Source organism: Rhinoderma darwinii, chromosome 3, assembly GCF_050947455.1.
Source record: "Rhinoderma darwinii isolate aRhiDar2 chromosome 3, aRhiDar2.hap1, whole genome shotgun sequence".
Taxonomy (NCBI): Eukaryota; Metazoa; Chordata; class Amphibia; order Anura; family Rhinodermatidae; genus Rhinoderma; species Rhinoderma darwinii.
Window position 1 is genome coordinate 189,402,606 of NC_134689.1, and position 72,089 is coordinate 189,474,694.

The following is a 72,089-nucleotide window of genomic DNA, read 5'->3' on the forward strand; positions in this document are numbered from 1 at the left end:
CCTGCACATGCCGCTACGGCTGAAATTACGGGGATGTTTTCAGGCTGAAACATCCCCGTAATTTCAGCCGTTACGGACGCCCTCGTGTGAACATACCCTAAGGGGTTAATCCGCCGGATCGGAGGCTAGCTCTGGTCCTGGCCTTGATGCAGCGATAGCGTTAAGCTATCACTGCTTTAAAACTGTGTCTGCAGACACAGTACCCTGTTAACGCGAGGAAGTAATAGTACGTCAGTTCGCGTTAACAGTCCACTGCCCGTGATGTAATAATACGTCACAGGGCAGTATGGGGTTAAAAAAAGTGATTTTATTATGCAAACGCTGCAAAACGTAAAATAACTATATACATATGGTATCGCTGTAATCGTATCGACCCGCAGAATAAAGTAAAATGTAATTTATAGCGCATGGTGAAGGTCTTAAAAAAAAGAGTTAAAAACATTGTCAGAATTGCCGGTTTTTGGTCACAGTGCTTGCCAAAAAAATGAAGTAAAAAGTGATTAAAAAATCGCATGTACCCCAAAATTGCACCAATGAAAACTACAGATTGTCCCGCAACAAATAAGCCCTCAAACAGCCCTGGGGGAGAAAAAAAATTAAAAAATTTCTGGCTCTCAGAATATGGCGATGCAAAATGTGCACACCATCCCAAAAGCGGATAAGATTGGGCACAAGTGACTCTATGTGTCCGTCCCATTATGGGCACCTTATATTTGCCCCTGCTTAAAGTGCATGTCTCATGATAGATGCCCTCAAATGAGTGACAGTAAAAGGATTAAAACAAGAATCCTAGTACCAGTAACACATTTATTGTTGTTAACACTGTCTAATTTTACTATGTGGCTGAACATATTACAAAGTGCAGCTGTTCAAAAACCAATTGCTTAATATGAATCTCAACAAAATAAATTCTGGACAGATGGCTCCAAATATTTTTGATTAAGACACAAGGTTAATACTAGAAAAGTAACATTGGTCCCGGCTTTCATCTCATTTACAGCCACCTGCTACTTATCTAATTAATGAATGTAGATTCAGAATTTTCCTCCAGGGAACTATATGATGGATCCTAAATATATTTACTTTTTTGACATTTTAACTAAAATTGATTGTATCGTGCTACAATTTCCAGATTCCCAGTAAAATTTAAGTAAACACTTTACAAAACTCAAATAAAAATGTAATCCTTGACACAGATGGAATGTGTATGTGATATGTAATCTCGTTTTTTCTAATCAAAATATACACTGAAACAAACAATTTTTTGTATCTGTTTTTATTTTATTTTCTTATTGTATATTAATTTACTTTATTGACTTCAATAGGAGAGTGTTGTGGGCATGCTCTATAACATGTGCTGTAGTGACTGTGCAGAGAACAGGAGCTGAGGTTCCTATTACCTATTGTCAATGCTATGATCCTGCGTTATCTGCCCCCCATTTATAATAGTGGTGTTACCTTTTATTGTAGTCCTGCCCCCTGATGATAATGAGATGATAATTGCCCCGAGTGTACACAACACAAGCTGAAATTTTAAAGTGAAATAAAATAAATCACCCTTCAACAGCTATGTAAACCTTTGCAGGGCATTTTTTTGTTATGAATTTACAGTAGATGTGAAAGATTACAGTTGGATCCTGTGTGTGCTGACCTAGGTTGTCAAAAGATCAGGGGCACAATCCCTGAGACGTATATTACCCCCCCCCCCAAATATTATTATTTTTTTACATATGTGACGGAGATAGAATATCTATAAGGGCGGATTTACACGAACGTGCTATACGTCCGTGCAACCCGCGTTTTCACGCGGGTCGCACGGACCTATGCAAGTCTATGGGGCAGTGCAGACTGTCCGTGAGTTTTGCGCAGCGTGAGTCCGCTGCTTAAAACTCACGACATGTTCTATATTTAGGCGTTTTTCGCGCATCACGCACCCATTGAAGTCAATGGGTGCGTGAAAATCACGCGCACCACACGGAAGCACTTCTGCGGGACGCGCGTTATTCGCGCAACAGCAGTAAAAGAATGAATGTAAACAGAAAAGCACCACGTGCTTTTCTGTTTACAAACATCCAAACGGAGTGTCATAAAGATGGCGGCTGCGCGAAAAGCACGCAGCCGCGCATCCATATGAACAGGACACACGGAGCTGTCAAGTCCCTTTTTTCACGCAAAACGCTGCGGTTTTTGCGTGCGCAAAACGCACACGCTCGTGTAAATCCGCCCTAAGACTAAGGCTCCTACAGCTACACCGCTGGATAGAATTGGATGCATTGTCTCAGCAGACAGTATCATACATGATAGGCTTAGATACATGGCCCCAGCAGACTGTATCACACATGATAGGCTTAGATACATAGCCCCAGCAGACAGCATCATACATGATAGGCTTAGATACAGAGCCCCAGCAGACAGTATCACAAATGATAGACTTGGGGCTCATTCAAAAGAGCATGATTCTTGTCCGTGTGCTGTGCGTTGAAATAACGCACCGCACACTGACCCATAGATTTCAATGGGGCTATTCACACATGCGTGAGTTTTCACACAGCGAGTGTCCGTTGCGTTAAACTCACTGCATGTCCTATATTAGTGCGTTTTCCCACACCTAGTCGCCCATTGAAGTCAATGGGTGCGGGAAAACCACAGACAGCACACGGACGACACCCGTGTGCTGTCCGTGCTTCACGCATCAATTACATTGAAAAAAAATAAGTGCTTCCAAGTGTGTCCGCGGGACTGACGGATTCAGGTAATAGCGAACGCTACAGCTGCTCTTTATACAAGATACAGAGCAGCTGTATCTAAAAAAGTAAAATAAATTTTTAATAAAAGCTATTTATAAAGTTACACCAAACACACTGACTTACCTGTTTATTAAAAAATATATACACTACCGTTCAAAAGTTTAGGGTCACTTAGAAATGTCCTTATTTTTGAAAGAAAAGCACAGTTTTTTTCAATGAAGATAACATTAAATTAATCAGAAATACACTCTATACATTGTTAATGTGCTAAATGACTATTCTAGTTGCAAACGTCTGGTTTTTAATGCAATATCTACATAGGTGTATAGAGGCCCATTTCCAGCAACCATCACTCCAGTGTTCTAATGGTACATTGTGTTTGCTAACTGTGTTAGAAGGCTAATGGATGATTAGAAAACACTTGAAAACCCTTGTGCAATTATGTTAGTACCACTGTAAACAGTTTTGCTGTTTAGAGGAGCTATAAAACTGACCTTCCTTTGAGCTAGTTGAGAATCTGGAGCATTACATTTGTGGGTTTGGTTAAACTCTCAAAATGACTAGAAAAAGAGAGCATTCATGTGAAACTCGACAGTCTATACTTGTTCTTAGAAATGAAGGCTATTCCATGCGAGAAATTGCCAAGAAACTGAAGATTTCCTACAACGGTGTACGGTGTAAAGAGAAGTGGGAGGCCCTGCTGCACAACTGAGCAACAAGACAAGTACATTAGAGTCTCTAGTTTGAGAAATAGATGCCTCACAGGTCCTCAACTGGCAGCTTCATTAAATAGTACCCGCAAAACGCCAGTGTCAACGTCTACAGTGAAGAGACGACTCCGGGATGCTGGCCTTCAGGGCAGAGTGGCAAAGAAAAAGCCATATCTGAGACTGGCTAATAAAAGGAAAAGATTAATATGGGCAAAAGCACACAGACATTGGACAGAGGAAGATTGGAAAAAAGTGTTATGGACAGACGAATCGAAGTTTGAGTTGTTTGGATCACACAGAAGAACATTTGTGAGACGCAAAACAACTGAAAAGATGCTGGAAGAGTGCCTGACGCCATCTGTCAAGCATGGTGGAGGTAATGTGATGGTCTGGGGTTGCTTTGGTGCTGGTAAAGTGGGAGATTTGTCCAAGGTAAAAGGGATTTTGAATAAGGAAGGCTATCACTCCATTTTGCAACGCCATGCCATACCCTGTGGACAGCGCTTGATTGGAGCCAATTTCATCCTACAACAGGACAATGACCTAAAGCACACCTCCAAATTATGCAAGAACTATTTAGGGAAGAAGCAGGCAGCTGGTATTCTATCTGTAATGGAGTGGCCAGCGCAGTCACCAGATCTCAACCCCATAGAGCTGTTGTGGGAGCAGCTTGACCGTATGGTACGCAAGAAGTGCCCATCAAGCCAATCGAACTTGTGGGAGGGGCTTCTGGAAGCATGGGGTGAAATTTCTCCCGATTACCTCAGCAAATTAACAGCTAGAATGCCAAAGGTCTGCAATGCTGTAATTGCTGCAAATGGAGCATTCTTTGACGAAAGCAAAGTTTGAAGGAGAAAATTATTATTTAAAATAAAAATCATTATTTCTAACCTTGTCAATGTCGTGACTATATTTTCTAGTCATTTTGCAACTCATTTGATAAATATAAGCGTGAGTTTTCATGGAAAACACAAAATTGTCTGGATGACCCCAAACTTTTGAACGGTAGTGTATATTATTATTATTATTATTATTATTATTATTAACACCACAAAAAATTTGAAAAATATGTTTAATATAAAAACTTGATTTAGGCAATAGGTCATTTTCGGAGAATAGATTCCCTTTGGAGATATGATTCACTTTGTTAAAGCGGAATCACACTTTAAATTGCACTTTAATATTACATAATCTGCACAAGTAAGAAAAGATAGTGCAGGAATTCCTTAATACTTTTTATCTCTGTAGTTGTATTCTTGGCAGCTTTGTCTTGTTCTTGAATTGGTCTTGCTCATTGATTAGAAAGTGTCCGGGTTCCATGACATATGATTGTTTGTCTCTGTGTCAGTTGGTGCCTTATTATTTCTATGTGTACAAATCCCACAACTAACTAGATAACTTTGGGACGACACTTCATCAACTCAACTTGACCTTAGCGCATCTCATCTTCCCTGTCTAAAACCTATTCCAGTTTTTTTTTTAAATTGTATTCTCTTCCCAGGCCTGTCTACTTCTTTGTTAGATGTCATTAATAGGGTGACACTAAAAACCATACCCTCAATATACCAATGTCATTCCTACTTAGTAGGTACCCTGGGACAGATCAGTCATCTGTATATACACAGGGGATCTGGATACTATAACACGCCAAAACATACCAAACCATAAAATGTTTTCATTAGTAACAGAAAATGTTTTTTTCTGTGATAGATTTTTAACCACATCTGACTTTGCGGCTGGTGTAGAACTACCTTCTTAAAAATGTTTACCTCTCACTATAAACAGCTTTCCCCTAGTCAATTGTAAAAGCGAAGATAAGAAACTTTGTAATATATCTTATCATAGAAAAGGCCTCTTCACTTATCAGACTCCTTTCCTCCTATGATCATTCACTCATATTTCACTGATAGAATCTGTAGAGCAGAGAGTAGACAGATTCTCAGCTTCAATGACAGATCAGGTTACAGCTGCCCATAGGAGTCTATGGAGAGGGGAGAACTACAGGAGGAGGGAGCAGCTGCAAAAAGAGAGAGAGAGAGAAAGAGAGAGAAAGAGAGAGAGAGAGAAAAAGAGAGAGAGCGAGAGAGAGAGAGAGGGAGAGAGAGCGAAAGGCACTGACACAGAGTCTCTGCTGGCTCTTTTGGGCAGTGGCCAGTTATAGAGGGCATTTGTTAGTAGTGATATATGAATATTCAATTGTGGTACAGTACTTTGTGGAAATCTAAGGTCCCAATGTAATGGTCTTTAATTATATTAGATGTTTAGTGTACCATATTCATGGTCAAGATTAACCTATTCATGTTCTGACAGGTAAATGAGAGCATGTAAGGCTGGTACATACTTTTAAGTTCCTCTTCATGATTTTTAGTGTGGAAAAGTTTTGCTGACAACAACAACAACAACAACAACAAGAACAACAACAACAACACATCAGACGTTCAAGCACATTTCATGAATGATTGCTGTGAACTTCTTTAACCCCTTCCCCCTTTAGCCACTTTTGACCTTCCTGACAGAGCCTCATTTTTCAAATCTGACATGTTTCACTTTATGTGGTAATAACTACGGAATGCTTTCATCTATCCAAGCGATTCTGAGATTGTTTTCTCGTGACACATTGCACTTTAAGTTACTGGCAAAATTTGCTCAATATGTTCAGTATTTAATTGTAAAAAACACCAAAATTTAGCGAAAAATTGCAAAAATTTGCATTTTTCTCAATTTAAATGTATCTGCTTGTAAGACAGGCAGTTATAATACGCAAAATTCTTGCTAATTAAAATCCCCCATGTGTCTACTTTAGATTGGCATTGTTTTTTGAACATCCTTTTATTTTTCTATGACATTACAAGGCTTAGAACTTTAGCAGCAATTTCTCACATTTTCAAGAAAATTTCAAAAGGCTATTTTTACAGGGGCCAGTTGAGTTGTGAAGTTGCTTTGAGGGCCTTATATATTAGAAACCCCCAAAAAGTCACCCCATTTTAAAAACTTCACCCCTCAAAGTATTCAAAACAGAATTTAGAAAATGTCTTAACCCTTTACACATTTCACAGGAATTAAAGCAAAGTAGAGGTGAAATTTACAAATGTCATATTTTTTTGCAGAAATACATTTTTAATACAATTTTTTTATAACACAGAAGGTTTTACCAGAGAAATGCAACTCAATATTTGTTGCCCAGTTTCTGCAGTTTTAGGAAATATCCCACATGTGGCTCTAGCGTGCTAATGGACTGAAGCACCGGCATCCGAAGCAAAGGATCACCTAGTGGATTTTGGGGCCTTATTTTTATTACAATATATTTTAGGCACCATGTCAGGTTTGAAGGGCTCTTGCGGTGCCAAAACAGTGAAAATCCCCCAAAAGTGACCCCATCTGGGAAACTACACACCTCAAGGAAATTATCTAGGGGTGTAGTGAGCATTTTGACCGCACAGGTTTTTTACAGAAATTATTGGAAGTAGGCAGTGAAAATTAAAATCTAAATTTTTTCAAAGAAAATGTAAGTTTAGCGATTTTTTTTTCTCATTTCCACAAGGACTAAAGGAGAAAAAGCACTGCAAAATTTGTAAAGCAATTTCTCCCGAGTAAAACAATACCCCACATGTGGTAATAAACGGCTGTTTGGACACACGGCAGGGCTTAGAAGTGAAAGAGCGCTATTTGGCTTTTGGAGATCACATTTAGCAGGAATGATTTGCGGAGGCCATGTCACATTTGCAAAGCCCCTGAGGGGACAAAACAGTGGAAACCCCCCACAAGTGACCCCATTTTGGAAACTACACCCATTGAGGAAATTATCTAGGGGTATAGTGAGAGTTTTGACCCCACAGGTTTTTTGCATAAATTATTGGAAGTAGGCCCTGAAAATGACAATCTAAATTTTTTCAAAGAAAATGTAGGTTTAGCTAATTTTTTATCATTTCCACAAGGACTGAAGGAGAAAAAGCACTGTAAAATTTGTAAAGCAATTTCTGCCGAGTAAAAGAATACCCCACATGTGGTAATAACCGGCTGTTTGAACACACGGCGAAGCTTAGAAGGGAAAGAGCGCTATTTGGCTTTTGGAGATCACATTTAGCAGGAATGATTTGCGGAGGCCATGTCACATTTGCAAAGCCCCTGAGGGGACAAAACAATGAAAACGCCAAAAAAATGACTCCATTTAGGAAACTACACCTCTTGAGGAATTCATCTAGGGGAGTAGTGAGCGTTTTGACCCCACAGATGTTTCATAGAACTTATTAGAATTGGGCAGTGAAAATAAAAACAATCCTTTTTCTTCAATAAGACGTAGCTTTAGCGCAAATTTTTTTATTTTCTCAACAAATAAAGGAAAAAAAGAAACCAACATTTGTAAAGCAATTTCTCCCGAGTACGGCAATACTCCATATGTGGTCATAAACTGCTGTTTGGGCAAACGGCAGGGCTCAGAAGGGAAGGACCACCATTTGGAGTGCAGATGTTGCTGGATTGGTTTCTGGGCGCCTGTGGGCCCAAAACAGTGGAAACCCCCCAGAAGTGACCCCATTTTGGAAACTACACCCCTCAATGCATTTACCAAGGGGTGTAGTAAGCATTTTAACCCTGCAGGTGTTTTGTAGAAATTAGTGTGCACTCGATGTTGCAGAGTGAAAATGGGATTTTTTTCCATAGATATGCCAATATGTGGTGCCAGGCTTGTGCCACCATAACAAGACAGCTCTCTAATTATTATGCGGTGTTTCCCGGTTTTAGAAAAACCCTACATGTGACCCTAATCTTTTGCCTGGACATATGACAGGGCTCAGGAGTGAAGAGTACCATGCGGAGTGGAGGCCTAATTTGGCGATTTACAAAGTATTGGTTCACAACTGCAGAGGCTCAGATGTGAAATAATAAAAAGAAACCCCTGAGAAGTGACCCCATTATGGAAACTACACCCCTCAAGGCATTTATTAAGGGGTGTAGTGAGCATTTTCACCCCACAGGTCTTTTTCATAAATGAATGCACTGCGGATGGTGCAAATTAAAAATTTATATTTTTCCCTAGATATGCCATTCAGTGGCAAATATGTCATGCCAAGCTTATGACGCTGGAGACACACACCCCAAAAATTGTTAAAAGGGTTCTCCCGGGTATGACGATGCCATATATGTTGAAGGAAACTGCTGCTTGGGCACGCTGTGGCGTTCAGAGCCGAGGGAGCACCATTTGGCTTTTGGAGAGCGGATTTTGCTTGGTACTATATTTGTTTGAGTGTTGCTGGTGTTTCCATTTATAATGTGGGGGTACATGTAAGCGGGGCGGAGTATATAAGGGGCATAGTCAGGTGGTATAATAATGGGGTAAAAAAAAATACTAAAATAATCCATAGATGTGTGTTACGCTGTGAAGCAATCCTTTCTGCACAGGCCGGTGTCCCACTGATATATGGCGTCCTTTCTTATCCCCCTTTTGGTCCACACTCTGCACCTTTGCAGTTTGGGGAATTTTGCTGGGAAAGTATTGTCCTGGTATAATACGGGCACCGTCGCTTCCAGCGGATATGTTTGGGCTCTCCCCTTCCTGGTTCCCTAATTTTAGGTCCTTGATAAATCGCCTCTTGAAACAGAAGAAATGTTCCCCTCGGGCACAACTGCATATTTTTTTATTTCCTGACTTATTGGAGCCATAACTAATTTTATTTTTCATAGACGTAGCGGTATGAGGGCTGGTTTGTTGCGGGACGAGCTGTAGTTATTATTGGTACCATTTTGGGGTACATGCAACTTTTTGATCACCTTTTATCCTATTTTTTGGGACGCCAGGTAAACAAAAAAACGCAATTCTGGCACAGCTTTTTTTTTTTTTTTTTATACAGCTTTCACCATGCGTTATAAATTACATGTTAACTTTATTCTGCGTGTCAGTACGATTCCGGCGATACCTAATTTATAGCACTTTTTTATGTTTTACAACTTTTTGCACAATAAAATTACTTTTGTAAAAAGAATGTATTTTTCTGTCGCCAAGTTGTGAGAACCATAACTTTTTAATTTTTTTGTCTACGGAGGTGTATGAGGGCTTGTTTTTTGCGGGACGAGCTATAGTTTTTATAGGTACCATTTTTGGATACGTGCGACTTTTTGATCACTTTTAATTCTAATATTTGTAGGGCAAAGTGACCAAAAAACAGAAACTCTGGTAAAGTTTTTTACGTTTTTTTTTTACGCTGTTCACCGCGTGCAATAAATAATATAATATTTTGATACCTCCGGTCGTTACGGTCGTGGCGATACCAAATACATATGGTTTATTATTATTTTTCAATAATAAAGGACTTGATAAGAGTAAAAGGGGGATTGTGTTTTATTTGATTACTTGAAACTTTTATTGTTTTAAAACTTTTATTTTTTGCACTTTTTTATACACTTTTTTATACTTTTTTTACACTTTTTCTCAAGTCCCACTAGGGGACTTGAAGGTCCAACGGTCAGTTTTTTTTTTTTTCTAATACATTGCACTACCTATGTAGTGCAATGTATTAGATCTGTCAGTCATTCACTGACAGCAAGCCGATTAGGCTTCGCCTCCCGGCGGGGCCTAAATCGGCTTCCGTAATGGCAGAGCAGGAGACCATTGTGTCTCCTGTTGCCATAACAGCAGTCGCCAGTCCTGATTGCCTGTCAGGGCTGGCGATCTGCTAGTAACGGCTACGATGCAGCAATCGCTTTCGATTGCTGCATCGAAGGGGTTAATGGCAGGGATCGGAGCTAGCTCCGGTTCCTGCCGTTACAGGTGGATGTCAGCTTTGCAGTACAGCTGACTTCCACCGCTGATGACGCCGGATCAGCTCCTGACCCGGCTCCATCTTGCCGGCAGCTACAGAAGCCGATCAGGCTCCGCCGCCGGGCGGATCTTGACGGGCTACGGTGCTAGGCAGACCGGGAGGCCAGTATTAGGCCTCCGGTTGCCATTGCAGCCACCGGAACTCCGGCAATTTCATTGCTGGGGTTCCGATGAGCTGCAAACACCTTAAGTGCAGCGATCGCGTTTGAGCGCTGCACTTAAGGGGTTAATGGCGGGGATCGAAGCTAATTTCGGTCCCCGCCATTACAGCCGGATGTCAGCTGTCAGATACAGCTGAGATCCAGCGATTATGGCACCGACTCAGCTTCTGAGCCGGTGCCAAACATTTGGTGTAAGTATACGACATTTTGCGGGAAGCACTGGCTTTCCATGACGTATATTTACGCCAAATGTCGGGAAGGGGTTAAATGGAATTTTTTGAAAGCCCCTGCTGGGAGTGATTGAAGGGCTGCTGAAAGCATCTTTAATGGCAATACAACATACTGCTGGATGCATCAAAATAAACGGCAGAGTGTATGGCCATATACTACATGTCATCAAAGGAACAAAACGACCTGTAGCTTTAATGTTTTAAAATAAATTGTCACTCGTCAATGACTTTTAGGACAATAACTCAGTAACTAGCATTAATATTAAGCTCAAAATACAAATACATATTTTATGAGCAGACTACTTAATCCTTGCCTGTTTCCATGAGGATTTCAACCATTTTATTACTGACTGATCTGCTATTGACATTTAAGTGTGCTCTTCATCCCTCTTATTTCTGTAGATTCTGTGGTCATTAAAGTACTAAAGGACCTGAGTTTTGTAGACAGATAAGGGCTGAATAATGGCACTAAAGTAGTGATATTGAAAGGAACATACATGAAAATAAATAGACTACTGACCAGTTCATATGGCTGCAATATTGCACCTTTTTTTATTTTTGTATTTTTAAAGCTAATGTTCCGTGGCAAAACAACATGCTTATGTAACAGATACAACATGTCATGTAACAGGATTGCAGTCATTTTCCTGTATGATGTCCCATTCTGCTGTAGGATGTCACGCTTCACCAGCACTCCAGAGACGGCCGCTCGTTCTCTTCTTCTCAAATCATGTGCATGTGAGGAGAAGGAGATTTTTTTGCTGTAGGCAGTGCCACACACAGAGCCCCCTTGTAAGTAATGCCACACAGCTCCCTTGTAGATAGCGCCACTCTAGTTCCCTGCTGTAGGAGCAGAATCCCTCTGGCAGGGGATTCTGCTTCAAGAGGAGCCCCTGACCTCACTGTGACATCAGGGGCTCCTCCTGAATCGGAATCCCCAGCCAGAGCGTTGCCGACGCTATGGCCGGGGATTCCACTCCAGGAGAAGCCCCTGACGTCACTGTCCATATATGGACAGTGACGTCAGGGGCTCCACTTGAGGTAGAATCCCTGGCCAGAGCGTTGCCTGACGCTCTGGCTGTGAATTCTGCTCCAGGAGAAGCCCCTGACGTCACTTTCCATATATGGACAGTGACGTCAGGGGTTACTCCTGAAGCGGAATCCCCGGCCAGAGCATTGCCGATGCTCTGGCCGGGGATTCCGCTCATAGAATTAGCCCCTGACGTCACTGTCCACATATGCACAGAGCGGTCAGGGGTTACATGTACGAGTGGAATCCCTGGCCAGGGAGCTGCAGTGGCACTTTCTACAGATGGAGGGGTATGCCATCTATGGGTGGGGTGCTATCTACAAGGGGGAAGTGTGGAACTATCTACAGGGGGCTGTGGCATCACCTTCAAGGGGGCTGTGTGGCACTACCTACATGGGGATGTGTGGCACTACCTCCAAGGGGCTGTGTGTCACTACCTACAAGGGGGCTGTGTGGCACTACCTACAATTGGGCTGTGTGGCACTACCTACAAGGGGGCTGTGTGGCACTACCGAGAGGGGTCTGTGTGGCACTACCTATAGAGGTCTGTGTGCCACTACCTAAAGGGGACTGTGTGGCACTACCTACAGGGGGCTGTGTGGCACTACCTACAGGGGACTGTGTGTCACTACCGACAAGGGGGCTGTCTGCGATTGCTGTCCGAGTTGCAGAGAAATCAGAAAAAGCTGCAGTACACTCTGTTTTGGCTTGCTAAACAAGTGGTTTGTATATCAAGTGGAGTTACAAAACCGGATTCACTTGCAGTGTTCTTGCGTGACATAAAGTGTGGAATATTGTGTGTGATATATGAATTGGGTGCTTGCTAAAAGAAGTTTGCAAAACTGACACAATTTAAAACCCTTTTTTCCTTCTTAGCTTCTGTCCTGCTGTGCAGCTGACTATGGGGAGGGGTTAAAGAGGCTCTGTCACCAGATTTTGCAACCCCTATCTGCTATTGTAGCAGATCGGCGCTGCAATGTAGATTACAGTAACGTTTTTATTTTTAAAAAACGAGCATTTTTGGCCAAGTTATGACCATTTTTGTAGTTATGCAAATGAGGCTTGCAAAAGTCCAAGTGGGTGTGTTTAAAAGTAAAAGTCCAAGTGGGCGTGTATTATGTGCGTACATCGGGGCGTTTTTAATACTTTTACTAGCTGGGCGCTCTGAAGAGAAGTATCATCCACTTCTCTTCAGAACGCCCAGCTTCTGGCAGTGCAGATCTGTGACGTCACTCACAGGTCCTGCATCGTGTCGGCCACATCGGCACCAGAGGCTACAGTTGATTCTGCAGCAGCATCAGCGTTTGCAGGTAAGATCGACTTACCTACAAACGCTGATGCTGCTGCAGAATCAACTGTAGCCTCTGGTGCCGATGTGGCCGACACGATGCAGGACCTGTGAGTGACGTCACAGATCTGCACTGTCAGAAGCTGGGCGTTCTGAAGAGAAGTGGATGATACTTCTCTTCAGAGCGCCCAGCTAGTAAAAGTATTAAAAACGCCCCGATGTACGCACATAATACACGCCCACTTGGACTTTTACTTTTAAACACACCCACTTGGACTTTTGCAAGCCTCATTTGCATAACTACAAAAATGGTCATAACTTGGCCAAAAATGCTCGTTTTTTAAAAATAAAAACGTTACTGTAATCTACATTGCAGCGCCTATCTGCTGCAATAGCAGATAGGGGTTGCAAAATCTGGTGACAGAGCCTCTTTAACTGCTCCCAGGTGGTATAAATTAGCCCTCAGGCCTCTGTAGAACCTGATCTGTTTTGGCTTGCTAAACAATTGGTTTGCATATCAAGTGGAGTTACAAAACAGAGCTGACTTGCTGTGTTCTTGTGCGGCATACAGTGTGGGATATTGTGTGTGATATATGAATTGAGTGCTTGCTAAAAGAAGTTTGCAAAACTGACACAATTTAATACCCTTTTTTCCTTCTTAGCTTCTGTCCTGCTGTGCGGCTGACTAGGGGGAGGGGTTAACTGCTCCTAGGTGGTATAAATTAGCCCTCAGGTCTCTGTAGAGCCTGCTCTGTTTTGGCCTGCTAAACAAGTGGTTTGTATATCAAGTGGAGTTACAAAACCGGATTGACTTGCTGTTTTCTTGTGTGGCATAAAGTGTGGAATATTGTGTGTGATATATGAATTGAGTGCTTGCTAAAAGAACTTTGCAAAAATGACACAATTTAAAACCCTTGTTTCCTTCTTAGCTTCTGTCCTGCTGTGCAGCTGACTAGGGGGAGGGGTTAACTGCTCCCAGGTGGTATAAATTAGCCCTCTGTTTTGTCTTGCTAAACAAGTGGTTTGCATATCAAGTGGAGTTAAAAAACCGGAGTTAAAGAGGAGTTAAAGCCCCTGTAAGTACTCTTCTTTTTTTTTTAACTTTAAGAATTGTTCTGTTTTTTTGTTACTGGAATAATGGATAGCAAGATTGGAGGTACTCTTCAGTGCACAGTCTGCGATATGTATGGATGACTGGAGCAGGATTTCCAGGGTGAATACCTCTGTGGCAAATGTGAGCATGTTGTTCGCCTGTAAGCTCGCATTAGCGATCTGGAGGAGCAAAATGCAATACTGAGGGCGATAGACAATCTTGAGCGGAGCATGCTGCTGACTGAGCAAGCAGTTAGTGGGGTAGAACTGGAGGGTGATGACATGGGTCAGCAGGATCAGGCAAGTAGCTGGGTTAATGTAGTTAGGGGCAGTAGAAAGGGGTCCAAGAAAAGGAAGGCCAATCCTGTTTCTGATATTCCAAGCAAAATTGCCAAGTTGGGTGATGCTGCGAGGGTGTCGGTCTCAGAAATGGCAGCCCTAGTGGATACTAATCTCCCTAACAGCCGGGAGATCAGCCCAGCTAGTAGTCGGCGGGATGGAAATGCAGGTAAGGCAAGACATTTGGTAGTTGTAGGGGATTCTATAATCAGGAAGACGGATAGAATAATTTGTGCTCTGGATGCCGAACGGAGCAGTCGCATCCCTGTGAGCTCCATCCTCTGACCTCAGGGCAACTAATCTAAGCACTGACCGCACACTTATCGGTACCTTCCCTGCACTCGGTCCGTCTTACGGGGACCTCGGAGTGTTATGATGACTCGCAAGAAGGCTCTAACGAAGGGGCCGAAGCGCCTCACAGGCTTCTTCGCCTCACGAGGCAATAGACATGGCGCCGGATCGTTGTCCTCGGAGGGCGCCTCCCCTGCTTCTTCTCCGAGACGGGATGCAGCTGGAGATTCCGCGGCTGGAGGGGGTGAGTCAGCTCTTAGGAGCGATACAATGCAGAGTACTCACCCGCCGATACCACCGGCCCTGCTGCTTGCTCCTCCCATGAGTGACATTCCCTGCCCTGCAAGAATGGCGTCTAGAAAAGACGTGATCCCAGACACCTCTCCTCAGGCAGGCCCGGAAAATCAACAAGCTGAGCTGGGGGGGGGGGGGGGGGGATGAGACCAAGATGGGGGAACTTACATAGGCGCAAAATGATATGGTAGATGCTCACCATTCCCTGGAAGGCGAGGTGGCGAATCTGACATCTAAACTGGCTGACTTAGAGGACTGTAACAGAAGAAACAACGTAAAATTCAGAGGCATACCCGAATCGGTTCAACCAGCGGCTTTAACTACCTATCTTCAGCAACTTCTGAAAATCGTGCTGCCTTCTGTTCAGCAAATGGACCTTACAATTGATAGAGCCCACAGGCTCCGTAAGCCGAAATCATTACCACCTGATATACCTCGAGATGTCATAGCACGCATCCATTTTTTCCAGACAAAGGAGTCTCTCATGTCAGTATCTCGCCGATCTGAAACGCTACCAAATCCGTATGAGAAAATCCAGTTATATGCTGACTTATCTCAACTGACTCTACAAGCAAGACGTCGTCTTATACCTATAACTACGACCCTGAGGAAGAATAATATAGCCTACAAATGGGGCTTTCCGACCAAGCTCCTTATCCATAGAAATGGGGTGTTGCATGTCGTCACGACGATGGATGAAGGCGAGGCTCTGTTGGCACGCTGGCGAGTGTCTTTAATGAGGCCCTCTCCTAAACAGGACAGGATTTCACTGGCACGAATTTCGCAGGATTGGCAGGATGGACCAACTCATCGTTGAACTGTCGTGTATCCTAATACTGAATGAGGTCATAGGGGTCTTCAGATGGACTTTCTTACCCCGTTCTTTCTTGGAAACAGTCCGCCAAGGAATTTGGTGGAGTAATACTAGTTTACATACTGTTGAGAATGTTTTTTATGTTTCTGTTTCTACCTTACCCTTCCCTTTTTCCCTATTTACCATTGAAGGATATCCACTGGGTCTTTGTGGTAACTGTTACTGGAGATGAGATAGGGGAGATGCCTGTATATATTCTTAGCTATATTCAGCTATTCCTAACATTAATGCATGGAGCTTAAATTTATGTCCTTAAATGCTAAAGGTTTAAATTCCCCATTCAAGCGGTCATCGATGTGGAGAGATGCGCTTTCATCTCAGGTGGATGTACAGTACTCTGTATTCAGGAGACGCACTTCTCTCAACAAGCTAGTCCTAGATGCACGCACCATAAATATCCTCTCATTTATAAAGCTAATGCTTCCCAAAAAAAGGTGGGAGTGCTGATTGCCTTCCGGGATTCTGTATCTTTCCACCTAACCAAGTCCATTGAGGATGAGGGGGGCAGGTTCATTGTATTGGTGGGACTTCTCAACAATGTCCAAATAACGCTTGTTAATATTTATGCTCCTAATTCATCTCAAACTCGCTTCTTAAACAGACTTAGAAGACGACTTAAAAAAATTGCGTGTGGGCAAACTATTCTTTGTGGAGATTTTAACCTTATACCAGATGCCCAGTGGGACACCACAAGTCAGAGCAGAAGGTCTTCCCCACACTATCTCCCTGGTTACACAACACAGAATTGTATGATACGTTCAGGTGTTTAAACTTCTCATCTAGAGAATATACATATTATTCGCCAAGACACCAGACATTCTCTAGAATAGACCTCTTCCTGGTAGACAGAGAAACGTTACGGTATATTAGATCATCGGCTATAGGGGATATAACCTGGTCCGATCATGCTCCCATATATATGCAAATAGAACTCTCGCAAGCCAACCGCCCTATAACAACATGGCAAATCAATAATTTTCTTCTTAACCCCTTAATGACCAGCCTATTTTAAACCTTAATGACCAAGCCATTTTTTACGTTTTTCCATCGTCGCATTCCAAGAGCTATAACCTTTTTATTTTTGCGTCGACATAGCTGTATAAGGTCTTGTTTTTTGCGGGACAAGTTGTATTTTTTAATAGCACCATTTTGGGGGACATATTATTTATTGATTAACTTTTATTAACTTTTATTTGGGGGGAAATAGAAAAAAACCTGAAATTTCGCCACTCTTTTTTGCGTCTTAAATCGATGCCGTTTACCGTGTGATATAAATAACCCAATAACTTTATTCAGCGGGTTGTTACGATTGCAATGATACCAAATTTGTATTTTTTTTGTATGTTTTACTACTTTTACACAGTAAAAACGCTTTTTTTTCAAAATTATTTGTTTTTGTGTCTCCATATTTGAAGAGCCGTAACGTTTTTATTTTTTCGCCGATGCGGTTGTATGAGGGCTTTTCTTTTGCGGGAAGACTTGTAGTTTTTATTGGTACCATTTTGTAGTAGATGCGACTTTTTGATCACTTTTTATCACATTTTTTTAAAGTCAGTATTCACAGAAAACAGCAATTTTTCCATCGTTTTTTATTACATTTTTTACGGCGTTCACCGTGCGGGTTAAATAATGTAATAGATTTATAGTCGGGGTCGTTACAGATGCGGCGATACCAAATATGTGTAACTTTTTAACTTTATTTTGTTTTTTTAATAGTAAAGCATTTTGTAAAGGGAAAAGCTGGGTTTTTCATTTTTTTTCACATTTTTTTTTAAATTAACTTTATTAAACTTTTTTTTCACCTTTTTACTAGTCCCACTAGGGGACTATAATATGTGATTCTGCGATCGCATTTATAATACACTGCAATACTTTTGTATTGCAGTGTATTACTGCCTGTCCGTTTAACACGGACAGGCATCTGCTAGGTCATGCCTGCGGCAGGATCTAGCAGGCATTCACTCCAGGCAGACCTGGGGGCCTTTATTAGGCCCCCGGCTGCCATGGGAGACACTGACACTCGGCGATCGTATCGCCGGGTGTCGGTGGGAGAGAGAGGGAGCTCCCTCCCTCTCTCCAAAACCACTCAGATGCGGTGCACGCTATTGTGCACCGCATCTGAGGGGTTAAACGGGTGAGATCGATACTAATATCGATCTCACCCGGCAGAGCAGGGACGCTCCCAGCCCTCAGCTGCCTCTGGCAGCTGAGAGCAGGGAGATTTGACAGCTCCCTGCTCTGTTTACTTATTCCGATGCCGCGACGTAAAAAGTCTATGGCATCGGAATAAGGCCCGTTAGTGACCGATGTAGAAACACGATGGGCCGGTCACTAACGGGTTAAAATACCTTCTTATAGAGATAATATTGCAACTAAACTGCAAGAATACTTTCAATTTAATGCTGTGGAGGACACTAGTCCTTGCTCGGTGTGGAATGCTCACAAAGCAGTGTTGAGGGGAATCTTGATTCAACAAGGAGCACGATATAAGAAACAAAAACTAGCTAAATTTACCTCCCTAATGGACCAGATACGATCTCTTGAGGTACAACAGCAAGAGAAAAAATCCCTGTCTGGCCATGATGATCTCATGTCCTTAAGACGTCAACTTAGAGCTTTACTGCTAGACGACTATGATAAAAAATGTATTTCCCTTCGCATGACATATTATACCTCATATAATAAAGCCAGTAAACTAATGTCCCAGAGAATTAAGGGTAGACGCCTGAAATCTGCTATACCTCACTTGATCTCTCCGGAGAATGGATCCAAGATTATACACCCACAAGATATAGTTAACCAATTTGGCACTTTCTATTCTACACTTTTTAACCTTAAAGAGGATCCGTCTACCCACCAACCCATCGACTCGAACATTAATGCCTTCTTAAATTCAGTGCAAGTTCCGTCTTTGGGACAGGATCAACTGTCCCTACTAAATGCTAATATCACTCCTCTAGAGGTGGCCAAAACTATAGGGGTATTAAAATCAGACAAGGCACCAGGGCATGATGGGTACTCTAATGAGTATTATCGCGCTTTGCACCGATCCTCTCCCCTCATATGACAGCGGTATATAACTGGGCCTTAGAAACGGGAAGTCTCCCTAACGAAATGCTACAAGCCACGATAGTCACTATCCCCAAACCAGGAAAATCTCCCACTACCCCAGCTAACTTCCGTCCAATATCTCTCCTCAACTGTGATACGAAAATCTACGCAAAAATTATAGCCACCCGATTAATAGATATTCTCCCCACTCTGATACATTTGGACCAGGTTGGATTCACGAAGGGGCGACAGGCCTCTGATGGCACTAGGCGCATTGTCAATCTCTTAGCAAAAGTGGGAGGTAGTAGGACGCCTTCTCTCTTCCTTACCTTGAATGCAGAGAAGGCGTTCGACAGAATACACTGGGGATTTGCTTTTGCGACGCTGCGGAGATTTGGTTTTGGGGGACCTATACTGCAGGCTATTCAAGCCCTTTATACATCACCCTCAGCTAGGGTGTTATCTGGCGGTTCTCTCTCTACACCTTTCAATATCACAAATGGGACTAGACAGGGATGTCCACTCTCACCGCTGTTGTTTACGCTAGTTATGGAACCTTTTGCGGAAGCAATTCGCTCTAATATAAATATAAGAGGGATATCTGTAGGATTCCACCAACATAAATTGGGTCTATTTGCGGATGATGTAATTCTGATGATTACTGACCCTCTGTCTTCTCTCCGAGAAATAATGCAGGTAATATCAAGGTTTGGGACAGTCTCATATTACAAGATTAATGCTACGAAATCCCAGATGTTAGGGCTCTTCATTAATCATACCTTGAGAGGAGTCATCCAGGCTGAGTTCCCTTTCAAATGGGAGAACACCTCCATTCCTTATTTGGGGATCCAAGTGGGGTTTCCACTTTCTCTGATGCCTAGGTTAAATCTAGATCCCTTGTTGTCCTCTATTCAAGAAGATCTCAATAGCATTTCTAAATATGAACCTTCCTGGCTGGGGCGTAATGTTTGTTATAAAATGTTTATTTTACCAAAAATTTTGTATTTTTTGCGTACTATATCGGTTCCTATACCTTTCCCTATTCTCATGAAGTTTCAAAAACAACTTAGAACGTTTATTTGGGGAGGCCATCACCCGAGGATAGCTGTATCCACACTGATCGTCAATAGACGTAGAGGGGGGCTAGGGATGCCTAATATTGTTTCCTACCATAAAGCATTGATTATCAAGCAACTATGTGCCTGGATTTCCACGACATCCTCGCCTAATTGGACTTCCATTGAGCAAAATCTTATGGGCATTAATTCCCTTAGAACTGTTCTATTGGCTTATGCAATAAAACCATCTTTGCCCCTGCCAGTGGCCCCCACAGTAAAGGTCTCTGTACAGGCTTGGTTGTCTCTTTTATCGGCCACCTCCTCCACTGAAGGGGGAGAGCCAGTCCCCTTACCCTTAAACGTTCTTGAAATGATGATTCCAGGTTTGAGGGTGCAGACATGGGTAGGGTGCGGTATACAATATATATCTGATTTATATCATGAAGACAGTCTTCGATCATTCTTAGATCTTGTAACCAAATATCAGATTCCAGGTAGGGATATATTCCAGTATTTGCAGGTTGCATCCTATTTGAAGATATCTCCTACTAGTACGGCCTCCCTACCACGATTTATATGTGATCATTTTTCTAATCCCAGCAAAGGGGACCTGAATTTTACAAAACGTATGTATGATTGCCTTAATGGAGATGTGGAGATCACCAAGCGGGCTCATTTTCTGAGGTGGGAGCAGGACTTGGGACAGGTGTTTACCATTGAACAGTGGGCTGCGGCTATCAAGTGGACTATGAAAGCCTCTTTGTGTATGAATCTCCTAGAGGTCTATCATAAAGTGTTAATGAGATGGTATTATACACTATCCAAACTAGCAAATATCTATCCCCACACATCGGCCCTATGCTGGAGGGGATGTGGTCAGATAGGCTCTATTTTTCAAATTTTTTGGAAGTGCCCTAATATAATGCAATTATGGGAGGAGGTATTTCTTCTAATTTCCTCGGTGTTGGGGACTCCCATCAACAAGGACCCTGCGCTAGCTTTATTGTCCATAGGACTAGAAGATCTCCCACGTGATTTTAGGTGCCTGGTGGGCCATGTGCTTCTCACTACCAAACTCTTGATAGCCAAGGCTTGGAAATCCTCCACATCTCCCTCATGTCATGAAGTAATAGGTAGGGTATCTAACCATTGTACTTATGGACGCCTATTTTATCTAAGGAATCACAGATATGTTGCCTTTTCCAATATATGGGGCCCATGGATGAGCCGATTTGTGGACTGCAGAGACCAATTACCTACTCCAGTTTGAAAGCTTCCCTTCCCTTCCCTATCCCTCCCCTCCCTATCCCAAGTTAAAAAGGCATGCTTGACTCTTTTTTTCATGTGACTTGATGTACATTTCTTGGATCTTAATGTATTTGATATTTATGCACTGTTTATGCATAGTAATGTACTGATTTATGTTGGAAAACTCAATAAAAATGTAAGTTAAAAAAAAAAAAAAGAGTAATTTGTCGCCAAGACCGCCTCAACCAAATGGTTTGCTGTCTCCCTGGTGCCAGGGTTCAGCATGTGGTGGAACGGGTGGATAAATTACTGGGAGGGGCTGGTGATGATCCAGCTGTCGTAGTCCATGTGGGTACCAACGACAGAATAAATGGTAGGTGGAGGAGCCTTAAGAATAATTTTAAAGAACTAGGCTATAAGCTGAAGGGAAGGACCTCTAAGGTTGTATTCTCAGGAATACTGCTTGTGCCATGCGCATCACAGGAAAGACAGAGGGAGCTCAGGGAGTTAAATGCATGGCTTAAGTTTTGGTGTAGAGGAGAAGGCTTTGGGTTCCTAGAGCACTGGGCTGACTTTTCATTGGGGTACAAACTGTATTCTGCAGATGATTTGCACTTAAATGAAAGGGGGTCCGCTGTGCTGGGGGAGAGAATTCTAGCTGGGGTGGCGGAGTATTTAAACTAGGTCTGAGGTGGGAGGTCAATGTAGAAAATAAAGGGGTAGTCAGGTAAGAGAGGGGTCAGACTATATTGGTGGTGGAGAAACAGACTGTGGGGAGAGGACTAGGCAACAGGATAGGGAGATCCTTTTGTTACAAAACAGCAATGAAAATGAGGGTACAGCTATAGCGTTTGTAAATTATAAAGAGCGTAATAAAATCTGTAAAAATTTAATAAAATTAGCAAAAATACAAAATGAAAGGCAGGTGGCCAAGGATAGTGAAACAAATCCCAAAAAAGTCTTCAAGAATATAAATGCAACAAAGCCAAGGTCTGAACATGTAGGACCCTTAGATAGTGGTAATGGGGAGTTGGTCACAGGGGATCAAGAGAAGGCAGAGTTGCTAAATGGGTTCTTTAGCTCTGTATATACAACAGAAGAAAGAACAGCTGATATAGACGATGCCAGTGCTGTTAATATATCAGTTCCCTGAATTGAATGAATGTAGATATGGTCTAAGCTAAATTAAATAAAATAAATGTACACAAGGCCCCGGGACCCGATGGGTTACAACCTAGAGTTCTTAAAGAGCTTAGTTCAGTTATTTCAGTCCCCCTCTTCATAATATTCAGAGATTCTCTAGTGACTGGTATAGTGCCAAGGGACTGGCGCAGGGCAAATTGGTGCCTATTTTCAAAAAGGGCTCTAGGTCTTCCCCGGGTAATTATAGACCAGTAAGCTTAACATCTATCATGGGGAAAATGTTTGAGGGGCTATTGAGGGACTATATACAGGATTATGTGACAAAAAGTAGTATTAGAAGTGACAGCCAGCACGGTTTTACTAAGGACAGAATTTGTCAAATCAACCTGATTTGTTTTTATGAAGGGGTGAGCAGAAGCCTAGACAGAAGGGCCGCTGTGGATTTAGTGTTTTTGGACTTTGCAAAGGCATTTGACACTGTCCCTCATAGATGTCTAATGGGTAAATTAAGGACTACAGTATAGGTTTAGAAAGTATCGTTTGTAATTGGATTGAGAATTGGCTCAAGGACCGTATTCAGAGAGTTGTGTTCAATGATTCCTACTCTGAATGGTCCCCGGTAATAAGTGGTGTACAACAGGGTTCAGTGCTGGGACCACTATTATTCAACTTATTTATTAATGATATAGAAGATGGGATTAATAGCACTATTTCTATTTTTGCAGATGACACCTATCTATGTAATATAGTTCAGTCTATGGAAGATGTTCGTGAATTGCAAGCGGATTTAAACAAACGGAGTGTTTGGACGTCCAGTTGGCAAATGAAGTTTAATGTAGATAAATGTAAAGTTAAGCATCTGGGTACCAACAACCTGCATGGACTCGCGGGACAGGGGTATATTATTACCACTTTACAAAGCATTAGTGAGGCCTCATCTAGTATATACAGTTCAGTTTTGGGCTCCAGTTCATAGAAAGGATGCCCTGGAGTTGGAAAAAATACAAAGAAGAGCAACGAAGCTAATAAAAGGGCATGGAGAATCTAAGTTATGAGGAAAGATTAAAGGAATTAAACCTATTTAGCCTTGAAAAGAGACGAATAAGGGGGAACATGATTAACTTGTATAAATATATGAATGGCACATACAAAAAATATGGTGAAATCCTGTTCCATGTAAAACTCCCTCAAAAAACAATGGGGCACTCTCCGTCTGGAGAAAAAAAAGGTTCAACCTGCAAAGGTGACAAGCCTTCTTTACTGTGAGAACTGTGAATCTATGGAATAGTCTCCCGCAGGAGCTGGTCACAGCAGGGACAGCAGATGCTTTAAAAAAGGCTTAGATAATTTCCTAGAACCTAAAAATATTAGCTCCTATGTGTAGAAATTTTTACCTTACCTTTTCCCATCCCCTGGTTGAACTTGATGGACATGTGTCTTTTTTCAACCGTACTATGTAACTATGTAACTATGTACACGGTTCAATGGTTGTGAGGACATGGTAGCAAGTAAAAAATGGCAGAGAAAAAGCCAGAAGCTGAGGAATCAGAAAAAGCTCTCTATACGCTGAAAGCGGGGAAAATGGTGACTAGCCGATTATGTGACCCTTCTGTGGGTGTTTTTAGTGGGTTGGGACCTAAAAAATTCACAAATAAAATTCATCCGTTTTTAAAATGGACAGTGAAAAACAAATGAAACACGGTTCACAATCGGCCGTTAAAAACAGAAACATAGCCCAGAATGGAAATGAAACGGATACAAAACGGCTAAGAAAAACAGACCATAATGGAAGTTTTTATCGGCCGACACCTGAACCTTGTCGTATAAATAGAAGCGCTGTGGGAAACGGACAGCAGAGCAGCAGGACACTGCACCAAGTCAGGTATGTATACCTGCGTTCTTAGGAAGCAGAAACCATTGAAAGCGCTGGTGAGGCAAGGGAACCATCGATTCCCTTCCTCATCTTTCGGCGGTTTTTCTGTGGCGCAGGTGGCGCGATTACATAATTGCATCACCTGCCGTTCCGCTGGAGCAGACCTGATCAGAAAAGAGCAGGCCTGTATCAACTAAAATGTTATTGGTGAGCCCTGCCGATGCCAGTAACTCCTAGCGCGGGGAGTCCTTTGTATCTGAAGGAATCCCCGCACTAGGTTTATAATAGTGCACACAACCGAGATGCGCCAAAATTCTGGCGGCTCTCGGGTGATTCTGTGCCACTTACAAGGCTCAGTAAACTAAGCAGTGACAGCACTAAGATGTCGTTGGTTAGTTTACATCACATGGTGGCCAGTTACGGAAGTTCATTTGCCTACTTTTAAAAGTAGTCCAATGAACTGAGCCAGTTGACCATGTGATGTAAACTAACCAATAACAGGGCTCCCAAAAAAACTTCTTCCCTTAGTACCACTTAAAATAGTGGTACAAGGTGGGTGGCCCCAAAAACAAGGGTACTTACAAACAGTGTCGATAATTAAAATTGCAAATTTGCACAACAAAAGGTCTCCATTTAGCCCCAGCCTACCACTACCAGTGAAATTGCCCTTTAGGTCAATTGATTGCCATCTTATGTCTGTGACCTATAAATAAGCCTGTGCTAAAAGTACTTCTTTTTCTAGTTCCCACTTTAATTGTAGTTGTTTAGAAATGTTTTATTTGCACAGTTTGTCAGTTTGCAAAAGACATACATTGTTATTCTAAACACTGCTTTGCTTTTCTTCTCTACAATGTTAAATTGGCTGTTTCAGACACATACTGAATATTATAGGTACAAATTTTACATCTGAATGAGAAAAAAAAGAACACTTGGAAGCTATCATAATTCAGAAACAGAGGTAACTTGTTTGTTCACATATGCCTGCTTAGTTGAATAATAATCCGTGTTCCTTCTAAATTGCACATGGAGTCGGAAGAGAAGAAAGGAAGCAGAAATTATTGATCAAATCATGATGATGTATTTATGAGTCAGGAAATTGGTGCTTGTAAGATTACATTTTCTACTTGTCTTTCAGGTCAGTCCTAGGGGCGAAGAAGCACGAGCTATACAAATTATAACGATAGCTATGTTGCGGTAGTACAATGGAATTCTACCCCTAACAAAGTATTAGAAAATTCAACCCAGCATCTGAACACCAAATTGCTTGCGGAAATCAAACTGGTTTCCCATTCATGCAAGCAGTGGGTTAGTGTCATTACATCTCAGCTCTGAGGGTGTAGTGTTCCTCTACAGAAAAGGTGATGACTGAATAGCAATTGCAATTTACAGGGGTCTGTAGGATTTATCATTGACAACAGTAGATCACACAGGATTCTGGAAATCTGTCATTGTGACTCAATGCACACATAGGCTATTAATATGCAACAGCCCAAGCACATTTAGGGGACATATTAAGTTACAGAAAGCCAGAATAAACAACACTAGCTTATAGTAAGAATTAAAAAGGAAAACTGGTTTTACTGGAGATTCCCATTAAGACATTACTGTCGGTGAAATAATGAATGAGATAACAAAATTATTGCAAATTCCGCAAAATTTAGCAAAATTCCAGAATTGCGCATGAGCAATATGGTGCAAAACGCTAGGCATGTTAGACATACATTTATACTAGTATTTTTTGGATAATCTTTAGTACATTTAGTGAATTTTTGGACTCTTTCGCACGTTTCTTTTATTAGTTGCTTTTCAAAACTGTCAATTATGGTGTAAAAAGTGTCTATAAAAGTGTCATGTGCTTTACTTTTTTGGCCAAAATTTTTCCTTAAAGTGTGTGGCATTTTGCTTACTAAATTCCCCCATTCTGTAAGTCACTAAACCTAAATGAGGTCTCTCCTATACTCAGGGGCATAACCAGGGCCGGCGTTAGGATAGCTGGCGCCCCGTGCGAAATTATCTTGCGACCTATCCCCATCATAAAAAAATGCCCCATAAAAAAGTATAATGTCCCCCCACATTATAATGCCCTATATAGTACCCCCACACAGTATAATGTCCATTTAGTGCCCCACACACAGTATAATGCCCATTGTAGACAGTGTCATACAGCCCCCACCACCCCCTTGTAGACAGTGTCATACGGTCCCCACCTCCCCCTTGTAGACAGTGCCCCCCAAACAAAAAAAATTGAACTCATCTAGGCCCCGTTCCCACGACAAACGGAGCTGCTCCACAACACTGGCGACGAGATCCTTGCGTAGGCCGGCTTGATCCAGTGATGTCATCACGCCGGCCTGCGCAGGGATCCTGTCCCCTGCCTAATAAGCTGCAGGCAGAATAGCCAGTAACCTAGTACAGAGTTTTCCAACCTTTTCGGACTTGAGGCACTACACTCTTAGGGTATGTTCACACAGCATTTTTTGTAAGGCCGAAAAAACCTGCCTCAAAATTCCTGCAGGAATTTTGTGTCCGGTTTTGAATTGACAGCATTATTTGACTTTTTCTTTTGCGTTTTTTTAAGCTGTTGAAGCTAATGCAAAAGACACAGGCAAAAAAAACATTCCAGTGCCACAAGTATTTTCTGCCCCCAATTAATTTCAATTGCAGGTCAGAGGTGGAGACCATCAGCCCTCCACTCACAGTAAAATAACCATCAGCCCACCACTCACAGTAAAATGACCATCAGCCCCCCACTCACAGTAAAATGACCATCAGCCCCCAACTCACAGTTAAATGACCATCAGCCCACCACTCACAGATGCCCCCTGTAGATAGTGCCCTACAGCCCCCTGTAGGTAGTGCCACACAGTCCCCTTATAGGTAGTGCCACACAGCCCCCTTTTAGGTAGTGCCACACAGCCCCCTTGTAGGTAGTGTCACACAGCCCCCTGTAGGTAGTGCCACACGGTCCCCTTGTAGGTAGTGCCACACGGTCCCCTTGTAGGTAGTGCCACACAGCCCCCTTGTAGGAAGTGCCACACAGCCCCCTTGAAGGTAGTGCAAAACCCCCGCCCCTTGTAGATAGTGCCACACAACCCTCTTGTAGGTAGTACCACACAGCCCCCTTGTAGGTAGTGCCACACAGCCCACTTGTAGATAGCACCCCCCTTCTTGTACATAGCACTACTGTAGCTCCCTGAAGGAGCGGAATCCCCCTGTGGCCGGGGATTCCGCCACTGAAAGGAGCGCTTGATGTCTCTGTCCATATATGTACATTGATATCGGGGCAACTCCTGAAGCAGAATGCCCATCCACAGCGTTACTGACGCGGTGACCGGGATTTACACTCCAGGAGAAGCCCATGACATCTCTTTCCACCGTGCCGGCAATGCTGTGGACGGGGATTCCGCTTCAGAAGTTGCTCCTGATGTCACTGTCCATATATGGACAGAGACATCAAGCGCTCTATCCAGGGGCGGAATCTCCGGCCAGTGGGATTCTGCTCATTCTGGGAGCTACAGTGGCACTATGTACAGGAAAGGGGGGTGGGGTGTGCCATCTATGGAGGTGGGGGGTGCTATCTACACAGGGGCTGCAAAAAATCTCCTCCTCCTCACATGAACTCCGCGTTGTGAGGAGGATAGAAAGCACAGCCGTGGCAGTAGTTCAGAGGAGTGTCGCGGCACCCCTGGAGGGTCCTCACGGCGCCCCAGGGTGCCGCGGCACTTCTGTTGGGAACCACTGGCATAGTAGATAGCAGAGCAGGGAGATACCTCCCTGCACTGCTATAGTGTTCAATAGTATCTGCGTCCTAAGGACTGTCCATATCTGCCCATCACGGCGGGCGGCACGGATGCCCTCTTGCCTGGTGTCGCCGCTAGCAGCCACTATGGCTGCTACAGCGGTAGCGACGCCACTGAGCGAAGAAGAGCCCGGTCGGAAGGACAGCTGCTGAGTAGCCGGGCCTGGACACTTCTGAAACACAAGCAAGGGAAGGGAGCCAGCGCAGAGCCCTCTTCCACCTGCTGGAGTGATGCGCCCTGTGCAATGGCACGGGTCGCACACCACTAAGGCCGGCCCTGTGTGTTACTAGCAAACATTTGACTGGGCCCCCCTTCCCCTGCAACCATCACGCCCCCACCCCCACATCCTCCACCCTCCCGACAATGAACATTTATCAGTTCTGTGTGCAATGTAAAAATACAGCTAGGCCGCCAAGTGTACTCTTATTAACCTTTAGTTACAGGGTTACGAAAATTGTTACAAACAGATATTTTAACATTTGTTATCACTTAATGATGTTATTTCTTAGTCATAATAGTTATTAAAAAAACTGACCCGAAACTCAAAGCACTGGGACACACCCCTGTAGATAGTGGCACATACCCCCCCTTGTAGACAGTGGCACATACCTCCCCGCCTTGTAGATAGTGCCACATACCCCATATTGGAGATAGTCCCACACAGCCCCCTTGTAGATAGTGCCACACACAACCCCCCTTGTAGATAGTGCCACACACAACCCCCCTTGTAGAGAGTTCCACACACAATCCTCCTTGTGGATAGTGCCACATACCCGCTTGTAGATAGTGCCACACACAACCTACTTTGTAGGTAAGTACAGTTAAGTTTACCGCTCAGACGGCACTGGTAACATCCAATATCATTCAGTATGGACACTCTCTAGCAGAAAAATGCTGTGGACAATCTGCAATCCAATGAGGGTGTGGATGGTAATTCTTATCCCTTTAGTCACACAGAGCTCTGTATCATCTCTCGACGTTCAAAGAACTCCTGGTAGGAAAAGGATATTATGTCTCTAATAGATGGAAAAAGGAAAACACATAGTGCAATACCCTCTGAAAAAAGATTGCTCCATGCCAAGTTTAATCCATACTCACAGAAATAACAAGAAATAAAAGCATCAAGGTAAGTAAAAATCTTTCCAATTTCTAGGCGGCACACCAAACACTCTCGCCCGACCCTGGGTTTCGCCCTTCCGGCTTCCACTAGGGCATGTGTGACGTGTCTAATTGACAAGTTTATATAGCCGCAAAACATTTAAATTCATATAACTTTACATACATATCAAAAATGGTTAAAAATACATATACAACCAATGATCTCTTCAATATATAGAGATAATCTGATTTTATCATCATAATCGTATACATATATATACTTCTAAATATGTATGATAATTATACATTTTTTTTATGTTATTGCCAGAATGGACTGCGATTTAGTCTCTAACCTCCTTCAATGCTAACGACACCCTCTGTTCCTCATAATTCCTTTCTATCAAACGAGATTTATTAACTTGTGACTGTACATCAAAGTCCTCTATTTTTGTACAGTTTTTCTTTATCCTTTTAAACTGCCCTTTTGGGATATTCCTAAGCCAAGGTTTGAAATGGCAACTCGAACATTCAATATAACTATTACAATCAGTAGGTTTGAAGTAATTTTTGGTGTATAGTACATTGTTTTCTATAAAAATTTCCAAATCCAGAGAGCTAACTCTATTTTTATCATACTCTGAAGTAAAGGTCAGATTACAATTATTGTTATTAATATAATCTATGAAAGTTAATACATTCTCTGTTGTTCCTTCCCAAATGATAACCACATCATCTATGTAACGTATATACAACTTTATGATAGTGTCCCATAGCCCCCCTTTTAGATAGTGCCACATAGCCCCCCCCAGTAGGTAGTGTCACATAACCCCGATGTAGATAGTGCTACATATCTGCCCATGTAGATAATGGCAAATATCCTCCCCATGTAGGTAGTGCCACACACAACCCCCTTGCACATAGTCTTATAGGCTGCAAGCCTAACGTGGTCTGGTCTCTGCTCTGCAATAGGGTTCAGTTGTATCTGCGTCCTAAGGACACAGATACAATTCAACGTAGCAGTCTCCCCGGCTTCCCGGTGCTAGCGATGCCACCGGGAATAAGGGGGCCCATGCCGCCCATCACATAATGTCATGACATGGGGCCCCGTAGCAGCCGCCATGGCTGCTACAGCAGTAGTTACGCCACTGCCTATACCTAATAATAGAGAATGTGCATGTGTTAGGATATTTTGTTTTACCAATCAACAAGACAGATGTACTGGCCTGCAAAAAATAAAATACTTAATAACAATAGCTATTTATACATTTCCATATTTTTCTAAAGTAGTGCTCAAGATGGATGATCCCCTTAGATAATATGTTCCATGTCTGATCAGTAGTTTGTAAGGAAAGTTTGTGTGGCTTAAATGTCTGTTCACACTTTACTATAAAGAATACCTTTGTATAGTGGACCACTAGTGGCAGCGCTTTACATTTAAATATAATCTACATAAAACATTGAATACATTTGCGACTATATTGATTAATTTAGTGTTAATTTTAAGCATATTTTAAGGCCCATTTTTTTTCCAGGGCTGAATTCACAATTCTGCAGACTTCACAGCTTGAATCTTCCAGCATCTCCTGCTTAATCAGTGCCTGTACATAACTTGCTGTAGCGATTTGCGTTTCCTACATGAGGCACTATTAGGTCATCTAAAGTTTCCCAGTATGCTGTGCTGCATAACGCACTGCATTATAGGAGGTGAAGTGGCATGTCTGTCGAGTACAGCTCTGGGCTATAATACAGGCAGTACATATGTTATACTATGGAATATGTCATCATAGTATGGAGTCCATCCCTCAGAACCACCCTATATTTGCTGGAATGGAGAGCCATTCTTTAAGAGCAGCCTGCACTCTGGTTGACCCAGCACATTCATGGTTGCCATTTTTTTGGGATGGTTGACATGGATTGCTGTATTGTCTAGTATATTTAGATGTGGCTTATTTCGCCAATAATAGTTGATTGATGGAGGTTAGAGAAGTCAGACCTTCAGAAATCTAAAAAGGGGTACGTTTCTCAACTTTTTGGTTACATAAAATCTACATATGACATGTGAAATAGTGTTTGAAGGTAAACATGCCCTTTAAAATTAAGCAATTAAACTTGTATCAGTGAACTCATACAATGCCTTACATAGTAACTAAGATGAATATTGCCTTGTTGCTTTTACTCCAAAGATAAAATACTTCTTACATACATTTTACCTTGTTTGACTTGGACATTCGCAGACTGGTACCCTTGACATTTAAGATTTAGAGAAAATGCAACCGTGGAGCTTTTGTATTCCCTCCAAGAATGTCATTTGTACTTTCTGCCAGTCTTTTCTCTAAGCCATTAGAAACAGCAGCAGAATTCTGGAAGAAGCTCGGTGTAAATCAATGCACAGCAAGAAAACAATAATCACTTTTCGGTGTCTTTCAGCCATTTTTGAAACGTGCACCCCACTGAACATCTTGTATTTGTGAGTCATGCCTGTAACTGATAGAAGGAACGGCACAGCTGCTTAGCTAGAATGAGTCTTAATGAATATGTGGCTTTCACATGATTGTTAGTTGGGATACACGCACTGCCAGCTTTGTAAATGAAACTCCAACAGACCAGATTTCAATATTTAAATGACAGGATAAAATGTGTACTTATTGTAAGTTTACATTTGTAATTAGGAAAGCAATTTAACTGCATTCTTGTCAAAAGCGTAACTTTTCTGTGCATGGTGACATTGTTAAGTACCAATTAGCAATGCGAGGGATTCTTAAGAGAAGAAAGAACTGCACGACTTAGCTAAAGGGAAATTATACCCCTAGGAAAATATTTGTGTGGAAATTAGAAAGTCACGGAGCGGGATGCTTTTTAAATGCAGGTTAACAAACGCTGTGTTTATTTCTGGATTATATGTTTTCTGACATCTCTCCACATTGCCTTTTCCTTGAAGGTTATTTGGAGAAGCAGCAGAAAGAAGGTATTCGTATAATAAGATTCGTCTTCAGGAAATGGCACAGTGGGTCAAATGAACGGGGTGCACAGGGTGCTCATTTACATTAATAAAGAAGAACAGAGCAGGTATCAGTTGGATACTTCTGAAAGAAAATCATGGAATGTATGGAAAAGATGAAACCTTGAATTTCCATGTAAATTAGCATACGTAAATATATCGAATGACACTGAAGTATATCACAAATTCAGTGGCGTGACTACCGCCGTAGCAGCAGTAGCGGCTGCTCCGGGGCCCGCAGCATGAGGGGGCCCGTGTCGCCCGCCGGCACGGGCCCCCACCATGGCCGGATGCTCCGCTAGCAGCGGCTATGGCTGCTACAGCGCGACGCCACTGAACACTACGGCAGAGCAGGGAGGTATCTCCCCACTCTGCCATTAAACACAAGACATGTATCCCCTATCCACAGGACAGGGGATACATGTGTGATCGCTGGCAGCGATAGGGAGAACGGGGGACCGAAAGTCCCCTGAAGTTCTCCATGACTAACCTCGGACTTCCGGGGTCTGCGAAGCTCAATAAAAATGAAAGGAGCGCTGGTCACACATGCGCACAAGCATGACCGGCGCTCCATTAATTTCTACGGAGCTGCCGACACAGAACCCGGAAGTCCGAGGTTTGTGATGGAGAAATTCAGGGGACTTTCGGTCCCCCGTTCTCCTTATCGCTGCCAGTGATCACACATGTATCCCCTATCCTGTGGATAGGGGATACATATCTTTTCTTTAATGGCAGAGCGGGGAGATACCTCCCTGCTCTGCCGAAGTGTTCAGTGGCGTCGTGCCGTAGTAGCCATAGCGGTAGTTACGCCACTGATTAGATACATAGCTCAGCAGTCAGTATTACACATGATGGGATTAGATACACAGCTCAGCAGTCAGTATCACACATGATAGGATTAGATACACAGCTCAGCAGTCAGTATCACGCATGATAGGATGAGATATAGGACTCAGCTCACTGACATTGCGTCTCCAGTGCTGGACCAGGAAATTGAAGATAATAATTGCTTTGCTTTTTTATGTGTCACTACATTTTTTTTGCCTTCTTTTTTTTTTTACAGGTTCGATTGTCGGACTACGTCAATGACAGAGTTCTTTTTATTCTCAATAAAATGGTTAACAAGGGTTGTGTGGTATTTTTTTTTTTATTTCAATAAAATATTTTTTCTATGTCCTTGCATTTTTTTTAAACTTTATTACTACCACCTTACTGATGCCCGCTGATTGACAATGTCCATTACTAAGGTGGGGCTTAATGTTAGCCGTGCAGAGGCTAACACTAACCACCATTATTACTCAGGTACCGACTGCCACCAGGTGTGCCCTGTACGATCCATTGGCCCTTCCCACCCTGGTAATGCTAGGCTTCTGCTGTGTTCTATCTGGCTGGTTATGAAAAATGGGGGGGGGGGGGTGCGGGGGATTTTTTACCATTTAAAAAAAAAAATGGCATGGGGTTCCCCTCATTTTCATAACCAGCCAGATACAACATAGCAGCAGCAGCCTGGCATTACCAGGGTGTGAAGGGCCACTGTATTTGGCCTTTCCCAGCCTAATAATACCAGCCTGCAGCCGCCCCATTGCCCGACCATCGCTACAGATGGTCAGGTACTGGATCATACCTGGCTCTTCCCAGCACCCCTGGTGGTGGTGGGTACCAGGGTAATAATGGGGGTTAGTGTTAGCCTCTGCATCGGCTAACACTAAGTCCCTCCTTAGTAATGAACGCTGTCAGCCAGTGGCCATTACTAAAGAGGTAGAAATAAAGTGTTAAAAAAATAAAAAGACATAGAAAAAATATTTTATTGAAATAAAACAAAAACACACAACCCTCATTAACCATTTTATTTAGAATAAAAAAAGTCGTTATCGAAGTAGTCCTCGAATCCGACGTAGTCCAACACCCGAATCTGTAAAAAAATCACAAACACAAAAAAAAAAAACACTAGTAACACATGTGGTAGGCTTAGATACAGGGTCCCAGCAGATAGTTATGTTTCACTTACCCTTCTCTTCGGCTCTGGGCGCACCAAAGGTCCTGACGCCATCCAGCGCCGTGACGTCAAGATGTGAAAAAGACATCAGGACGAAAGCTGCGCTCGGGAACGAGGAGGGTAAGTATATTGTTACTATTCTAACAGGGGTCCTTGTAGTTTATTACATAGGTCCCGGTTACTATAATAATTTATAATAGTCATGGCGTTTTGGGCAACGGGCCCCCTTCCTTCGGGGCCAGGTCGCAATTTTTATACAGCCGACACCTGCTGAGTATGGGGGGCGCTTAGCCCGTTCCATACTTCCCCATGATGGCTGCTACGTACATGTACGTGGCATGTCGTTAGGGTGTTAAAGGGGTCCTCTGGACATTTCTTATTGATGGTCTATCTTTAGGATAGGTTATCAATATTAGATCGGCGGGGGTCCAACTCCCGGAACACCCGCCGATCAGCTTTTTTGAAGGGGCCGTAGTACTCGTCGCCTTGGCCTCTTCAGTGTTTACCAGGCACAACGTCGTACACATCGGTAGCAGCTGCGCCTGGGATTGCAGCTCAGTCCCGTGCTTGTTAACTGGGAAAAGTCAGACGAACGCTATGGTCCCATCAATCACGGACCCCCACTGATCTGATATTGATGGTCTATCCTAAGGATGGGCCATCAATATAAAATGCCCAGAGGACCCCTTTCTTTAATGTAATGTGTGTGAAGTTTGAAGTTATATAACGTGGCAGAGGGCAGGGCCAGGCAGGCATCAGTATTTGTGTTAGGCCGGATTCAGACGAACGTGATTTGCGTCCGTGCAGCCCGCGTGGTATTCACGCAGGTCGCACGGACCTATGCAAGTCTATAGGGCAGTGCAGACAGTCCGTGAGTTTTGCGCAGCGTGAGTCCGCTGCGTAAAACTCATGACATGTTCTATATTTAGGCGTGTTTCGCGCATCACGCACCCATTGAAGTCAATGGGTGCATGAAAATCACGCGCACCACACGGAAGCCCTTCCGTGGGACGTGCGTTATTCGCGCAATAACAGTAAAAGAATGAATGTAAACAGAAAAGCACCACGTGCTCTTCTGTTTACAAACATCCAAACGAAAAGCACGCAACCGCGCATCCATATGAACAGGGCACACGGAGCTGACACGCTGCTGCCATGCGCGCAAAACGCATGCGTTTTGTGCGCGCGCAGAAAGCTCACGTTCGTCTGAATCCGGCCTTAGGGGGAATTCACACTGAGTTTTTCAGCATGCTTATTGACGCGAAACCATGTCGGAAAACGTGTCAAAAAACAGACGGAAACGGATGCGTTTTTTTCCAGCGAGCGCTAAAAACTGCTCACGGGAACAAGTGACTTGCCCCTATCTTCGTGCGTTTACATCTCTGACCTCCCATTGACAATAAGAGGCAGAGAAATTTGCCCGCGGCGCTCAATGTCCGCAGCCAAAAAACGCCGCAAAAAACACAGCAAACGGCATGCAGGCATGTGTTTTGAGGCAGATTTTTCTGCCTGCAAAAAACTCTGTGTGAACAGGACATTAAGGCTTCAGTATAGGTGTTAGGGGGAGTTCACACTGAGTTTTTTTACGCGAAAACCGTGGCAAAAAACGTCAGAAAGTGCCTCCCATTGAAATCCATGAAATTTTTCCTGCGAGCAGTAAAAACCGCCTGCAGGAAAAAGAAGCGCAATGCCCTTTCTTCGGGCGTTTCTATCTCTGACTTCCCATTGACAACAATGGCAGGCAGAAAATGCATTTTCTACCTAAAAACTTCTCCCTTCTGACATGAACTTTTTAACTTCATCTACCTGTCCTCTGCAGTCTACACGTCCTCCACCCGTCCTGTGTCTGTCCTCCGCTCATCCTATGAGTTCTCCAGCAGTCCTGACTGTACTGTCCAGCCGCCCGAAGTCTCGCGTCACTCCGCCCCCTGTCCTCTCCCCTGCCTGAGCGCTCCTTCTACCACCAGCATCGCCGTCCTGTCCTATTCATCTGTGCCAGATTGGCAGTGCAGTGTAGCGGCTATCACCGGGCCCGGGCCCCCGCCCCCTCTCTCCCCTCATGCCTAGTGTTGTGATGCTACTAGGCATGAGGAGGCCCATGCCGCCAGGCCTGGCACATAAAATGTAATGTGCCTGTCAGGGCAACACGGGCCCCCCCATGCCGCGGGCCCCATAGCAGCTGCTACGGCTGCTACTGTGGTAGTTACGCCACTGGGGCCCAGTCTTTCCTAGTTACGCCCCTGCACAAATTGTACCATATATGTGTAAAGTTCTTTCCCCCCACTGTGGAATCGCATACATATATTGGGGGATTAAAGTCTCCCATTTATAAACATCTATTGGTTAAATACAATACTGTTTATGTTTTAGACAATGTAAACTTAGACAAGGAAGTCAAAAAGCAATCTTGGTGCATAGTGGTGCATTTTAAGCCATGACCCTTCCTTCAAGACCTTGTTAAGCCGCACACCCTTGGCAAGCGTGGTGCAAAAAGTGTCTAAAATAGGTAAAAAAGGTTTGTGCCCTGCATGAATGCCAGAAGTCAGGCTCCATTTGGATTTTAAAGAGTTAATCTTCGCTAATATGTATGATGAGATCCATCAAATAAGGTAATTACCAATATATAAAGGGGTTCAGGAGTTTTACTCACTCTTTATACAAATGTAACAAATATGAGTTTGTAAATGTTGAGTTTTGTCATTCAGCAGAACTCATTGGGATATCATGATGCAGTAGTTTTACATTGACTTCCCATTATGTAGTAGCTTTACAGTGCCTTCTTGGGCATTCACCTTCTTGGTGTTTTTCCTGTTATGTTGCGTTACAACCTGGAATTAAAATTGAAATTTGAATTTAATTTTATGCAATGGACCTGACAAAATAGGCTATATTATTAAAATGTAATGGAAAAAAAATGCCTCGTCTAAAAAAAATTAAATAAAGTTGTAAATGCATTTGTATTCACATCAAAGTGTCACATGATTTGTCACATGATGTCAGTATAAATACACCTGTTCTGAAATGCCCCTGAGTCTATAACATAACCAAGGAAGCAACATGAAGACCAAGGAGCTCTCCAAACAGGTCAGACACAAAGTTGTGGAGAAGTACAGATCAGGGTTGGGTTATAAACAAATATCCAAAATTTGTAACATCCCATGGAGCAACATTAAATCCTTTATAACAAAATGGAAAGAATATTAAACAACTACAGACCTGACCAGAGAAAGCCGCCCAACCAAATTTACAGACCGGGCAAGAAGGGCATTAATCAGAGATGTAATAAATAAACCAATGATAACACTGAAGGTGCTCATAGATCCACAGCAGATATGGAAGTATCTGCCCATAGGACCACTATAAGCCATACTCTCCATAGAGTGGGGCTTTATTAAAGGGTGGCAAGAAAAAAGCAATTGCTCAAAGAAAAACAAGAAAACACGTTTTGAATTTGCCAAACAGCATGTGGCAGAGTCCCCAAACACATGGATGAAAGTTCTCTGGTCAGATGAGACTAAAATGTAACTTTTTGGCCATCATTGGAAACACTATGTGTGGTGCAAAGCCAACACTTCCCATCACCCCAAGAACATCATTCCCACAGTGAAGCATGGTGGTGGCAGCATCATGCTGTGTGGATGATTTAAACTTGGATGGACTGGAAAACTGGTCAGGATTGAAGGAAAGATGGATGGAAGTAAATACTGGGCAATTCTTGAGAAAAACTTGTTTAACCTGCTGTAATGATCGGGGGGTAGGGAAACGGACAAGTGAGCCCTAATCTACCCGCCACTCTGTCCCTGCCTACTTGCAACGACCCGCCCTAGGCGACGGGGTACAACTGGGCGGCGGTCCCTGCACTCAGTAAGTGCACGACAAACATACAAGGGAATACAAGCAAGGGAAAGGGGCAGTTGCCCACGGCAACACCGTGAGCAACCAGAGTGGTGAACGAGCCGAGTCAAGCCAGGAGTGTGCGAGGTACCAAACGAAGAGCAGAAGAGTAGTCAGTAAGCCAGGGTCTGTATGGAGCAGGAACAAAATAGAAGGAGCTGTAGCTGGGCCAGGAAACCACACGAAAAAGAATCACAAGCACTGGAGGAACAGGAAAGGCAGGCTTAAATAGACCGAGGGCGGGAGCTAGCTGAGTCTGGCCAGGTTGCGATAGGCTCTCCCACTCCTAAGCCTGCCAGCCTGAGTGGTGGAAGCTGGAGTCAGTCTCAGGGATGTAGATTCAGGTGCTGACTGATTAATTAAGGGAGTTAACCCCGAAGCTGTGCCTGGCAGATCCTTTACACCTGCATCTGTAATTGCAGCAAAAAGTGGCTCCACAAAGTATTGACTTTCAGGGGGGTGAATACCTATGCACATTAAAGTTCTCACATTAAAGCAATAGGCATGTTATGTAAATCAAATGGTAATCCCCCCCCCAAAAAAAAAAAAATTTTAATTCAAGATTGTAATGCAACAAAACAGGAAGAACACTAAGGGTATAGATACTTTCACATGGCACTGTATGATTGCATTTAAACCTAGTGTATACTTTTAATACACATGACACCACTTTTTAAGTACATGACAGACTGTTGCCTTGTCTATCCCTCTTGACTTTACACTGCAGCTCTTTGCTCTCAGATCATTTCCATTACAACAAGAATTATAAACTACAAGCAACAAACTACCTGTTAAATTCGCCTTACGTCTAAGATACACTATATGGACAAAAGTAATGGGACATACCGCTTAAAGAGGCTCTGTCACCAGATTTTCAAACTCCTATCTCCTATTGCAGCAGATCGGCGCTGCAATGTAGATAACAGTAACGTTTTGTTTTTTTCAAAAACGAGCATTTTTGGCCAAGTTATGACCATTTTTATATTTATGCAAATGAGCCTTTCTTATGTACAACTGGGCGTGTTTAAAGTTATGTACAACTGGGCGTGTATTGTGTGTGCACATCTGGGTGCGTTTACTTGTTTTACTAGCTGGGCGTTGTGAATAGAAGTGTATGATGCTGATGAATCAGCATCATCCACTTCTCTTCGTTACCACCCAGCTTCTGGCAGTTCACAGACACACAGCGTGTCCTCGCTCATCCGACGCGATGAAGTTCCTGTGGGAGGAAGTGAGTGACCTCACAGCGTGATCTCGCGAGGACACGCTGTGTGTCTGTGCACTGCCAGAAGCTGGGTGGTAACGGAGAGAAGTGGATGATGCTGATTCGTCAGCATCATACACTTCCATTCACAACGCCCAGCTAGTAAAACAAGTAAAAACGCCCAGATGTACACACACAATACACGCCCAGTTGGACATAACTTTAAACACGCCCAGTTGTACATAAGAAAGGCTCATTTGCATAAATATAAAAATGGTCATAACTTGGCCAAAAATGCTCGTTTAAAAAAAAACCAAAAAACTTTACTGTTATCTACATTGCAGAGCTGATCTGCTGCAATAGGAGATAGGGGTTTGAAAATCTGGGGACAGAGCCTCTTTAACTATTAAATTAATGTGCTTTTTATTCAGTCCCACTGCCACAGGTGTATACACAGGTGTACACAATCCTAGCCATGCAGTCTGCCTTTACAAACATTTGTGAAAGAATGGGCCATTCTAAACAGCTCACAGAATTCAAGTCTTGTCCTGTACTAGGATGCCACCGTAGCAACAAGTCAGTTTGTGAAATCTCTTCCTCCCTACATATTCCATGATCAACTTTGAGTCGTATCATTGCAAGGTGGAAGTGTTTGGGAATTACAGCAACTCAGTCATGAAGTGGCAAATCACGTAAACTTACATAGCGGGGTCTCCGAGTGCTGAGGCACATAGTGCATAAAAGTTGCCAACACTCTGCTGACTTAATAACTGAAGATTTCCAAACCTTCTCTTACTTTAACATCTTCATAAAAACTGCCATACGTTTCCATGGCTGAGCAGCTGCATGCAAGTCTTACATCACCAGAACAATGCCAAGTGTCGGATGGAGTGGTGTAAAGCACGTCGCTACAGGACTGTGGAGCCATGGAAATGTGTTCTGTGGAGTGACGAATCACGCCTCCCTATCTGGCAGTCTGATGGATGAGTCTGGGTTTGGTGAATGACAGAAGAACATTACCTACCTGACTGTATTGTGCCACCAGTAAAGTTTGATGGAGGAGGGATAACGCTATGGGGTTTATTTTTCAGGGGTGGGCCTAGGACCCTTGGTTCAAGTGAAGGGAAATCTTAATGCTTCTTTATACCTTGATGTTTTGGACAATTGTATTTTTCCAAGGCATGGTTGGGTGAGTTTGATGTGAAAGAACTTGACTGGACCGCACAGAGCCCTGATCTCAACCTCATCGAAAACCTTTGGAAATACCTAGAACGGAGATTGCGAGCCAGGCCCTCTCATTAAACATATGTGTCTGACCTCACAAATGCTCTTCTGGATGAATGGACAAAAGTTCCCACAGATACACTCCAAAATCTTGTAGGAAGCCTTCCCAGAAGAGTGGAAGCTGTTTTAGCTGTAAAATGGGGACCAAATCTATAGTAATGCCTATGGATTTAGAATGGGATGTCATAAAAGCTACTGTAGGCGTAATGTGTAGGTGTCCGAATACTTTTGTCCATTTATTGTATATACTTTAACGGGACTCTCTTTCTCTCTCTCTCTCTCTCTCGTAGGTAAATTCAATGACATAAAAGTGTAAACTCATGACATATTTTGTAATTGAAGAATGTTTGGAAGGGCATCAAAATAATCTAAATGCTAGCGCGCTGGCATCTATGATCTAAACTATCATGAAATAAATTTTAAAACATCCCACATGCTGTAGTATACTAATAAATAATGATTGCAAGACATATAAATAAGCCAAGACAGAGCATTGTAGGGAAAACGACATAAACTGTCTAGAGTATAAATAATGGGTGCGTCAGAGGCAATAAGCAAACTGCAGAGTAAATGTTTTATTTGATTAAAAACACTTTAAGGCTTTCTTCAGAATAAGTGATTTAGAATCCTTTATTATTGAGACTGTAATTACCTTAAGACATAAATAAATGCTGCATGTTAATGATCTTGGCTGCACATTACCTTTTTAATTCTGGCCGAGCAACAAAAGTACAATCTTTGGATGCTGTTTTATTGCTACATGCTGTTAATTTCTGTTCTTTATAAAAGATAATTTACATAATGTGTTTTTGATAGCAATTCTTGGTTTTAGATTTTATATTAGATTTATCATCTCAGCTCAAGTCTAGTTATGGTAATTTCTTTCCTAATTCTATGTTCATTTTCAGGGCACATTGATGGAGCAATGAGACATTGGATATTGGCGTGAGACATCGCCGTGAGACGTTGCTTTATGTAGTAGTCAGTTGTTAGTACTTTGCTCCCTGATCAAATTCATGTGTCAATTGCTAGATTGTTGCTGCTGGTTTATACCACGACACTTAGAGGGGTTTACTACACCAGACAATGCCTTTTTGTGGATCTCCTGAAGATAAGATGATCACAGACTATCTTGTTACTTACTGCATGTGTTCAATTCCTCTGCACCACCACCACAGGAGAAATGAAACATTGCACAGTACCCAATGAATACGCTTTTTGTTTTTCTCTTGGATTTATTAATAGAAAGGCATTCAGGGAACCATTAGGTGGCTCTCTGTATTACATCGCCTTCCTTGTTGATTCCTGTACTTTATCATATTACACAAGATTTAGTGATTCACAATCTGGACTCCTGGTAGCATCCAAGTGGGGCAATAACGTTGTTCTTGACTGAGAGGTTCAAAGAGAATATGAATCCGTGTTAGATAATAGCACACTTACATATACACCTGAAACTTCAGTCCTTTTCTGTTTTGTTTCAGGGATTACAATCCAAGATGAGTCAAAGGGAAATGTACACCATAATAGTAACTGTAGAAGTTAAATCTAGACAAAGGATAAAAGGGCATATAAAGGTAACAAAAAAACAGCAATAGGAAAATAGTAAAGCAAGCAAAAACCATGACAAAGCTTTAAAGGGGTTCTCCCACAAATAGCTATTTAACACCTATCCATCGGATAGGTGATAAATGTATGATCGATCTGCACCTCACCGATCGCTAGAATGGGTGTTCCAAGTCCCCTGTTCCTCCTCACTGTGCACTGTGTGTTGAGGGAAGTTCATGGATGCTGCCATATTATTCAAAGTCTACGGGGCTGACCGAGACAGCCGAGTACATCATGATTAACTGCCCCTACATTCCACCTTCTCTCCACGGTAGTGCTGTTAGGAGGAATGGAAGACTCACCATTCTAGTGACTGTTGGGGTCCTATAGGCAGGACCCCCAGCGAAAATACATTTATCACCTATGCTGTAGAAAGGTGCTAAATGTCCTTTTTTTTTTTTTTTTTATACATGACAAATTATCTTACTGGTTTTAACATGCATCTAAGGCCATGTACCAGACTAATATATATGCATATTATATATATATATATATATATATATATATATATATACAGTCCAAAGGCAAATGAACACAGCACTTCAACATACCTTTATATTAGGCCATGTTCTTGTTACTAGAGGATGAATCAGTTCCCCAACTTGAATGTAGAAAAACCATAGAACAGAGTAACGGCACCAGGAACGACATTTTTCAAGCTACTACATACTACACACAGTGTCAGGTATAAATAGGCAGTACATACAACAATTATTTAAAGCCTAATTAATATACAGTATGTAAAAAACAGTTGTATAAACACAAATTCCATCACATATCAAAGGACCACTATTTAAAGTGCACTGTTTGCATAATAGATACATATACCTATTTCATAATAAAAGTGAACATATCTCTTAAAAGTGATACATAGTGAATTAATTAGCAATTAGGGTTAAATCGGAGCAGGGCAGAGGCCATTCAAATTCAATACATAAATATAATTCTTATAGAAAGAGAAATTTGTACAATACTAGTCCCACATGCATCCTGGTTTCAGTGGCCGTGCGACTCTACTGCGCATGTTCAAAGATGGCGTCCAAACCAGAAGTTTCGTCAAATGGAACGCAAATGTCAGAGAAGTCGCTGTTGCGCATGCGCATACATGGAACTTGCGTTCCAGCCGTTGTGCGCATAAGCGGGCTACGAAGCTGATGTAAATATAGTATTTGAAATAGACAAGGAGATTTTTTAGAAAAAAATGGGAATGGAACTCAGATAGACCACGTCCACTACTGCATCAAATAGATGCTGTAGGATGACATGGAATACAAGAGCTAGCACATAGATCACCATAACCATAAATTAGACCACATGAATACCTAATAATTATGGATACCTCCCTTTATCTGCAGGAAATGGATAGTCAGCTTAGTGATACCAATATCTATACTTTGTTGTCAGGGGATCCTAAGTTCACATATCTCCGTGAATTGGAAACCTTGGTCACAAAGGCATTTACTAACAAAACTATTGACAAAAATTTGTGTGACTTTCTAAAAGTAAAGTTTCCTGTTACCCCTGTACTATATCTTCTGCCGAAAATTCATAACGATCCTGGTAAACATCCAGGGCATCCCATTGTATCAGGGAGTGATTCCTTAATTGTTTCTTCAGCAGTGTTTATAGAAAAAATTCTTAGGCAATTTGCCATTGGTGCAGACTCTCACATCAAGGATACCTTGGACTTCCTGGTCAGGATCCATGACCTTGGGATACCTGACCGGTCAGTCCTGGTTACCCTTGATGTGGGGAGTTTTTACACCTCAACTGATCACCAACAGGGTATCGATGCCTCACTTTTCTATTTAGAAAAGTCAGGGTTTACTAATGATAAAATTGCATTCGTCAGAACACTCCTGTGGTTTATCCTTAAAAAAAATTACTTTCTGGTATTAGATAGTTTCTATTTACAGAAGAGGGGGACTGTGATGGGGTCCAATATGGCCCCCACATACGCAAATATTTTTATGAGACGGATGGTGGAGGACCTCGTCTATGTGTCCCACCATTTCAATCATGTGCTGCAGGGGTACATAGTCGATGTCTTCCTCATCTGGACCGGTTCAATATGTCAGTTGCAAGAATTTCTCAATTTTCAGAATAATATGAATCCTACAATTAAGTTCACAATGGCATATTCTACCTCATCTATTGAATTTCTAGATACGCAAGTTTCAATATCTGGTAACAGTTTAAACTCTGATCTCTTTTTAAAAAAACCCAGATAGGAACAACCTCTTAAAGTATACCAGTGGTCACCCCAGGACAATGTTGAAATCATTGCCCTTTAGCCAGTTGATCAGAGTCAAGAGGACAAGCTATCCTCACGGCTTGATCAAATGTGCTCAATTTTTTTTAATTGGGTTATCCCAAAAATATTTTTGAGATAAATAAACGAAAATTACAGATGTTGGATATACATGTCCTATTATGTGGGAATGTAACCAAGAAAGGGAAGACACGTTTACACTTCGACTCTAACTTCTCCATGATTAGTCCACAAATTAGTAACATTTTGAGAAGGGATTGAAGTGTATTGGGTAGGGTTATCCCTAAAATTGTTGAATTCCAAGACAAACCTATGATGGCCTATAGAAGGGGTAAAACAATCAAACATTATATAGTCAAGGCTGACATTGGGTCTAAACATAAGGGACAGACCTTTCTGGCTCCTCCTAAACAGGGTTGCTATCCATGCCTTGGGTGTAACATTTGTAGTAACATGATCAAAGGTAGTACCTTTAACCATCCACAAACTGGCAGATTAATGAATATTAAAGTTTTTTTCACATGTCAAACACCATTTGCCATTTACCTGTTGAGCTGCCCTTGTGGTCTTCACTATGTTGGTGAGACCACAACGGAAGTGACTCTCAGGATGGGAAATTACAGATCCAATATAAATACAAAGAGACGGGATTTACCAGTATCAAGACATTTTTTGGAGAATAGACATGGGGTGTCACAACTAAAGTTTAGAATAATTGATTCAGTACCCCCAATGAGACATGGCGGCGATAGAGAGCTGGCCCTTAAAAGAAAGGAGCTAGAATGGATATACAGGTTGGAAACTATGTCTCCCAAGGGGTTGAATGTGGAATATCCTTATGGTCCACATATTTAGAGCAGTGGGGGGCAACTTGCCTTGGTCAATGGGGGAGCTGTTGTTAGACTTTCTCGATGGTATAGTCAGTACATGTATATATGTGACTTTGAGTCTGATTTAGACCTTGGTCTTCATACACTTTTTCTTATTTTTTATCTCATCTTTACGGTATTTTTTACTTACGAATACTGTATATTAACCTTGTCTCTTCTTTTAGATACACATTTTTTCTGTGAAGCAATTTTGATGGCTTTTGGAGGGTAGCAGAGGCCCATATTTTCTAGGTCGTAAAGATTTATTGTAATAATAGATGTCTATTGATTCTTTAACTTTGTTCTGTAATACTGAAATATGATATAAAGTGGTTATGAATTACACAACAGAATTTTTGTCTTCATCTAAATCATTCTCCACATGTATGCTGAATGTAAATTCACTTTTTATTCCTATCAAAATCTATTATGCCTACTGACAGTACTCGTAGTACGTCTGTTCCTTGAGGGTATGAGTGTGGGTCGATCATGACATCACAAGTGGTCATGAGAGTATACCCAGTAAATTTGGAAGCCCTTTTGCATTCAAATTTAGATTTTATAGTGAATGCATCTATATCATTGATTGAATCAATGAGATCATTAGGTATTCATGTGGTCTAATTTATGGTTATGGTGATCTATGTTCATGCTCTTGTATTCCATGTCATCCTACAGCATCTATTTGATGCAGTAGTGGATGTGGTCTATCTGAGTTCCATTCCCATTTTTTACCAAATATACCAAATTATCTGGGCACGTCTAATGAAAACCTTTGAAGATGCCCCCCCCCCCCCCACACCTAAAACAGTGTATTAGAGTGTTTGTGTGCAACTTTGTAATTTGAATTTATTAAAAAATATGTTTACTTTTTGAGATACAGCTCTATGTAACCTGGATACATAGAAACTGTATCTTGCGTTGAGACCCGAATCTGTCACGTCATCGGGACTGACGGCTTCTGTGTCAATGGATGGTGCGTGTCTCTGACACACAGGATTCACCTTTTCAGTGAGGGCTTTGTCTTTGACACACAGGATTCACCTGTTATCGATCACATCTAAGTTATGAACTTAGATGTGATCGATAACAGCTGGATCCTGCATGTCTCTGACCCGCTGTCACCGAAGTCGACAGTCCCACTGACCTGACGGATTCAAGTTTCAGCGCAGGAAACAGCTTCTATGTATCTAGCATACATAGACGCTGTATCTCAAAAAGTAAACATATATTTTTTAATAAAAATATATAACAAAGCTACACTAAACACTCCAGATCATTGTTTTAGTAAAGAAAAGAAAATTGTTTTGCGTCAAAATCAGCACCCAAGAATGCAGTGTGAACTAAGCTTAAAAGTGTTAATTTCTTGATGGCTCAATGATTGCATTATGTTTTACCAACTTTACTTCTACTCAGAACCCTTGGCATTGTCTTGATAAATCCATGCACAATGCTCTTGTAATGACGGGGTAGGGAGACAGACAGGTGAGCCCTAATCTACCCGCCACTCAGTCCCTGCCTACTTGCACGGCCCGTCCTAGGTGACAGCGTACAACTGGGGGTCCCTACGCTCAATAAGTGCACGACAGACCAACAGACAAGGGTACACAGAAGCTAAGGGAAATGGGGCAGTTGCCCACGGCAACACCGTGAGCAACAAGAGTAGTGAACGAGCCGAGTCAAACCAGGAGTGTACAAGGTACCAAACGCAGAGCAGGAGAATAGTCAGTAAAGCCAGAGTCAATTTGAAGCAGAGGACAATAGAACAAGCAGGAGCAGCAGATCCAGGAAACAGGACAGAATCACAGGCAAAGGAGGAGCAGGAAATGAAGGTATAAATAGACAAAGGGCGGGAGCTAGCTCCGTCTGGCCAGGCTATGATAGGTTCTCCCACTCCTCAGCCTCCCAGCCTGAGTGGTAGCAGGTCGAGTCACTCTAACAGACCTAGGCACAGATGCAGGCTGATTAATCACGGGCGTCGACAAAGAAGCTGTGTCAGGCAAATCCATTACAGCTCTACTGGGGAATGTAGGAAAGGATAATTAGCTTTTGAATGTAAATCTGTTTTCCCTTAGTCCCTTCAGCAGCACAAGACTACTCCCATATTTAACATAGTCAACTGTATGGGATTCTGGGGGTTCTTTACACCAGCCAAATTCCATCTATCCTATCTGCCCACTAGGGGGCAAAACTCTGCACATGCTGCTGAAGACACTAAAGGAAAGCAGATTTACATTCTAAATCCAATTTTTGTGGAATGCCCTACTTGGGTTACAATACATTTAGCAGTTTGATTTACAAAATATTAGGGAAAAACAACAATATAAGATTGAAGTGTAACATTGCATGCACGGAAATTTTGCCACCAAGGAGCTATTCATTTTCTGAATTATACTGAGCTCTGTGGTGGAATACATGTGTAATGAAGCCCGAGAAGTTTGCTGTAGCAGGGCCAGCAGGGGGAGGTGTGAAGCCTCTGTGCCACCAAGGGATTTAACTTGGGGCTACTCTGTGAAGAGCAACAGCCGGGAGGGCATTAGTACATTACAGATATATTACACTAATTGGCAGCCACTTGTCTCTATCAATCACTGATAGAGAGAAGAGGCTGCTGATTAAAAATAAAATAAAAAGCAGTTCATACGTACCCCGGTCGTTGTCTTGGTGACGAGTCCCTCTTCTTCCTCCAGTCCAACCTTCCTGGATGACGCGGCAGCCTGTGATTGGCTGCAGAGGGATGAAGCATCATCCCTGGAGGCCGGCCTTCTGACGTCATCCAGACTTGTGTGACCGCCACTACAGCCTGTGATTGGCTGCAGCAGTGACATGGGATGAAACGTCATCCCAGGATACCGGACAGGAGGAAAGTAAGTATGAACTGATTTTTTTATTTTTTATTTCATAAATTGTATTTTGCGAGCGCAGAGCATGGTCATTCTTCAGCGCTAGTCACTGTCCAGGTTGCTGAAAGAGTTACCGCCGATAAGTGCAGCCCATTAACTCTTTCAGCACCCTATACAGTGACTAGCTCTGAACAACCATGCTCTTTCAGCACCCTGGACTGTACCATGCTCGGCGCTCAGAAACGTAAACATGGAGTGCACACGGAAATCACACAGCCGCTAAAACGGGCTCACGGACCCGTCAAAAACGGCCGTGAAAATGGTGATGGAAGTGTGCACGAGGCCTAAGGGAACTCCAGGTCTTCACACTTTAACATCTGTACAGTTGTGGACTTTGCTGCGGGAGAATGTCAGATGACTACCCTCGGAGAAGTCTCCCTTGGCGACAGCTGACGTAAATGAAAGCAGAGTGGACAGGATAGCTAAAGGTCAGGTATTGTTGTAACGGCAAAATGTAGCAATAGGTCATGGAAGGTGGCAGAGATTCATCACAGTAAACATAGCAGGAGGATAGGGCAGGTACAGATGGTCAAAAACAGACAAAAGGTTGTTACTAGTGATGAGCGAATTTCCTGAAATCCGTTTCCGGCGGGATTCTATCAAAATCACCTGTAATTAGTTTCGGTACAAATGAATTTGCTGTGAATAACAAGTCCCCCATTTGCCCTGTCAGACTCTCTAATGTCTTCTTGGACTGTATCCAAGTGGGATACAGCCCTAAAAGACATCAGGGAGTCAAAAAAGGCAATCGTGGCTCTTGCGATTCCATGAACAAAAACATACTCACCATGATCTTCTGTAGCGATGCAACCCCATGTGATCGCTGCAGTCAATCACAAGCTGCAGTGGCCACATGGGACAAAACTACGTCAGGACGTAGCTATCCCATGTGACTGCTGAAGCCTGTGATTGGCTGCAGCGGTCACATGGAACAGATATGTCATGATGTAATTTTTTCCCATGTAACCGCTGCAGCCTGTGATTGGCTTCAGCAATCACAGGAGACAGCTACATCATCTCACCTGCTGGAGGGGATGCAATGGGACACCAGGGGAGGTGGTGAGTATGTTTTTTTTTTCCTTCTCTCCTTTTTTTCTATACTTGCCAAAATGGTGGAAGGTGCTCACCTGCAGCCGCTATTTTGACAATTCGTGTGCCACGAACCCAAAACTTTTGGGAAATTCGGACCGAATTTGGTATGTGCGGAAGCGGTTCGCTCATCTCTAATCAGTACACAGGAATTTAGAAGCAAGACTGCAGGGGGACTAGGAACACAGAGGAACACTAGGAACCAAATTGCTCTGGCAATGTGTACCAGAGCAAGCAGGGCTTTTACAGGGTCAGTGGATTTTGAAAATTGAAGCGTGCTGGTCTTTTAAGAATACAGGGGTCAGCGCGCGCTCTAGTACCCAGATGCTGGGCAGTGAGGAGAGGTAAGTATAGTATGTCAGCGGGGGGGGGGGGGGGGGGGAGCGGAGGCCGCTAAAATATGTCACAATATTAAAAGCGCAGACATAGAAAACATAGCACTTTCATATAGTTCTGCTAAAATAATATAGGCAAATTTAAATGATCTGTTTCCCTGCAGAAAAAAACACAGCATAATAGCACAGCAGGAACTCAAATCCATAAATGCAGAATGGCTATAATGAGGATTCCAAAGACAATTTTGATAAATATGTCAAACATGTACTGATATATCTATACAAAATAGTATAGTTTTTCCAGAAAATAACTGTTGACTTGATATATGTAAACATTAGATTTGTGGTTACATCAAACCTAGGACAAATGAATAGCTGCAATGAATGGCTATGTACACATGGTACGCTGGGTATTGTAATATGTAACATCTGCAAACTAAAAATAGCATGGAAATGGGCATGTTCTGGAAAAGAGCATGAAGCTGGCTTGTCTATGCACAAGGGCACACTCAAAGAGCATCTACATGAATGTCTCCATTATTAATGCATTTTATGCACAGCGCTTGAAACAACATTTGCTTGACCTCAGATGAACATCAACAGAGGACATTAAAACACATTTATTTTTTAATAAGTCGTCCATTTCATTTGACAACCATGCAAATTCCAACATAAATAAAGTATAGAAATACAGATACAGAATACACTAAGGAAATTAAATGTTTGCTGAAATATAGGATGTTATGATGCATAATGAGCAATGCCCATACTTTATCCAGGGGGTTATTGGGTACATGGTACCAAGTGTTGTAATCATTGTAACTACCAGTCACTACCATGCAGGCACCCTACCAATATTGGACCTCTACTGGTTCTCATTCCCAGTGTTTGAGGTAAGACGGTGAAAAGGTTTCTGGTCCAGAAATGGTTCTAAATATATAGTGAATGGATTGGATATTGTATTGCATTCTATACTAATAAATGGTAATTTTATTGTAGAGATGTCAGGTGATAGATTAAACTATAAAATGTTCTAAAATTTGTATTATAGGGGAAAATATTTTAAAAATAGATAAGAAATATTTCCAGATCTTCAATATAACAGGCCTTGTATTAAAAAACTGGCACAGCCGAAAAGTGTAACAGTTGCTTATAGCAACCAATAAGATTATTTCTTTTATGTAAATGGTGACAAAACTCATTTAAATTGTTACATAAAACTATGAAACAGGTTTTCTTTTCACATATAAGATATATGGCTCCAAATTGGGTAATTAAAATAACTTTTTAACATATTCTTCACTATATGGATTCTTCTCTGTTCATCCATGACGATTGCCAGTGGCGGATTAAGTAGACCATGGGCCCTGGGCTGTTACCCAAACTTGGGCCCCCCTTCCGCACCGCCGCCCTGCCGCGCTGTAACTATTTTTAACACTACCCTTTTTGGGCAAGCATTAAAAAATGGGTGTTACGATTCCCCTTGTCACAGGGCTGTGACCCTACATACTGACAGTATCACACTGTGCAGGGACACATCCTCCTGACTAGAGATGAGCGAACTTATGAAAAGTTCGGTTCGGTTAGTTCACCGAATTTCACCAAAAAGTTCGATTCGGACCGAACTAGTTCTGACCAAACCTGTAATTTCCGTGCGCCGAGCATGGTACTGTCCAGGGTGCTGAAAGAGTTAATGGGCTGCACTAACTCTTTCAGCAACCTTGACAGTACCATGCTCGGCGCGCGGAAAATAAAATTTCAATGTAATAAAAAAAATAAAAAATACGTTCATACTTATATTCCTCCTGTCCGGCCTCCAGCGATGACGTTTCATCCATGTCGCGGCTGCAGCCAATCACAGGCTGTGGTGGCGGTCACGCACGTCAGGATGACGTCAGAAGGCCGGCCTCCAGGGATGACGCTTCATCCCACGTGACCGCCTCTGCAGCCAATCACAGGCTGCAGTGGCCTCTGCCGCCAATCACAGGCTGCAGCGGCCTCTGCAGCCAATCACACGCTCCTCTCCTGAAATACTCTGTGCTGCCTTAAACTCTGTGGACAGGTCAGGATCCTGTTTCTTTTAAATGCTGCTGGGGAACCCGCTCGATCCACTATATAAGGCTGCGCTACAGTGCAGCATTTAAAAGAAACAGGATCCTGACCTGTCCACAGAGTTTAAGGCAGCACAGAGTATTTCAGGAGATGAGCGTGCAGATTCAGTGCTGCTGTGAACTCTGCTCTTACCATTACGTAGCTCTCAGTCTGTTACCTCTCCTCCACTCCTGTCCTCAATAACACCTTCACATGATTGGCAAGTCACCACTTAATGGTAAGAGCAGAGTTCACAGCAGCACAGAGTATTTCAGGAGATGAGCGTGCGGATCTTGTGCGGGGTGGTGACTTGCCAATCATGTGAAGGTGTTATTGAGGACAGGAGTGGAGGAGAGGTAACAGACTGAGAGCTACGTAATGGTAAGAGCAGAGTTCACAGCAGCACAGAATCTGCACGCTCCTCTCCTGAAATACTCCAGAGCTCATGACGACTTCTCCCGGCCATGACCCATTTCTGCAGAATTTGCCACTCACATGTCTGCGGCTCCTCACTTTTCCAACATTTCCACACCTATAAACGAAAATAAAGTTATCATGGTGCCACATACTGTGCCCCTAAATATAATAGCACCAAAGACTGCCCGCCTGAATATAATAATACCAAACGCTGTAAAACACCACATATACACAGCCCCCTGTACATAGTGCCACACACAGCCCCTGTAGATATTACACACCCCCATAGATAGCGCCACACAAAGCCCCAGTAGATATTAAACACCCCATAGATAGTGCCACACACATCCCCCCGTAGAGCGTTACACACAGCCCCCTATAGATAGCGCCATACAACCCTCCCCCTCTTGTAAATAGCGCCACAGAGCCCCCCCTGTAAAGAGCACCACACACATACCGCTGTGGATAGCGCCACACAGCCCCCCTTGTATATAGTGTCACACAGCGCTCCCCCTTAGTATATAGGGCCACACAGTGCTCCCCCTTGCATATATGGCCACTTAGCACTCCCCCCTTCTTTATAGTGCCACATAGCGCTCCCCCCTTGTATATAGTGCACACAGCACTCCCCCCTTTGTATATAGTGCCACACAGCACTCCCCTCCCCCTTGTATATAGTGTAACAGAAAACTCCCCCCCTTGTATATAGCGTGACACAGCGCTCCCCTACCACCCTTGTATATAGGCCCACACAGCGCTACCCTCCCCCTTGTATATAGGGCCACCCAGCACTCCCCCCAAGTATATAGTGTCACGGAGAACTCCCCCCCCCCTAGTATATAGTGTCACGGAACACTCTCCACCTCCTTGAATATATGCACAGCGCTAAAAATAAATAAATATATATTTTACTTACCTTGCTGCATTCTCGTGGCGGCCACTCAAGTTGGACGCATGTGAAGCCTCCCGACTAGACGCATGCGCAGACCGGCGTGATGCAGTACCTCATCACGCCGGCCTGCGCAGGGAGTCTTCCCAGCGCCTGACAGGCTGCAAGCCTAATGTGGCCTGCAGCCTATAATATTCGTTTGTATCTGAGGACTCAGATACAAATGAATGTGGCTGCCGCTAGCACCGGGGCCCTCCGGTGCTAGCGACCCCACCAGGCATGAGGGGGGCCCGTGCGGTCTTGTGCGGTTCAAGCGACCATGGGTCCCCTGGGAGCCTTGGGCCCTGGGCAACCGCCCGATCCGCCCTAATGATAATCCGCCACTGACGATTGCTTCTTTTTGTACGTGATGATCTATGTTGATAACATGCTACATGATCTCAGCAGCTAATCAAGGCCCGCCATGTTTACATATAGCCCATAGTGACATTACTATGGCTATGGCACAGTAGGCTGCCGCATTGTTGTGACATGTCGCCTGCATAGGCGACATGTCATCAGCTACAGGAGGAAGCAGGCGGCAGGTTTAGCAGGGACCAGAGGTGATGAAATGGAGAATCCATAAAATGAGTATATTGAAAACGTTTCTTTCTTTCATTTTGGAGCCATGCAGCTCAAAATTTATATGGGCTCTACTTTAAACCATTAAATGTCTTCATATATATGTATTTCTGACAAACGATAATTTTCTTTTGGTGGATATTTTTCCCTGGTGCAACTTATGGTATATGTCTGTAGGTCTATAGCCAAATCATGTTACACTTACAGTAGGTGACGTCATAGAATGCAGGCAGTGGGTCAGTGATAATGCACAGTATGCTTTCTCTCAAAGGGGATTTCCACCTAAAATATAAAACTTGACAAAGACTGGTCAACAAGAAATTACAGCAGTTGCCAAAGTTTGGTAATTGTGTTTTATTTAGTTACAGATGAATTGCTATTTGTCCATTCAGTTGTGACAGCCATTTCTGACAAAAATAAAGCCCGAAAATAGGTTGTCACTTTTGAATGCTCTTCTCAGAAACTGGAAACACTGCCCCCATTGTTACTGATAGAATATGCTGACAGAATGACAGTTGGTAAAAAGATCATTCAAAAGGTAACTGAACTCCTAGAAAAATGGCAATATCTCTGTTAGTAAAACAACCATAATTGCCAGACTTACTAATATACGGCCATTTTGGGTGGACATTTTCTTTCATAACAGTCACATTTCTCTGCCATCATTACTGCAGTTGCAGGCTAATGCTACAACATCACAGCTCAGGAACAGACTGTAAACAAGATTATTACCCAGGGTTTACAGTTGAACCAATGTTGTTGTGTGGTATCGAAGAGAGGTCTCCTTTCATGTTCATGCACAAAGACACTGTGTTACTGTATGTGTGGTACTGCTCATAGCTATCAGCACTGCAAAACAACAGACATGCAGTATAATATATATGTGTCTGTAAAATACTGATTTACAGTGGTGTAGGCCAGGGATCTTCACTCACTCCTCCTGAGGGTGAGAACCTCGAAGGGTTTTGCAGACACTGAGGCAGATTTACTAATATTGTCTAAGTTTTAGACAGTGTAAACTTAGACAAGGCAATCAGAAAATGCGCCAAATTTATTTAAAAGAGCATGCTGTGTGATAAATTTAGAGCATCTATCTAGACGTGTTAAACTTGTTTTTCTTCCTTGTACCACCTATTAGTTGGCTTAGCTTATGCCAGTTTTTTGCTCCGAAATTGTGATGTATTTTTGGTGCACAGTGTCCCATTTTAAGCCACGCCCCTTTCACCTGGACCACGCCCATTTCCCTTTAAGTTACACTTACTTGTCAAGCTTGTCCAAAAAAGTGTCTAAAACAGTTAATAAATGTGGCGCACAGCATGTACACCAAAATTCGGTTTTATTTGAGCCAGAATTCTGCTGAAGTTTGAATAGAAAATCTGCCCCAATGTATTGTAACTAGCTTTGTGTCCAGTATTATAATAAAGGTTCTTACCATATTTTAATTAGATGAGTCTTTTGTTTTATCCATATTGTCATACTACCTATCAATCAATGGCCATTCTAACCTGAATATGCCTGTCCTCATCAGATCAAAGATGTCAGATCAAAGACGTCACCCAGCCTTAGGCCTGGCACGTACCAGCAGGGGGAATCCCTATTGCCATTGACTTAGTACTCAATGTCAAGCAGCAGCTGCAAAGGCAAATAAGATTTTAGGATGTATAAATATAAAAACCTGTGTTCCAAGTTTAAAATTGTCCCTTCGTGGTCAATATAAGGAACTGGCACAGGATTTATTAATTACAAGAACTGTGCAAAGGAAATGGGAACATTCAGTACATGACTTGGAAAGGTGTTTTAGATATCAATATAAGAAAGTGTTCTTTACAGTTCGAGTAGTCAAGCTATGAAATACCCTACCCCTTTTTTGGGGTGGGATAATTTAAAGTGTATGGGGTTGAGCAGACCACCCCATTTCTGAGACTTATGTGACTTTTATTGTCTACCTTTACCAAGGGCACTCTGAGAGCAATGCGTTCCCATGTTTACATATGTGCCGTTCCTGTCTGCTGATAACATTTAAGAACTTTTTTGATTGTGCTTTTTCTTTTTTAGTGCATGCCTATTGTAGGAACACATAAAATATTTTAAGAGCCTGTTCACATCAGCATTCACTTTCCATTTAGGCTTTCCATTCATCTGTTCAGTCAGAGGAACAGATGAACGGAAAGACAAATGTAAAGTATCGTTTCCGTTTACAATAACATTGATTTCACTGGTATTTTTTTGTTTCAGTTTGCCTCTGTTCTTCTAGGTTTCTTTTTTTTCACGGAAACAATAGCGTAGTGTACTGCGCTATTGTTTGCGTGGAAAAACGGAAAACTAGCAGAACGGAGGCAAACTGAATAAAAAAAAATACCATTGAAATCAATATTATTGTAAACGGAAACGATGCAGATGAACGGAAAGCCCAAACAAAAGGTGAATGCTGATGTGAACAGGCCTGGTAAAGCGCCATCAATAATAACATGACATAATTTCCTCTCCCCTAAGTGATTATGGAGTTTAGCTAAGAAACAGGAGAGGTAAGAATCATGCGCCAATTGGTGCCCGGCAATGGCTACATAAAGTGGAGGTTAGACTTTGGCTCTGATACCAATCAATTCTGCAGTAAATGAAAGCACTGAAAGCATTGCAAAGAGCAGTATGTGATTCTCTGCTTAAAAATGCAACCATATAGCTGCCACTTCAGGTTTAACAAGAGGCAGTAGTAACTTACAGATAATACTGTAGATTGTACAACTCAGTATTTTCTTATGGATTTCAATTGTCATGTGACAGTTCTCAACTTAGAAGTTGCCTGCTAAAAGTCTTTTAAGTCTATCCCTATTTTAACCCCTTAATGACCATATTTTAGACAATGACCAAGCCATTTTTTACGTTTTCCATCGTCGCATTCCAAGAGCTGTAACGTTTTTATTTTTGCGTCGACATAGGTGTATAAGGTCTTGTTTTTTGCAGGACAAGTTGTATTTTTTAATAGCACCGTTTTGAGGTACATATTATTTATTGATTAACTTTTATTAACTTTTTTTGGGGGTAATGGGAAAAAAACCCCTGAAAATAACACAATAACTTTATTCAGCGGCTTGTTACAATTGCAACGATACTAAATTTGTATAGTTTTTGTATGTTTTACTACTTTTACACAGTAAAAATGCTTTTTTTTCAAAATTATTTATTTTTGTGTCTCCATATTTGAAGAGCCGTAACGTTTTTATTTTTTTGCCGATGCAGTTGTATGAGGGCTTTTGTTTTGCAGGAAGACATGTAGTTTTTATTGGTACCATTTTGGAGTAGATGCGACTTTTTGATCACTTTTTAATCACATTTTTTTTAAGGTCAGGATTCACAGAAAACAGCAATTTTCCGTCGTTTTTTATTTTATTTTTTACGGCGCTCACCGTGCGGGTTAAGTAATGTAATAGATTTATAGTCGGGGTCGTTACGGACGCGGCGATACCAAATATGTGTAACTTTTTTACTTTATTTTGTTTTTTTAATACTAAAGTAATACTCAAATATAATTTTCACATTTTTTTTTTCATTAACTTTATTAAACTTTTTTTTAAACTTTTTTACTAGTCCCACTAGGGGACTTTAATATGCGATTCTCCGATTGCTATTATAATACACTGCAATACTTTTGTATTGCAGCGTATTACTGCCTGTCCGTTTAACACGGACAGGCATCTGCTAGGTCATTCGCAGGCATTCGCTACAGGCAGACCTGGGGGCCTTTATTAGGCCCCCGGCTGCCATCGGAGACACGGACACTTGGCGATCTTATCGCCGGGTGTCGGTGGGATGAGAGGGAGCTTCCTCCCTTTCTCCTAAAACCACTCAGATGCGGTGCACGCTATTGCGCACCGCATCTGAAGGGTTAAACGAGTGAGAGCAATACTAATATCGATCTCGGTCGAGCAGGGACGCCCCCAGCCCTCAGCTGCCTCTGGCAGCTGAGAGCAGGGAGATTTGACGGCTCCCTGCTCTGTTTACTTTATTCTGATGCAGTGCCGTAAAAAGGCATATGCATCAGAATAAAGCCCGTTAGTGGCCGCCGTGAAAAGTCGTATTGGCGGTCACTAACAGGTTAAATAAGCCCCCAGCAAAGCCCATACTTCTGGAAAAGGTGTCCCTTTTCTGTATTCCCGGGGCCTAGGTCATAAAAGTGACTAGTCACATCATTAGGAGGTATGGTGTTTCTCATGTATCACGGTGCCGCCATAACAGATCCAGCCGCAATGCTTTAATTAGAGTTAGCCACCTTACCCTAATAATAGTGTCAATCACATTGCCTCTGTTACAGTGCCAGCCACTGTGCCTCTGATAGGGTATGTTCACATGTGGCAGATTTGTTGCAGAAATTTCTCCAGCTGTTTTATATATCTGAATAGGGCTTCCAGAAATCCATACACATGCTGTAGAAACAACCCCATTCAGATGTGTGGAATGGAATTTCAAAAGTTTCTTCAGCATGCTCTAAGGCTACATTCACACGACAGTAAAAATGTCTATGTGACGGCTGTTTTTTTAACGGCCGACACACGGCCCTTTTTTAGAATGATGGAGTTCCATGGGTGTATTCACACGGCCATTATTTTAGCGGCCCGTGAATTCTGTCTGTCAAAAAACAGAACATGATCTATTAATTGGCCATTTTTATGGCCCGATGGCCCCCATAGAACTCAATGCATCAGTTTTTAGTGGCCATTTTTCAGAAATCAATCCTTGTGACGGCCATTAAAAACTAAACCTGGCCCACACAAGAGGACTCCCCGGGCACAGTGCTACTTTAAGCGCTAAACCCAGGGAAGGGCTTTCAACTATGAAGTCCCCGCCCAGAGCATAGTAAACTCTTTGGCCGTGGGTTTCCGCTCCTAGAGGAAGCACCTTATGTCATTATCCAAATATGGACAGTGACGTCAGGGGCTCCCTCCAGGAGCAGAATCTCCAGCCAGAGCATTGCCACGCTCTGGCCAAGGATTCCGGCATCTCAAAGCCCCTAATGTCGCTGTTCATATTTGGAGCGGAATCCCCGGCCAGAGCATTAACCGATACTTTGGCCAGGGATTCTGGCATCTTAAAACCCCTAACTTCACTGTTTATATATGGACAGTAACATCAGGGGCTTAATCCAGGAGCGGAATCCCTGGCCAGAGCATTGCCATTGAAGCTCCCCTAGGAGCGGAAAAACCCAACAAGAGTGTTGCCGATGCTATGGTCAGGGATTCCGCTCCTAGAGGGACTCACTGTCCATCGGCAATGCTCTGTCTCGGAATTTCGCTTCTAGAGGGAGCTCTATTGGCACTATTTACAGGAAGGGGTATTGCGCTATCTACAGGGTAGGGCATGTGTATTTTTCTACAGAAAAAAAGACGAAGGATTGAATCCAGCGATGAGTCTGTGTGATTCTGTTAAAAATATATAGGAATCTTCTTCCAAGTTTTATTCAAGCAGAGGGTAAAACAAGTGCGATAAAATATAGGTCAATATCCCTATGTGCATAGGGACAGCAGCCATGACTAAGGACGCAGTCAGCGTCAGAAACGCGTAGGCTCCGCTCCAATTGCTGTACCATCCCTCTGTTGCACATAGGGATATTGACCTATATTTTATCGCACTTGTTTTACCCTCTGCTTGAATAAAACTTGGAAGAAGATTCCTATATATTTTTAACAGAATCACACAGACTCATCGCTGGATTCAATCCTTCGTCTTTTTTTCTATGCTTACACGTGTGCCGACACGGGAATCCGTGCGTGAGTGACTCTGCATATCTGGTGATAAGGTGAGCTGGAGGAACCCTCCTATATTTTTTCTATTTTTCTACAGGGTGGGGTGTGTGGTGCTATCTACAGGGGGGTGGCGCTACCTACAGGGGGTGTGGCGCTAACTACAGGAGAGGTGTGGCGCTATCTACGGGAGATGGTGCTATCTACAGGGGGATGTGTGGCGCATTGCAGCACTATCTACATGGGCACTGTGGTATTTTCAAGGGGTTGGGACAAAATAAACCCTGACAAATGAAATCCATCCGTTTTGTTAACGGCCATGAAAAACGGATGGAAAACCGCCATTAAAAATGGTCAGACAGACTTGAAATGAATAAAAATTTGAAGACGCTCTGATGCAAAACGGCAATAAAAGACTGACATTTTTTTCACCGTCGCGTGAATATAGCCTAATAGAGCTAGTCTGCAACAGTGCACCGATAATAGAAACATTGTGCAATAATGTTTTTATAACAAAGGCACCCTGCCAACTAACAAGACAGCCTGAAGCATAGCTCGGGAGACCACACATACCGTACCACCTAGACTTGTGGTGTGTTCCCCAAGCACCTTTGCTAAAATAGTTAAGATATATTGTGATGTGAAAATAGCTTGTATATGAAAGTTCTTATATCTGATATTTTTTGCTGATTATTTCCTTAAACGGGTTGTCTGAGAGTTGAAAAAATTTAACTAGCTGCAGGAAATGTTATAAAATAATTAATACAAACATTACTCACCCGTTAAATCCCCGCCGATCCAGCACTGATGTTTCTGTGGTCCCGCTGGTTTGTGTTTATTTTCTTGGAGCGATAACATGCCGTACATCCTTGTGACTGCTGCAGCCGATCTTTGGCCTCAGCGGTCACGTGCCGTACATGCTAGAATAGTATCACCACTGAGGCCAGTAATTGGCTGCGGCGGTCATGTGGATGTACGTCACGTCATCGCTGCAGGAAAATAGACAAAGGCCAGCGGGGCCCACTGTAGCATTGGTGTTGGGGCGGCAGGGGAGTAATGTTTGAGTAACTTATAATATTTCCTGCAGCCTATATCATTGCTTAAATTCTCGAACATCTACTTTAATGAAACGATTAAAACATGTTGCTCTTTAGCTCATTACCATGACTACTAGCAGTGTTTTATGTTTCTAAAACAGTCTAAAAAGTCATTGAAATTCTTCCTGCAAAAATTCAGTAGCAGCTTTATTGGGATTGTTAAAAGATTTACTATGAGGAAATTGTATCATGCTTTGTTTTCCGTACCAAAAAAAAAAGTAATCTTGTTTTCTTCTACATCTATGACATTGGGAAGGTCAAACACAAAATGAAAAAGCAGCTATGCTGAAAAAAAAGCTATTCGTCAGTGTGACAGACATTATTCTTGGTTTGTAGCATGTTCAATTGTTTTACTTTAACTTAAGTGACCTCTTCTTTTTCTAAAACTTCCTTACTGAGAAACGTCTGACAGCATTTATGTGGGCATAAATATATGGGTGATAATTAAACAGAACTTTGATATTGTCACATTGACAATAAAACAATCTGGAAAGTATGCATCAGGTTTGTGCTTATAGGAAGGCACATAGGACAGCATCATTCAGAAAGTAGCAGATGGACCCTGTGCTCATTTTATTTGTATACCTGTATATAGCCAAACCATACATTTGGTTCTTATAAATTACCAAAAAAATAAAGGGGCTGCCCAGGATTAGAAACAGAACAAGGCTGTCTGGTATTGCAGTTTATGCCCGTATAATTGGAGGGGACTGAACTGCAATACCAGGCACAGCCAATGGACCAGCATGGCGCTGTTTCTGCTGCTTTTCTAATCCTTAACAACTTTTTTTTAATATACTACAGAGTCATTAAATGTCTGTTAGAAATATTTGGACCTGCTAGCTGTTAAGCAGTTGCCTTAACATATTGACTCCCTTGCTTAGATAAATAGACTGCAACGCTCTATCTACACTGAAGATATGGATTTATCACTTGCGTTCAGTCAAAGTGCTGTTAGTACATATAAACCCACACCGCTAGCCCTACCTCACCAGTGCCTGAGAGGTAGCAGAGTGACTACACAGGAACGAGGTTATCTAGGCATACAATACAAATCAGATGTACAAAAAGGGCGGAATGCATTACATTGATCAGCCTTGAGGTCCTACTGCCATGGCTTCCTTACTGAGTCCATGTTTACCATTAAGGGGGTTATCTGGGTTGTTGAACTTATTTTACAAACAGCTCCAAATGTTCTAAAGTAAAAACAGACTCTGTATTACCTATTCTTTCCCCTGGAAATCTAACGTTGATGCTCTGGCGGTCCTCCCGATGTTCGTTTACATGTCGGCAGCACGTGACCACTGCAACTAATCAGAGGGCTCAGCAGTCACGAGTCATATTCCTGGCATAATGGTGCCCATCGCTGAGCATTCATGCAAGGAATACAACATATGACTGCAGAGCCCTCTGATTGACTGAAGCGGTCACATGCTGCCTGCATGTTTACAAACCTCGGGAGGACCGTCGGGGCATCAACCAGGAGAAAAGATAGGTGAATACTGATTTTTTTTAAGATAATTTGCAGCCATTTGTAAAAAAATGTATCAATTCGGATAACCCCCTTAAATGTAAGCATTAGATTAGCACACGTTTTTTGAAAAGTTAGTGTCCATTTAATATTATACTAGGCCTTGCTTTACATTTGCGACTTTTAAAGGAATTTTTCTGTTAAAGGGTATCTTCATGCCTATGCCTATGCTAATGGAAATATTTTTTACAACATAAACAAAGAAGCAACGTATACAGTAACTTTGAATAAAAATACTGTTATGAACCAAAAATAACAAAAACATTTTATAGACACCTGCAAGACAATGGTCAAAAACATAATTTCGAAAGTGTCCTTCTAATCAGAATCTTATAATTTAGAGTGGGTCCACATCTAAAATAAAAGTGAAATTATTTGGGATTACACCCTCTAAATCTTCAATATATTTATTATTTAATACAATGCAGGCTTGTAATATTGCACTTACAGTATTAAGCCTCACACAGTACAGATTTATTGCTTTTTCTACTGCAGGCCGTATTTCAAAGGATGTAGATATAATTGAATTGTAAAGTGACAGCTTTCAGACGACAGCCAGGTGCTTGGAGTTGTAGATGCTAGTTACTGCAACCATTCCATACCCCATCACATTTCTATTCTCACGTGCATTCCTGCCATCCTGTTGCCATGCAAAGTGGACAGGTCTCTAAGAACTGCACACCAATTTCTCATTGTAAACATTATGATGGAGTTTAGTGTATCTTTAAATAATAAAGTCACAAAACATTTAAATATGACATGAAATATAACACTGTCAATTTCATAACATTAGTTCCAATAACGCATACAGAAAAATCTGTCTGAGGCCTAATGCGCACAATCCGCAGTGGAATTCTGCAGCAGCCGGTTTTTAAATTTGTTTCTATACATTTTTAGGAAACTTAGTTCAGACGTTGCGGAAAATGACTGTGCGGAAATTAAGCTGCGGTGTAGAGTTTCCCCTCCGCAGCATGCACATTGTGTTGTGGAGAAGAAGCGGAAATTCACTGAGGATTTCAGCCTTTGCAATGCAAAAACTGAAATATGTGGCAAGTCCGCTGTGATATCTGCAATGTCTGAATTACCTGTCAAATATGCAAATGTTGGGGCAGATTCGTTGCGTACTTGCCCCGAATCTGCACCAACATTTGCAGCTGAAAAATTCTGCCACGTCTGAATGTGGCCTTATACTGTGGACGCCTTGCTAGAAACTGGTTACTGAGAGTCCTGCTGCTGGGAACAGGCTTAATCATCTGTTTTGCCTGTAGAAATATAGGTGCCCATTAAAATAATGAAAAGTCCATGGTGGGCAATTTATCCACCTTTCTATGTCAGCTTTCTGGCATAGAAAAGTCGCAAAGGAGCCTTTTTTTGCCGCCCTCGCTTCTTTTGTGGTAAGGGGTTATGGATTTGCAACAGGGGGCAGGGCCACAGCAACCCAACACATTTATTATAATTTAATGGCGTAGATTTCACTCTGTGGGGCGTACCAAGATAGAGACCCCTGCTGGGCCCTGTACCTTGCCCCTTCCATCAAACTACCCCAGACAACTAAATAAAAAATGAATGCTAACCTCACCGCTCCTCTTCTCCCCTCTAGGTCCTCTTAGGTTTCCCTTAGCATGCTGCGGCTCAAGGCACATTGAAAGCTGTGTCGCATATAAGGTCCTGACGCTGTTCGGCATGAGAACCTCGTATGAGCCACGCGGCATGCTGAGGATGCCTGAGGAGTGAAGAGTAGCGGTGAGGTGAGTATTCTTTTTTTATTTTATGGTCAATTGTGGCGCACAGACGGCTGAAGGATGCAATAAATTTATTTGGAGGAAATGTGTCCTATCTTACTCCAACTTTCTTTCTCCTAAGGCTAGCGTATGAATAAATTCTCCCCATGACTTCTAGTGAATGTTTCTGACAATATGCTGAAATCTTAACTAAAGAATTTTCTAGCAGGGCATGTGGCAATGGGTGGCATGATGAAAAAAAATCCCTATAAAAATTCTGAAAAAAATAAACAGTGTTTATTATTTATCCTTTAGGTAGAAATACAGTGAACTGTATGATAACTTTTCAATAAAACCATTCAACTGAATGGTGTAAAAGAGTAACTTTAAAGCTACATTTTAAGTGCATCTATCAACTTCTCATAAAACTTTTAAACTCTCTTTTATTTTCAAAATCTGTTAGGTCTTCAGGCATATAATAATCAGGAATGTCAGCACAGAAACTCTCTGTTCTTCATGGAAATTAGAAGTGCAGAATAATGCTTTCATTAACATAATTGAAGGACACACATTCCATTATTAGAGTATTTCTCATGAACAATTCCATTGTCTGTGACTGTCATCTTCAGTTAAAACCAACCAACCCAAAACTTTAAAAATATTAACTATTCTTCCATACTGACCACTTTACTAATAGTTACATGGGAAAGACACCGTACTTCACTTTGCTGGTTTTTGTGGACTATTTCAATGAATTTAGTGTGCAGATTAAAGCAATCTGTATTCTAAATTTCAACTTGGATCTCAATTATGTCCTGCCTCTGGCAAATCATTGCTTTTGTGCCCAAGCCCTGCTGACCCAGTGATAGAGGGTTCTGTCCCTGATTATCCTTAGTGACTTTGTGGTCTAGTGTCCATACCAGGTGTTCCAATGCTTTTTCATCCTTCCCTGGTCATCCCAGGTTGTACAATGGTAGTCCCTGGTAATCGAATGTTTTTTTTGTCATACATGATGACCCAATGTTACTTAGTGATCCCCAACTGTCACTCCATCAGAACATTCTATCAGCAACAAAGTGAGAAGCTATTTCAAAAACCACATGAAATCTCTGTAAGTAAAATAAACTGAATTAATAAATATTAAGGTACCAGTATATATCCAGTTTTACATTTTTGTGGGTGAAAGTCATCTTTAAGATCAGTGTTTTATGGTTGGTCTGACAATAGTATATGACCTGAACTTTGTCCTTATTTTCCTAGAGTTTTATTGACATAACCTGCACACTTCTTGAATTCTGTTATTATGAAAAATATGTAAAAAATATATTTAAAAATACAGGATAGAATAACAAATCGAGTCCTACTATGTTATTGAACACCTTTAGGGCTTTTGCACACGACCGTATGTGCCGCCCTAGTCCAGTCCGTGATCTGTGGAATGATAGGATATGTTCTATTTTTCCACAGATCATTTTCGCGGACCGAATCACCCGCTGAAGTGAATGTGTCGTGAAAACTCTCTGGTGCCACTCGGATGCCATAAAAACGGCCCGAGTGGCATTCAGTAGTGTTCAAGAGCCAGGGGTGTAACTAGGAAAGACTGGGCTCCATAGCAAACTTTTGACTGGGGCCCCCCTCCCCTGGGTGTCACACAACCCCCCCTTGTAGATAGTGCCTTTTTTACAGCCCCCCTGTAGATAACGCCATACAGCCCCCTGTAGATAACGCCATATAGCCCCCTTTGTAGATAGCGCCATACAGCCCCCCTGTAGATAACGCCATACAGCCCCCTCTGTAGATAACGCCATACAGCCCCCCCTGTAGATAGCGCCATACAGACCCTCTGTAGATAACGCCATACAGCCCCCTCTGTAGATAACGCCATACAGCCCCCCTGCAGATAGCGCTATACAGACCCTCCGTAGATAACGCCATACAGTCCCTCCTGTAGATAACGCCATACAGCCCCCCCTGCAGATAACGCCATACCGCCCCCTTTGTAGATATCTACAAAGGGGGCTGTATGGCGCTATCTACAGAGGGGGCTGTATGGCGTTATCTACAGGGGGGGCTGGTTGTGGCAGCGATAGGGAGAACGGGGGACCAAAAGTCCCCCCAAGTTCTCCATGACTAACCTCTGACTTCCAGCGTCTGCGCAGCTCAATAAAAATGAAAGGAGCGCTGGTCACACATGCGCACAAGCGCGACCGGCGCTCCATTCATTTCTACGGAGCTGCCGACACAGACCCCGGAAATCCGAGGTTTGTGATGGAGAACTTCATTGCACTTTCAGTCCCCCGTTCTCCCTATCAATGCCAGCGATCACACATGTATCCCCTATCCTGTGGATAGGGGATACATGTCTTTTGTTTAATGGCAGTAGTGTTTAGTGGCAGTAGTGTTCAGTGGCGTCCCGCTGTAGCAGCCATAGCGGCTGCTAGCGGAGCCTCCGGCCATGGTGGGGGCCCGTGCCGGCGGGCGACACGGGCTCCCTCATGCCGCGGGCCCCGTAGCAGTCGCTACGGCTGCTACGGCGGTAGTTACGCCACTGTCAAGAGCCCTTACGCTGAATAGATAAGTGACATAGACGTGACTATAAATAGATGAAAAGGACAGATATATATAGGATATATACAAGGATAGTATGTCACGCAATGGCCCATGCTTATACCAGAAACAACGTTTAGACTGTGGGGAACAAGTAGTTTATTTATTTATTTTTAATTTTACATAAATAAATAATAAAAATCCGGGGAAACCCTTTTAAATGCTGACTGCTTTAAAACATTATCAGAACAGATTTTCTTAGTGAATTCGACAATAGCAGATAAAAGGCTAAAATTATTTGCCCATGCTTGTCTCTCATATGCTCACTTAAATATTCTAAAAATGTGGTTGGCGTGTTACAAAGCATTTATCTCTCTTGGATATTTTATTCTTCCTTTGTAAAGTAATAATTAATAATCTTGGTGTGGCACTACTAAAGTAAGTGCAATGCTAAAGAAGTTCAAATGTAGGCTTGTTAATACAGATTCCAATAATAGTTTATTTTAGTACATGAAACCCTTCTACAGGTGATAACAAGTGAGTGAGAGAAGTATCTCTGGAAAACTTCACATGTTTCAGCTTGAAGTAATGTTTCATAATGTAGGAGAATAGATAAATACGGGAGTAAATATCTTACTCTAAAATAAAAACTGTAAAAGTAACTTCATAGTTTAACACCTTGCAACCGCAGCAATTTTTCGTTTTCTTATTTTAGTTTTTAGCGTTTGTCTTCCAAAAGCCAAATACAAAGATTCCTCCATTGTTTTTTGCGTTTTGTTTCTACGGAGTCCACCAACAATTTATTGACAATACGATTACGGCAAAATCAATTTTTTTTTTTATGATTTACTACTTCAAAAAAACAAAAACATATTTGTGAAAAAATGAATTTCTTTATGTGTTCTATTCTGAGACCCATAAGTTGTTGTTTTTTTTCTGTCGATGGAGATGTGTAAGGGCTTGTCATTTTTGCAGGGTGAGCTGTAGTTTTTACCATTTTTGGGTATATACTACATTTTTATCACTTTTTATTCCCTTTTTTATTGAGAGCTGGGGTGAACAGGAAAATAGTGTGTGTACCTGCTATTAACTATATAAATAAAATAGGCGTGTAGACAGGAGATGATAAAAGTGCCCCCCCCCCCACATACTTTCAGATACGCATTTAAATTGTATCTCATTGCAAAAACTACAATTTTAAAAGATATCAAAATACGTACTCACAGGTCAAAATCTCTGGTTAGGTGCAACCAAAACGATGTCAAAGCACCTCCAAGGTATATGTACAACGTAGCATAACTCCAATGAATTTTAAGCGAAAAAAATTGAGGACAAGGAGTCACAGCGCCACAAATAATAGAAATAAGTACAACATTTTATTTAATATAATATCATACACAGAACAAACAATTTAAAAAATAGCAAGGATCTAAAAAACAATGTACGTGTGGACCACTCACAGATAATAATATTGCCACGGGTATGCTGTGTAGAGTGCACAATTGAAACATGTGTGCACCAGGCAGTAACACAAAAAGACATAGGTTAGTGATATGTCATCTCAGTGTCTCACCTGTATTATAAAAATATATGATTCACATGAGTGAAATGAAGAGCTAGGTAAAGCCCTAACATCATCAACAAAGAACAGGAGAGACACCAGGAAAGAACATCATACCAAGAAAAAAACACTTCATTAGGTATGCATAAGTCAAAGAGAGGAAATATCCTGGCATGTTCTGTGATGTGAATCAAAATCTGCCTGGGATCACAAATAGCCTAATAAGAAACAGTCTTACCCATGGAAGTGAAAACGGTAAGGTGGTCCACACAATGTAGCCAAATGTAATGACGCCCCGACGCGCGTTTCGCTGGTATGGCTTCCTCAGGGGGTATTAACTACTCTATGTAAGTGTCCAGTTTATATATGTGTCCCCTAGTGAACAGCTGATGTCTTCCGGTGTATCCCGTCATCCGGTCTATGGCGCATGCGCGTGAGTGTACCTGAAGCCACGAGATCTCCATCGCCTGTCGTCACACCCCCACTGCACCTGCATGCCTCCGAGGACGCGTCTCTAGGGAGACAACGCAGGCGCAGTGCCCGTGTATAGACGAGAGGGGAACGGAGCGGGCTCTCAGTCTCTCCACAGCATGCACAACCCCGGAGAGGAAAATACTACTGTAAGCATGTACAGATCTATTTAATATGGTAATATAATAGATTATGGATCCAATACATGCCAAGATAAGTCCCCTGATTGTAACAAAAAATAACATAAAGAACATGAAAACAACGAAGCATTGTGTGTAATAAGCAATTATAAAAGAAGTATATAAAGATAAGACCATAATGATGTGCAAAAAACTTTTATATCGATAATAAAGGTGTCAAAATGTGTTTACTGTAAGCATAAAAGATGGATTGAGCAGCAAAAAGTTTGCGACAAGTGAATAATGCGATCAAGTAACCGCACAGACCAAAAGCAAAAAACCATAATAGGATATAATAAAAAAAGTGAGTTAAGTACATAGAAACCATGTAAAGAAAACGCGATGTAAAAAAAAAACAAACTTATAAAGCTCAAAAAATATATAAAATAAAACATATATAGGAGTATGTATTAGCCGTGGGAAATATAACAACCAAGAAGAAACAGTCATAAAATTACACCGAATCGAACATAATGGTTACATTAAAAGAGGACAACATAGGCAAGGGGAAAGATCTCTTCTCATGAGAATGTTGCTAGATGTTCAAAGAGTATATCTGTTGATTCCTCGTACCTAATACGTCTTCAAGAACACCTCAGGATCGAACAATATATAAACCCTCTAGTGAAATCTGGACATAAGTGTAAAACAAACAATTAATAACACATATTAAAAATGGGAGACAGAGGAGCTTTTAACCACTTATATTTCAGTATAGGACAAAAACAGCCCTATAAAAAGGCAGCGAAACTGTAAAGGATTTGCCAGACACAGCTTCTGTGTCGACGCCCGTGGTTAATCAGCCTGCATCTGTGCCTAGGTCTGCTGGAGTGACTCAATCTGCTACCACTCAGGCTGGTAGGTTGAGAAGTGGGAGAACCTATCACAGCCTTGCCAGACAGTTCTAGCTCCGGCCCTTGGTCTATGTATACCTTCATTTGCTGCTTGTCCTTTGCCTGTGATTCTCCTGTTTCCTGGCTCTGCTGTTCCTGCTATCTACAATTGACTTCTGCTTCATATTGACCCTGGCTTGACTGACTACTATTCTTCTGCTCTGCTTTTGTTACCACGCACTCTCCTGGTTTGACTCGGCTCATTCACTCTCCTGTTGCTCACGGTGTAGCCGTGGGCAACTGCCCCACTTCCCTGCTTCAGTGTACCCTTGCCCTGTGTTGTCTGTCGTGCACATATTGAGTGTAGGGACCGTCGCCCAGTTGTACGCCGTCGCCTATGACAGGCCGTGCAAGTAGGCAGGGACTGGGTTGCGGGTAGATTAGGGCTCACCTGTCTGTCTCCCTACCCCGCCATTACTGAAACTTAATTTTTCATTGAGACCATGTGGAGTCATGGTTCCCAAGGTAACAATCCACCTACATTCTTTTTGTGCAAGCATCATCTTCGCATCTCCACCTCTGACACCACAATGTATCCTATCTATACCCCATGCGAAAAATGTTTTGGGGTCACATCCATGGTATAGTTTGAAGTGTTTGGGGATCGTCTTCAATACAGATAGATCATCTATCTCCTTTGCAGCAATTATGTCCCGTACGTGCTCGCGAACACGCATTCTTAGTTGTCTAGAGGTTAGGCCTACATAGACCTTTGGACAACCACATGTCGCATAGTAAATTACATGAGTTGTGCTACAGGAAATATAGTGCAAGATTTTAAACCGCCTTCCATTTTTAATGGAATCAAAGAAAGATGTTCGTGATACATTAGGACACGCCACGCAATCCCCACAGGGGAAACATCCTTGAGCCGGGCCTCTGATTGAGAAGGGATTCAGCTGTTTAGGTATGTAGTGGCTTTTAACTAACATATCCTTTAGATTTTTGCCCCTTCTCGCAGTCATCTGGGGATTTGGTGGTAAGGCAGTTGTCAGAGTCGGTTCTAATTGTAAAATGGGCCAATGTTTTTGTAGTATGGTTCTCATTGTTTGCCACTGGTTATTGTAAGTGGAAATGAATCTGATCTTATTGTTCGCCACATCTTTCTATTTTAAATTTTAAAAGATATATGTTGCTGATGTAAATTGTATTGGCTTTTTTTTTTTAACATAGATGCCATCTGTTGGTCAAAGCATTTATGTGTGTGTATACACATGATTTTATGTAATACCGAATGCTGTGTGCAGTGTTCTCCCAGGACAGTACTATGGCAGAACAGGACCTTAGAACTGAGCTTTCAATCACATGCATTCGGCAGTGTACATATTAGTAGCAAACACCAATGGCTAGTACAGAACAGACAAATATTATTTTACTTCAGATCAACAGCCGTCCTTCATTTTTTTTTTGCATGCTAGAATACAACATTTGTTACATTTGTTATGCTCCTGAAAAACCTTGAGGCCATGTTCAAACAGAACGGATATGCTGTGCTGAAGTTTTTCTGGCGGTATGTCGAAAAGCAAAAAAACGTAATGTCAATTGTCTCCATCCCCACAAATAAATTAGCAGCAGACTAGCCACAAGTGTGTGTGTGGGGGGGGGGGGGGTGGCGCTATCCACTGGGGGGTTATGGCGCTCTCTACAGGGGGGGTTGTGTGGAGCTATCTGCAGGGGCTGTGCGACGCTATCTACAGGGGCCGGGTGTTATGCTATCTACAGGGGCTGTGTTTGAGGCGCTATCTACAGGATGGTGTGTGTGGCGCTATCTACAGGGGCTGTGTGTGACGCTATCTACAGGGGCTGTGTCAGGGGAGTAGCTAAAAGCTCATGGGCCCGGGTGCAAGAATTCAGCTTGGGCCAACCTACCCCTCCCCAACACCACCATCACCAGACCACTGCGCGCGCCTATGCCCAGCCGCCTTGCCCATCAGCCCCCATAGTATAATGCCCCCACACAGTATAATGCTCCCATAGCTGCCCCCACACAGGATAATGCCCCATAACTGTCCTATACAGTATAATGCCCCCCGCCATAACTGCCCCATACCGTATAATGCTCCCCATATCAGCCCCCACAGTATAATGCCCCACATAGCTGCCCCCATACAGTATAGTGCCCCCCATATCAGCTCCCCATACAGTATAATGCCCTCATAGCTGCCCCCATACAGTATAATGCCTCCATATCAGCTCCCCATACAGTATAATGCCCCCATATCAGCTCCCCATACAGTATAATGCCCCCATATCAGCCCCCATACAGTATAACTCCCCCATTTCAGCTCCCATACAGTATAATGCCCCCATATCAGCCCCCCATACAGTATAATGCCCCCATATCAGCTCCCCATATAGTATAATATCCCCCATATCAGCTCCCCACACAGTATAATGCCCCCATATATCAGCTCCCCATATATTATAATGCCCCCCATATCAGCCCCCCATACAGTATAATGCCCCCATATTAGCTTCCCATACAGTATAATGCCTCCCATATCAGCCCCCCTTACAGTATAATTCCCCCATATCAGCCCCCATGGAGTATAATGCCCCCATCTTATCAGCCCTCATGCCATATCAGCCGCCCATGTAGTATAATGCCCCCCCCACCATATCTGCCCCCCTGCCATATCCCCCACCATATCAGCCCCCCGCCATATGAGCCCCCCCATAAAGTATAATGTCCCCATATGTGCATAATAGAAAAATAACATAATTACTTACCTATCCCTGTTCC